At 43.2% G+C, this 60,948-nt stretch overlaps 3 protein-coding genes across 6 annotated transcripts; all 3 read left to right on the top strand.

Annotated features, from left to right (window-relative positions):
• Positions 1-4,050: 4,050 nt before the first annotated feature.
• LOC104476735 (C-C chemokine receptor type 8-like) lies at positions 4,051-20,562 on the top strand. 3 transcript variants are annotated; one of them, XM_086742827.1, is made up of 5 exons: positions 4,116-4,174; positions 11,515-11,572; positions 15,214-15,323; positions 16,069-16,271; positions 18,645-20,562. In XM_086742827.1, exon 5 carries the CDS (start codon positions 18,654-18,656, stop codon positions 19,707-19,709), a length of 1,056 nt encoding a protein of 351 aa, XP_086598953.1. In that variant the 5' UTR covers positions 4,116-4,174; positions 11,515-11,572; positions 15,214-15,323; positions 16,069-16,271; positions 18,645-18,653; the 3' UTR covers positions 19,710-20,562. The 3 variants fall into 3 exon arrangements, with proteins under 3 accessions (XP_086598954.1, XP_010114927.2, XP_086598953.1); XM_086742828.1 differs by lacking the exon at positions 11,515-11,572 and having other exon boundaries at positions 4,051-4,174; positions 16,108-16,271; XM_010116625.2 differs by lacking the exon at positions 11,515-11,572 and having other exon boundaries at positions 4,051-4,174.
• Positions 19,706-43,467, top strand: LOC104473156 (C-C chemokine receptor type 5). 2 transcript variants are annotated; one of them, XM_086742826.1, is made up of 4 exons: positions 19,706-19,772; positions 25,142-25,272; positions 41,511-41,662; positions 42,336-43,467. In XM_086742826.1, the coding sequence occupies exon 4, from the start codon at positions 42,347-42,349 to the stop codon at positions 43,415-43,417; it is 1,071 nt and encodes a 356-aa protein (XP_086598952.1). In that variant the 5' UTR covers positions 19,706-19,772; positions 25,142-25,272; positions 41,511-41,662; positions 42,336-42,346; the 3' UTR covers positions 43,418-43,467. The 2 variants fall into 2 exon arrangements, with proteins under 2 accessions (XP_086598952.1, XP_086598951.1); XM_086742825.1 differs by lacking the exons at positions 19,706-19,772; positions 25,142-25,272 and adding an exon at positions 34,390-34,434.
• Positions 43,468-54,192: 10,725 nt separating this feature from the next.
• Positions 54,193-59,399, top strand: LOC147601648 (C-C chemokine receptor type 5-like). Its single transcript, XM_010119885.2, has 2 exons — positions 54,193-54,262; positions 58,268-59,399. Exon 2 carries the CDS (start codon positions 58,279-58,281, stop codon positions 59,347-59,349), a length of 1,071 nt encoding a protein of 356 aa, XP_010118187.2. The 5' UTR covers positions 54,193-54,262; positions 58,268-58,278; the 3' UTR covers positions 59,350-59,399.
• The last annotated feature ends 1,549 nt before the right edge of the window (positions 59,400-60,948 follow it).

Genomic DNA, 60,948 nt, shown 5'->3' with positions numbered 1-60,948 from the left:
ATGAGATGCGTGCTCATGCCTCTGATATGGCTGTGCAAAGCACAGCTTAAACTGGCAAGGAAGGTGGGTTTAAAATTAGCACCTAGTTTTGCTAGCCATCACTGAGCACCTCCCTTTGTTGCTTTAGTTTTTGAACTGCTGCGAAAAAAAACATTAATGAAGCTTCGTCTGACCATACAGAAAACGAGTGGTTACGAGTTGATTAGTTAAAGCACCACAAAACCATGCAAGTGAAATCTCAGTTTGATTTAAGTCTGGTTACATCTATTTTTATATATATGTATCAGCTTCATGCCTTCCTCCCATCGAGGCAAGCTAAATTAATATAAGCCATATTTAGATCAGATCAGATTCAGTATAACCATTTGTATACAGGTTTCTCTAAAGCCTGCTTTTAAGCTGGCTTGAAGACAAAATGCCCACTCATCCTTTCTAAAAACTGAGTCAAAGCGTCACGGCGTGTTCCTGGGGTGGAAACTGGTACAGTTTTGTTTGCTTCTTGCACTTTTACTGAAGTCGCCATGAAATCAAGCATCAGACCTAGTTGAAATATTACAATTTCCCTATTTGTCCCCCTTGTCCATTTTCCTCAGGTACCGAAGATGGCAGAGTGGACCTGTGCCCTGTTTAGGGGACACCATGAGGACCTGACAGAGTGTGACTCTAATCGTAGCAGTGGGTTGTTGTCAAACAATATTTTGCTTATCCCTTTTTTGTCTCCTTTTCTGCTTGGATGGTTAAGAAAAGCGAGGATGTAACCAGATTTGGGAGCATTGTTTTCATCTTTCTTCCCGAGTTTTTGGCAGTGGAGGTTTTTTGCCTCTGGCCTTTGGTGTCTGACCAGGCAATGGGGCAGGCTGTCCCTCAGCGGAGGGAAGGACACTTGGCTGAAACATGCACGGTGCCCACAGTGGGGTCTCTTCTCTCACCCCTGCTAGGATACATGAAGCTGTGCATGTGGGGCTGGTGATGGAAGACAGGGCCAACTGCACTCAGAACTCACATATCTGACCAGCCCCTGTCCTTAGGGTGGCTCCCTATGGGGTGGTATTTTTCTGTGGGGTTGTGGAAGCCTGCCAGGTCCCACTGAGCCTCTGGGTGGTGTCTGGGAGTTTGTCCAGACCTCTCAGACCATGACTGCAGAAGGTCCTCATGCATCACTGAGAAATGTGACCCTATGGAATGTCCCATGCCAGTCCAAAACTGCGGGGCTGGGGAGCACAGGACACAAGAGACACCTTAATCTCTGCTGGCAGGAGCTGAGGATTGGAAACTAAAAGCTGTCCTCAGCAAATCACTGTTTCCCAATGAGAACCTCAAATTTGAAACCTCAGGTATGAATCACCTGCCCTTTAAAACCTCTTGGGGTTGCAATCAGTTCTGTCTGTGGGTTAATGACAAAGATGAAATCAATGAGGCTGCCAGTTCCTCTCCTTTAGGGTAAATGCAGCACATCTGCCTGCTGGCTCCCAAATTCCCTGTGTTTCCACTCAGCAGCTCTGTCTCAGGAATACAGTCACCCCAAGAGCCCTCTGGGTGCATCAGACTGAGTTGGTGTAAATGATCTGCAGCAGGGATGGGAAGATGAAATGAGGCCAGAAGGAAAGATCACTGGAGCATTTAATCCAGTGCTTTGTGCAGCAACCCTGCTGTGGTCAGCGGAGCTGCACCCGTGTGGCCAAATTTGACCCTCTGGGGTTCTCTCCTGCTGAACTTTGAGGGAAAAAATGAAAAGGGAGGAGATGCACACAGGGGTGAACTGGGGTCCTGCTGTGGAGTTGGAGCCATCACAATGATAAAAAAATATATATTCTTAATTTTATTTTTGCAAAAATAAAACCAGGCAGAAACAATCTGGGCAGGGACAATCTGGACCTTAATGCATCTTCCCCTTCCCAGTGCTTCCCTTCAAAGCTTAGCTCTGCACTCTCCTTCCCACAAGCTGTTTTGTAACCCCTACTCCTTGTTGCACTGTGTGCCGCAACGCAAACAACCCCATGATGACAATGGGGATCTAATACGTGATGGTGAACATTCAGGGTATTTAAATAGGGTGGGTTTTAGAGTCAGGATCTTGGGCCAGATGCTGGCTCCAAATCCAGCTAATTTGCAGACTACCTCAGAAAACCTCAGTTTTGTTTGCTCTCTGGAAAACTCTCCAAAACAAGAAAAATGCTACAGCACAGCCTTGCTGTAGTTGCCCCAGGCTGTTCCATCTCTTCCTCCTCAATTAATTTGGGACACTGGAAATGGGATCAGAGCTGGAGCCCCCCATGTCTGGCTGTTCTTTTGGGCTGTGGCTGGATCCTTGATAGGGGCTTGAGCTGAAACTGTTTCCAGAACTTGCTCCTGCAAAGATATCCTTAATTCATCTCTTCCTGAGATACCTCTGCTTGTTTGTTAATGTTTTCTTGGAAAAACTAGTATGTCTTAAGGGTGCCACAAAAATATCACTGCAGAATGAGCAGCTGAGAGTGAGGCGCAAGGCTGAGAGACAAAGACCTCAGGCCAAGGCATCCGGGAGGAGTTTGACTTGCTCTCAGGATTGATTACACCCTTGGTTACCACAACCTAGCTGAGGTCCCTTGTCTTCTGCTGGGCACCACTCATGGGCAAGTCTGATATTCATAGTACTTTGTCTACGTAGCGTTGGAGAGCTACAGGGCAATGGGAGAAAGTACACACATTTTGGATGGTTCCTCCTCTTTGCTGGAGGGTTGTGGAGTAGCAATTCCAGGGTGTGCAAGGAGGAGCTGACAAGAGCTGGTAGTGGAGCAGAAGGTGTGCAGGAGTCCTGCCATTAGCTCTGCGGAACCAGACAGCTCCGCAGCGGCGATGCCAAAAGTGGAAGCCGGGGCACGTAGTCAAATAGGCTTTGCACAAAGGGGAACTGGAAGGTCGGGGGCCTGGTCCTGCTCTTGGTTTACAGCAAGTAAAGTTAAGCGTTAGCTACTAGTTGCAGAAGAGCAGCTCTGTACCCAGCTGGCAACACTGGCAGCAGAGCTTTGTTTCTTGGGTCTGCACGGTGCAGCAGATGAGGAAGAGGTGCTGGAGCACCTCAGGGCAAAAAAAAAGCTGAAAGATCGGGTTAAGCATAGCCAAGGCTAAGGACCATGCAGGGCATTTGCCCCCATCACCTGCTTTCTGCTTCTCCCTCAGTGCCATCGTACCTATTGCCCCGTCTTGGCTGCCTGTGGCCTCCATGGATCTCCCCTAACCATCCCCTGAGGTAGTGCTCCTGCTGCTTCACTTTCTTTACCCAAGTTCATTGCTCATCTCAGCTCTTTGCCTGGCAGCAGAAGCACCTCTGGGCTGCATCCTGAACCCCAGGATGGATGCCGTCAGCACACGCTGTCTGTACCTGTCCTCCTGCTGCTCTTCTTGGGGCACCTAGATGGCCCTTGCCATGCTCCGCTCGTGCCTGCCATTGATGTTCTGTGGTGGTCCCTGCAATTTTGTGGCAGTCTCTGCTGTCCTGTGGTGTCCTCCAGGCATTTTGGCAAGCTGAGGGTTGGTGCCGGCTTCCAGGGAGAGGAGGACTTAGGTCTGAGGCCTGGGTCAGCCCAAGACTTGGAAGTGCGTCTCTCATGGCTGGGGGGGTGCTTTGGCCATTGGGGCAGAGTCTGGTGGGAGATGTCTCCAGTGGAGACAAAAGGGCTCCCCAGGGGGATAGATGGGGCACAGGGCAAGAGGCTGTGCAAGGGGAACAAACACCTAACAGGTAGTTGTCTGGACTGGGGAACCCACACTGTGCTTTCTGCTCCAGCATTGCCCCAACATAGAGCATTTTATCCATTTTAATAGTGTAACATGAAACCTGTGGGCACTCTAGGACCCCATCTCACAGTTAGAGGCGGAGAAGTCAGGGAGACAACAGCCTTTATATATTGAAGCATACAGAGGTGCCCTTTCCAGAAAACAGTACGAACAAGTAGGTAGATTTGACTATTTGGTGAGGGGGGGAGCCTCGATGCCCAAAGGCAACCAGTGCTGTCCCCACGCCAGCCGCCAGCTCCCACCATCTGTGCATTCCTGAAGCCCTAGGAGCCAGCAGCTGCTGCCCCACGCCGCAGCACTGAAAGCTGTTCCCTTCCAGGCTCCTGCACGGCTCCTGCCAAAGCATTTGCTGCCAGCTGAGGAAGAGAAGGAGGAGGAAGCAGAGCTGAGCTGGGAGGTAGGTAATGCTTGCAGGTGTGAGAATTTTTTTTACCTACCGAGTGTTTAGGAAAACTTACCCAAACCCTGGCACTTTACTACAAGGGGACTGACCGGTGGCAGTATTTTTTCTTTAGGGCAGCCTGTTGTTTTCCTTCTCATGCTCACCTGTTGTTTTTTTTTGACTCCGTGAAGCCTAATTGCTGCTGCACATCTCCTCCTTCCACAGCTGCATTTGCACTTTCTTGGGAGTGGCTGTGCAGAAAGTTGGTTGCTTCTTCCTCCCCGGCTGATCCCTGTATTTTTGCAGCCATGGCTCTGGGTGACAGTGACTCAGTGCATCTGTCAGCTCTGTGGCACTTCTCACCTTTGGTAATCCCGTCCCTAGCACCTGTGCCTGAGACGAGAAAAGATTTGAAACACAGGCACGCTAGGGAGGGAACTGCATAGAGGATGTTTTTCTGCTCAAGTGCTGCGTGTTCACACCTTGGTGACAGCCAAAGGGTTGATCATTTCTTACTGGGCTGGTTCTCTGATAAAGCTTCAAATGAAACGTGAGACCTCTGTATAACCCCTGGTATCCCTGGCTGCCAGCAGAGTTGGCTGCCTTTTAGGAAAGCATGATTTTTCTCACCACGTGCAGCAATTCCCTCTCCGGTGTTCTTGCGCTACAGGTGAGCCCGCTCCTTCCCATGCCCCATGCTTCCAAAGCCTCTGTGGCCACGGAGCGGGAGCGGGATGTCAGCCTACCCAAGCTGCCTGCCCTGCCACCTCTCTTCCTCGCCGCCTGCCTCTCAGCCCTGCACCCCACTGCCATGTCGCCGCACAGCAAGCCAGCCACTTCGCTGATGCTACTGAAAACTTTTTGTTTACTGGAAGATTGGATGCCTTTTCTTTTTTTTGCGTAAGATTGATTCTCAGCCAGAGCAGGCAGACCTCTCTACTGTGCCCCTTGTAATTCATGCTTCAGGACAGCATGACCCTCCTGAAACTGAGGTTGTGCTAACTAGTTATGGCTATGTTTTGCTAGACCAACCTCTCCAAGTTCTTTCCAGGTTCCTCAGTTAGTTTTTTTTATTGCCTGTGTACCCAAAAGCTGATGGGAATTTATTTCCTGAAGAGTTTCTTGGAGGACCACCAAGCACCCTTGGGATCAGCATTTTGATGGAGGGTGTTGAATGCTTCTTCTGACATGATTCTGTAATGCCTGATCTGTGTGATCTTATTGGCCACCAGCACCTTCAACACCCTCAGACCATAGTTTAGGATCCTAGACCTAAGATATACTAGAAACCAACTTTGTATTAAAAGCATGTCCAGATACCAGGCTTATAGGTGATTCCAAGGGCTGAATTTTTAACGCAGCAAGTGATTTAATGACCGTTTTTTGTCACAGGTTTCTAGAGGGCCTGGAGACAAATGTGTAATTTCTCTATGTAGCCATTTCCTCCTCTTGTGCAGTGGGGGACTAAAAAGGTGTGTTTTATACCAAGCTTAATGCTGCTGAGAGCATAAACGAAAGCATGCTGGGAGCACACTCCTATTACTGAATGGTGTGCCTTACTGGTAAATACGTTAAATGTTAACCTCCTGTGGTATATGTGGTCAGCTGCTGTTTGATGTCTTATCAGAATATCTATTCATTTTTCAAAAGGCAAAGAAAACCCCAAAACATTGTGCATCTTTTTTCTTTGATGTGATTTCACTTTACTGCCTTGGACCGTGGATCTATTTTATTACATTACAGTGGAAAATTTCTGTTTTAACTTTCTGTTTTTAATTTTCCAAAACTGAAATGAGACACATCGGGAATAAACGAGAGTTGTTCTGTTTCATCTTCAGATCTGCGTTAGTGATAAAATTTGTAAGGAATCAAAAAGGCAAGCCGTCTGTGTCCCAGATTACGACAATTACCATTGGCAAAGTGAGGTGCAAAGGTTTCCCAGTGCTGACTGCGCCCACCTATGCCTGGGCTTTTCCTTAAGGAAAGCTCCCACCGGGAAGGGTTTTCCGAGTTTGGAATCACTGGCTTTGCACATATTCAATAGAATAAAGATGAAGCAAGCAGAGCAGCATTTTGGGTAAAAGAAGCACAAACATTCAAACCACTGTTTTTCATTATTGGATATTAAATATTATTTGAAACTAACTCAAGAGGTTTATTTTCCTTCAAATATTGCCTAAAGCGTTGTGGCTCAACTCTTGACTTCAGTACTTTTCAGATGTCCTTTGCTGCGTTGAAGAACTGCCCACACATTACTATTAATCTTGTCTATGACAGCTGGTCTTGTGTTTGGTCCTGATCAGAAAGACACATTCACACCTAGATTTCAAAAGGTTAATGAAACTTTTGACTTTTTTACTTTTCTGCCTACAAACTTACAAGAGGGGAGGTATGAAATCTTGATGGTTCTTGGAATTATTGGAGTGTATCAGAAAAGAGTCAGCAAAATAAATTCTGCATGTTGTAAAAGGAAGTATAGATTCTATGTATGCAGTGGCAAAAGTTCATCTGCTTTGTCCCACTCATTTCAAACCCACAAGAGCCTCTCTTGTGCTTTCAGTACACCTGAAAAACACGAAACTGCAGTTTGGTAATGAGAAGAAAACCTACCCCATGCATCTGCATACTGGAAAGACACTCCTCCTCCTCTCTTTCAATCCAGCTTCTTGCTGGATCTGGTATTTTTCAGAACATTTTGGGCTGTATCTCAGATCTTCATTGAGCTGTGCACGTCCATCCCCAGTCTGCAGGAGAGGAGGACAGTGCAGGCGGTGGGAGTGCAAGCGCGGCTTCACCCTGGCTAGCCTGAGGGATCCTTCTCGCTGCTAAGGCGAAGAGGCTGATGCATAAAGCAAACTCCTTCCTGTCAGTGCAAGGTCGGCTATGTTTGCAGCCCCAGGCTGTTGTGGGAGGAATGCCTTCCTGCTCCCCACAGCTTCACTCTGTCCTGCCAGCGTTACTGCAAACAAACTCTGGCATGTCTGCCTATAAGCAGCAGGCCTTTGGGCTTGATTGTTTACTTGCTTTCTCAAGCAGGACCTATGCAAGGTCAGGAGTGAGTTTAGATGTAGGAAGCATTGATCCCTGCAGGTTTTGTGCCTGGACTGCTGCCTGCAGCCTAGGGCAAGCCTAAGGTATCTGTTAAGCAGTGGCACAGTCTGTCCCGCTGGCTCCTGGTGATGCCCTTTAACTCACCACCTCTCGTTAGAGTGGGCCGAGCTAACTATGAGGTTTTCAACGCTTTTTGTATCTTGCACATTTCCTGCACAAGGTGACAGAAAAATATGTTTCCTGAAGTGAAGTAAGCGAAAAAGAATAGCTACAAAAACCAGACCAAAAGAACCTAAAAAACCAAGAAAAAGAATAAAGCTCTTCAGCAGCTTCCTGTTTACCAGCAGCTCAGATACAGATTTATCGGTGGCATTGCTGAGCTCTCCTCACACCTCCTCTCGGACCACAGCATTGTAGGAGGTATGTCTCACCTCAGCAAAGTCTCTTTTCACACCCCTGGCAAGAGCAGAGGCCTGAGGGAAAACATGAAAGACAAGATAATGATGTACAGAAGCGTGCTTTGAGATCGTAGCCACTGTGGTCTAGATGGGAAGCACCAGCAGGATGGGACTGTAGTCCAGATTTCACTGTGTGATGCTCTCATGGTGAGAGCAGCCTGTCCTGGGACAGTGTCACTAAAGGCATGCAACCCCTCCGAGGGGACCTGCTGCCAGTGGCAGGGTGCAGGTTTGAATTCCGGGTCCCTGAGTCACCATCCCAATCTTAAACCGCACAAGCTTCCCTCTTTTAAGAGCATGGTTTCATATATTGAAAACCTTTTTTCCTTTTACAATCTGGCAAGTGTCCAGTGCTGCTTCCACTGGAGTCTCCTGCGGTGAGAGTGGAGCCATGCTCAAGAGGCAGACATGGGCGCTGGTGGCCGCACGGGGAATTTCCCACCTCGCAGCCCGTCAATTCCTCACAGCCCCTGGGCTGGTGTGGGCCGAGGCCAACCAGGAGGCAGAAGTGGTGCAGCCACCGCGGCGTGGCGCTGGGCCCTCGCAGGGGTAGTGCTGGTGCCTAGGAGCAAACTTGGCTATCTGAACCATGCACTCATAGAGGGCAGAAAGTGTGAATGGGGCCAAGCCCAAACCCTTTCAGGAACCAGCCTAGCCATTTATCTGAGTAGCTAATTGAGGACTCTCCCACACTCCACCACCCTTCTCTCCGAGCCAGTATGGCCAGTGCCAAGCTCTGGCAGCAAGCACTGGGCAGCCAGCCAGCACAGGTAGCCTTGATAATATGATGGGGAAACATCTGCTTACTCCAGAGAGGGAATTTTGTGCTAATCAGTGTAATTACAGTTGCTGGAAATCACTAGAATAAGCAGCCTACAAGAAAATAAAAAGAGTTAAGAGCCAATGTAAAGAAGCAGCTGTATCAAATCAGTCTCAGTTCCAGCTTCATGCCAGCCAGGCAAAGCAGCGGTATCCCGTACCTCAGAGCTAGCAAGCGTTCCAAGCATATCAAGCAACCTTTATGTGGGTGCGCAAGTGGTCGGTCAGGCAAACACCTGAGCAGTCGCTACCGGACAGGAGAGCTGCCCAAAAGGATCCCCCAGCCAAGACTGTGCTGTGCCCCAGCACAAGCCAGCGTGCACATTTCTGCTCCGGGTGAAGGGCTGGTGCACATTTTAATAGTTTTCCACATGGGAACGATGAGCTGCAGTTCATTAAGGACAAGCACCCACTTCTGCACATGGGTAGGGTCAACTGAGACCACAAACACAGGATAGGGAAGGCAGGACTTCTGGAGAAAAGGATCTAGAGGCTGGTATCCAGCACGAGAGAAGTGTGATTCACCAGTGCTATGTGATTGCAAAAGAAGACAGCTACTCCATGCAGGTGTCGCTTCCAGTCTTCTTTGGCAGGGGTAAGGCCGCAGCTGGGGCTCTATGTCGAGTTTTGGGCACCACGATTCAAAAAAGATTAAGGAAAACTGGACAGCCACCAAAGGAGAACAGTGGCCACAATTATTTAGAAAATGTGACCTAAAAGGAAAAAAGATGATGGAATATGAGCTATTCAGATTGAAGGGAAACGTGCTCTTAGGTTATTTTAAAGCAGCTAGAAGGAAGTAGCAATTGTTCCTCCATGGGTAAGATAAATAACTACTCAAATCACACCAGGAGAGTTTTAGATTAAGTGTTAAGACAAATTTACCAGGAATGAGTCTGGAGAAGCACTGGGATGGTTTGTAAGGAGAACCTGGTAAGAAGGCAGGGGCTGTAGAAGCAGGCTGAACAACTGCATGGCAATAATAACAGTGGGATACTGCCCCACTGCCCCTGCCTTCAAGACAGGGGATGGACTGCATGATCTCCAGTGTCCCATCTAGCCCTCTTTTCTGCGATTTCTCTGTTCTAACTCATTCTTGCTTGCCTCCTTCTCTGTTCTCCACCCTTAGGCAAAGCAGTGCCAGATGCTAATCTGAGAGGTGCCCCTGCGGTGGTGTACCAAAGGTGTGGGACGGCAAAGGCTTAGAAATCTAAAATGATCAGATAAGGGACAGATGGAGAAGTCTTGTTCTCAAAAACTCCATATGCAAGAGATGTATTTGTCTATTTCTTTCTGTCCCATAATTGCCCCATCATAAAACATGAGTGAGAAAATCTCACTCACTGCTGACGTTGTTCTGAATGAGTTACTCTGCTGGGAGTTTTGCAACACAGTGATTTCTGCTTTAGTGAGCGATTGTGCAAGGCTGCAGCTGTCAGAGCCATAATCCGTGTGGTTTTGGTGCCAGCAGTGAAAAGCAGAGTGTGGAGCAGAGTGAGCTGATCCAGACCTCACCAAGCACCTCCAACTGCATCTCCTGTACAAAGTCAGCAACAGGTTTTGGAGGACTCTCTGGCCCACATCCTTTTTTTTCTGCCCAAAGCATCTGCTGCAGGAGAGAGAGCCAGAGCAATGCCAAATAGGTTTTTCAAATGCACGCTTGTACATGGCTGCAGACACAAGCACTTTGTTATAGTAATACAACTCCACTTTGGTGGAGGGTGTCAATATTTTTGCTGACCAAGCTGAAAAGAAAAATAAAAATTTCTGTCTGCAAAACAGACACGTCTTAGTTCTACTGGAAATTTTCTGAATCTTTGAAGTCTGCAAGTTTTTGAGGAAGAAGGGTTAGAAGAAGAGGTTATTTATTTTAAAAGTACTATGTTTGAAAATGACACATTTAAAAATGAAAAGTGGCAATGTTATCTGGAACTTGTCAGAATGAAGTGTTGTGACTCTTCTTCAATTTTTTTTTCTCCAATTTGGAGGGAGGAATCCACCCAGAAGAACTCGGAACTTTCAGAGATCTTTTAGTCAACCTACATATACTTTTTTTTGATGAAAAACCCCCAATTATTCAAAATCTCAGCCAGTCACAGAATCTCACCCACCTCTTTGCACAAAGGTGTACAAATATGTTATCCTCATTAAGAAAGGGAAATTAACTGTTCTGCGCTATGACATATTTGTACCTCTACACTGGCAATGGTCTGATTAAACAATTTTGATTAAGATGATACGGTCCTACTGAGATGGTACCTTAATAGCTGATGCTGATAGACACAAACATTGTGGCAATAACTGAAACAGACAAGGATTCCTCAAAAGACAGCTGCTATGCGGTGTTTCCTCCTTTACCTCCCAGGTGACTGCCAGCCCTGGGCACCCAGGGTTTGATGTCTCCCTTGCCCATCCCCGCTGCTCTGTAGGAGCAGGGTGTGAGAGATTCACCAAAGGTACTATGGCCGGGGAAGGGCCCTTGCTGGTCCATGCAAGCAGCAGAGACACTTGGGGGAGGGTTGCTGGGGCAGAGAGATGGCCAGGAGGAATTTGGGGTTCAACAAAGTGCTACATGCCATGCTGCTCCCATGTGGCGGAGGACATGCTCACCCTGACCCCCCACCTCTACCTTCTCCTGCAAAGCTGAGCTGTTGTCATTGTTCTTCCCGTCAACAATGATGATTGCTGGTATTTTACAAGTCATTTTGGCTTAGCAGCTCAGCATCTCTGAACATCTCATACCCTCTGTTAACCAGTTAATCCTGGTTTTGTTTCCTCTACTGAACTAAGTCATCTCTTCCCTCCTCTTCTAATATGACAGAGTAAGCCCTCTGAGATGTAAAGTGAGAGCTGATTTGAAATGGATAGGCCTCTTTTTGACTAAGAAGCTGCTTTTATTTTGCTGTCAAGCAAAGGCAAAGGAAAGTGCTCTTTTTGGATAACAGACTTGACTGGTTACCACCACTTTGAGATGGGTGGAAGCAGAACATTGCATCGAGGTAAACTTGTCCTCCACTTTCTGGACAGGTGCTATGATAGCAAGCAGATCCAGGAAATAGTCTTTTATTGAGAAATACCCTACCAGGTAAGGTATCTTACTCTGCTTTTATTCCTACCTTTCCCTAATGGCTGCTATACCAAGAACAGAGCCTGTGCCGTGGTGTCAGCAAGATGCCTCCCGTCCGCCTTACCAAACAGCCAGCACCATACCAGGGCTCGCAGCTGGTGCTCCTGAGGGCAAAGCAGGTTCTTGCTGGTGGTGTCTTCTGTTGCAACCACAATTTCCTTTCTGTGTTCAAACTCAATTCATCTGTAAGAGGAAGGAGAGGTTTCTACAAGAGCAGGCGTAGCAGTTTTGCAGCAGCTAAGCTGGCTGTCACCCCCAGGCTGAAGAGCTGCAGTGGTGGCATGGGATAAGAAAACCATCTGGGGCTAATGTCAGAGGCTGAGCTAGCGTGGACAGGTGGTTGCCTCGTGCTAGTGAATATGTCTGGCTACAGGAGCTGCAGACATGATGGGGCTCTGAGCAATCTCATCCGGTTGGAGATGTCCCTACTTCTTGCAGGGGGATTGGACTCGATGACTTCTAAAGGTCCCTTCCAACCCAAACTGTTCTATGATTTTATGATTCAGCTATACAAAGAGTTGCATGGGTTTTTTTCCATACTGAGGCAACTATTCTAACAGAAGATAAACCAGCAGAAGCTGTAACTTCAGAGTGCAAATACAAGAACTGCTACGGTGGCGATGGCAGCAGGCTCAGCTGAAGGGGAAGAGTGAACGGTGTGGTGTACTGTCTCGTGGTGTCTGATTCCCTAGCATCCACTGGCTGCCCAGGGCCACTGCGGCTGCTGCAGACTGACCCTGACAACCACCGTCAAAACATAAGAAGACAAACCAGAAGTCTCCTCCTACAGTGACATTTTCCCTATGTTTTCTAACCTGGGTGGTGACTGAGATGCCTGTGCACTGGCGTTTTCACCAACGTGGTGATGCACATGGGTCTTCTCTCCTGCAGCTCATGGTCCTGGTTGAGTGCATGGAGTGTGGTGTGGCACGGCTCCTGCACCCAAACTCAAACTGGCCATAGGCTGGAGCCCTGGAGATACCAACAGTCAATTGTCTCTGTTTTGCTGCAAGATGTTTCTTACAGGAAAGTCCACAAGAGTATGGAGAGACATTGCTAGCACTGGTATTAGCGTCCAGCTAAAACTCAGCTGGAGGGATGCTGCAAGGCTGCAGCCAGGGGTGCTGGAGAAAGGAGCTCTAGGGTGGTTTTCAGGTGGGTTCTTAGCAAACAGATCTGTGACCTCCCTGCCCTCCAGCTCCCACCCAGCACCATGGGAGCACCCCCAAAGCCTTGGGAGGGACTGCCCGGTGCCTGCTGTCCCATCCCCAGCTATGAGAGCTCCCTGGTCAGGCGTCCCCTTTACCTACTTAACCAAGGACCATTTTACACCATCTGGCTTGCTCTCCTCCCACGGGAAGGCTGCTCCACAGCTCCAGCGCCCTGCTAGCAAAACCCCTTCAGCCCAAGGGACAACCTGTAAATAGTGCTTTCATATGCCTTTGCTTTCCGTAAGGTGAGACAATCCTCCTTTTCCCCTGGCCATTTCCTTGCTGGGTTGCCTGTACATAACAAACGTATCCCTTCCATGACTTTGCTTTGCCAGGTTGAGCCCAACTGTCTCATGCTGCTCCTCCTGCCACCTTGCAGCCTCTCTGCACCTCCTGCCACTTGAGTTTAGCACTTTCGAGTGCAGGTGACCTTTAACTTCTGTGTTCATTTTTTACCACCTCTTTCGGGTTTACCACATTTTCTGCTTTGTTATCCTCCTCAGATGAACTTCAAAGAGTTGTTTCTTGGCTCAGTAGCAAGTCCCTGTTTGTCTGCATGGCCCTTGAGCAACTCAGGGCAAGGTGAATGGTACTCACAGACTGAAAATGTGTTGGGAAGGATGCAGGTCATGACAGCCTGGCTCATAGCTGATGGTGGAGAAAATCAGAAACACGTCCCTCCCATCTTCCCCCCGCCAGATATCCTCCTCTGAGCTTTCAAGGGAAGTTTAGCATACCTACACATCTGTGTAGTTTTCAGCACCCCACATCTGTGAAGACACTGGTGATTATTTATCTTTGCTGCCCTGCAGCCTAGCAGTGCTTTGTCAGTGCATGCTTCCTGCAAATTACTTCTAGGAGAGCAAGTAGGGCTCAGCACAGGGAGAAGAATAAAATGTGCCTCCAGTTTTTCTTCCCTGTCCCTCAACCCATTAGTATCTCCCATTAGTTTTCATGATCATAATTATCGCCCTTTCAGCCAACAGTTCCCAAATCCACCCCTGTGCTGTGTGCCTCCCCTCCCATCCACCCTCATACCTGCTGGTCAGGGACAGCACCTTTCCAAAGCCTTATTTGTCATCTCCTAAACCTGTCTCTGCTCCCTTCCTTTCACTGCCTTTGTCAAATCACATCCTCCGTTGCCTTTAATGAATTTTCTTCCTCTGTTGAGAAAATCTTGAAGGATGGCTATGTCAGGAACACTGACCACCCCAGAAGCGGTGCAGGCACGTAAACCTTTCCAAAAGCCAGGCAGGGTCAGGGACTCGAACATGTATATCACTTCTTAAAATATAACAAAGCTGCTCTTGGAAGTGTTACATTAGACTTTGTAATTCTGCTGTTTCCCTCCAAAACACCAGGACCACCATGTTTTTTTCTTCCTTCTCCATATTACCAGGCTGTTATCCATATGCCTAGCGCTGTCCTCTCTGGTCTGCCCAAAGTACAGCAGCCAGTCATCCTCCAACCACAGCAGTCACTAGGACTGCTCGCTTGTATCTTATTTTTTTTCCCCTTTGAATTCAAGCTCTTTCCCTTGCCTTTAAGGTCCTCTGTATCTTCTTGCTTGCTCCAGCTTTCTTCAACTCACACAGTGTTTCCTCTGACATTTCCCTGTTGCACTTTTACAGCTTCATGCCTCACTTTGCCTGGCCATGCAGAATTGTAGCTGGTGAAAATACACATCTAGAAGATTTCCCCATTAAAAAATATATGTTTTGAATGAACTGAAATCTTTTTGCGAAATCATAACACAGGCAAAAGAAAATAACTCAAGAAAAAAATAAGATTTTTTTTTCATTTTAGAATATGCATAAATGTTTTAAAATGTAGATATATTTCATTCTTTTTTTGCTTCCATGTCAAAATATTGTTTATTTTTTTATATGTTAATAATCTATCAGCCAAGCTAAGGCAAAAAGCATCCAATGAAAAAGGGGGCATCTTTAATTGACTGATGTTTTGATCACAAGAAGAAGCAATGAAAGCTGACCTTATTGATTTCTAAACAAAAAAGTAAACAGAATGAAGTTATATTATGTTGTACTGTATTTCTGTAACAGCAGGACATACTGTTGACATATTATTAATCATGTAATTAATATATAGAGAATAAAATAACAAAGTTCTGTTAAAATGATGTTCGAAAGTTAATTCTGAAGGAAAGAAAAAGAAAAAAGAGGAGCTGGTCTCTCTTATATAATAAGATCAACTGGATAATTGGAGGCAGGAACATGCCATGGCCATTGAAAGCATTTTGAATAACTCAAGGGACAGGTCTTTTCTTTCTGACTGTGCTACTGACTAGTGCCAGGTCCTTCGATACATTACTTCTTTTTTTTTTCCCCAGACCATTTTTCTCACTTCTTTTTTTTTTTCTTTCTGCAGTATTTAGCTCTTCTCATCTTTGGGACTCTCTTTCACTATTCGTTTATGCTACAGCCAGCAAGCTGGAAAGCTACTTTGGATTGGAGCTGCTAGCTGCTACCAAAGAACAGGTTAATAACTTTAATAACAGTCATGCTTTGGATATATCACATACTTGTTTGGGGCTCTTGGGCAAATCTCTTGTGTTCTCTGTGCTCCTATAAATCAGGAAAATGGTGCTTATTGAGATTAATGGATGAAAAGCATATTGTTAGGCTGACTTATAAAGCACCACAGTTTACAGTATTACATAAACCAAAAATAATCTAAAGTTCTTGAATAAAATAAAAAATTTCAAGCCTTTCTTTGTTTCAATATTTTGTCTTTGACCGTGTGTCTTAAATGCACTAAAATATTCTTTTAAAACCCCAAGTTAGTAAACGAACTCTGAAATACCTCCACTTGAATAAAAGCTGCTTAAAAATTTTTTGCGAGGAGGTTATCAGTACCTGTGAGTTCTTATTTTGCTCAGAAAGTTAATACATGCTGGGGAGGGACATAACCAGACTGCAGTATACAGGCTGGTATTAGCTGAAGGAAATGAAAAACTGAAATAATGCGTCTCGGAACTTATATATCAACTTCTGTGAAAAGTTGCAAATTCATTAGGGTGTGTTCTGTGATGGAGACATCTGAACTTCTAAATTTTTTGCTTAAATCAGGGGCGGCTGTGAGGAAGGGGGATCTAACAAAAGCATTAAAAGGAGAACACCTCTTCATGTGCTACCTTTACTGTCTTCAAAAAGAGCCGTATTTGATTTTTGTTTTGCAAAATGTGTTTCTAAGCCCGCTCACCTCTTTTCCTGTTTATCACAGCTACAAAGCTGTCTATTTGTCTCAAAATCTATTCTGTAGCTGGCAACTGCCCATTTGGCACCCACATATCACAAGGTCTCCCCCATCTCCACAAGTGATGGAGTAAACCTCTTGGAAACTCCCAAGCCTGAAAGAGGACAAGGACACAGTAGGAGAAGGCGACTGGGGCCACCTGAGAAAGCAGAGGCTTCTTCCTGTCAAAGGTAACGTCCATCCACATTTAATGTGTTACTCTTAAAAGTAATGGGCTAACTTTGGCAACCAGGGGAAAGGAATCTGCAGCACTTATCTCTCTCTTGATACCCTCTGCAAAACTGCTTTTTCAGTTTGACTGTTTTGCCAACTGATATGGAGAGCGGAGAAAAAAGAAAATGCTGTGCCCTGGTCAGAAGCTGTAAAAGGCATTAATGGTGTAAAGGTGTTCTGAAAGTCTGAAGGGAAGCATCTCCAGCCTGTGTTCACCCCAAGAAAGGCACTTTTCAATTTTGCTGAAATCAGATGCATCATATGTATAAATCCGTGTGTCTGTATCTATCTATGTAGATTTAGGTAGATTTAGTAGATCTAGGTAGATTTAAATTAGATATTATGAAAATTTTTTTACAATGAGGTGGTAGAACACTGGAACAAGTTGCCCAGAGAGGTGGTGGATGCCCCATCCCTGGAAAGATTCAAGGCCAGGTTGGACGGGGCTCTGAGCAACCTGATCTGGTTGGAGATGTCCCTGCTCCTTGCAGGGGGGTTGGACTAGATGACCTTGAAAGGTCCCTTCCAACCCTGACGATTCTATGATTTTAATTCTATGTATTTATATACCTATATATCTATAACATAGTATCCATTATTTTTTGACTTTTTTTTTACTTTTGGTGTTGAATCCATGGACTGCTTTTAAGTGGTCCCTGACAGACAATTAAGAAAAGCAAGTAATTGATGCAATGCTTATGGTCATAGTGTGTCAGGATCACACATCAAAAGCATTAGGAGGAAATATTTTCTACCTGTATCTGTTCTTGCATGAACAGCCCTTATCTCGAGACTCAACATCTCAAGGGTTTACGCATGAAAACAAAGTTGAAATAAATAATGCAGATGTCCTACCTACAGCTGAATACTAAATATAGGAAGGACTTACACTATCAATGTAGATTTTCTCTCATCGTTCATTATTTCTGAACAAGGAACTCCGTAGGGTTGAGTGTTGTGTTTGTAACGGGTTTCTCTGCATTGCACATGCCAATTGACTTTGCTGGAAACAGTCCTGGTGCCCCAAGAAAAGCTGAGGTCAGTGAGGCATAAGCAGCATCTGTACCTGGAGCAGAGGACCAACACTGACCCCAGCACCCCTCTGTGCTCTGCATACGGAGCCTCTTGTTTCCCTGCACAAAGTGGCACGGCTGGGCAAGAAGGGGTGAATTCTGATTCCTTCCTTGTCTATACGAAAAATGTCACTGTTCTCTCTCTTTTTATATATCTAAGCAGGAATTTTTAACTCAGGAGAACACATCCTCTACTTTTAATGAATTAATTACTGTCATTCATAATATTGCTGCAGCTTAATAGCAATGATTATTATAAAATATTCTTCCCTCCTGGAAAATCCGCATCTTTGAAGCTCTTTCAAGATGTGATTAACCTGTATGCAAGCATAACATAAATGCAGTGCACAATAAACATGCAAGTGTCTTAGCAGTGACAAGGCAAACTTCTTCCAAATAGTGTCTTTTGGAAGAACCATTACTTCTCAAAATGCGAACACTTAACTCTGTACACCAAATCCCCTTTTACAGGGGTCATGAGGTGACATCTGAGAAGTACTGACTTTTGGAGAGCAGTTCAGACTATTTTAAAGCTGTCTCAAGTGTAATTCTTCAGAAATGATGGAGAGGAAACATCTCCCTATATTGTTTTGGTTTTCTGAAGTTGAGCAGAACAGGCAGGAGTGATAACCTGCTGTGTTTTAGCCATAGGCACAGCCAAGCTGCTCACCAAGTAAACCAGAGGTCAGTGGCAACCTCGCTGCAGCAGCCCAGAGCTCCGCACTGCAAGTGCTGCTTTGTGGCCCTGCAAACTCCTTGCTTGCTTCTGCAGAGGCTTTTTGTAAGAAGTCCTGCATCCACACATGGAAAACCAGCTTACGTGTCTCTGCACTCCGTGCCAGTATCTGGCTGTGATCACCCCAGGGAGCACAAGAAAAATCCATATTCTTTGATCAGGTGCAGGTTTTGTACCATTTTGCATCATTATGACTACTCAGAACATGAATTTTTCCCTGTCACTGTAACGATGAGGGGCTAACTCATTTGCACTGAGGCAGTTTCAGGGAAACTGAGAGCATCCCAGTGCTCATACTTACGCATGTATAGGAATGACTGGCAGGCTGCAGGTGCAGCCTTTTGGGTGGTACAGCTGCTCTTGTCCAGTCAGTGAGACCGAAACTGTGTTTTGCAGCTGCTCTCTGCCTGGAGGCTGACCCATGGTCTCGGGCTCGATGTGGCGTAGAGAGATGCAGAAGCCACCCTGGGAGTCCTGTGCTAGGACAGCCAGCCATTTATCCCTTGCTTTTTCCTGCACAGGTATCTGAGATGAATCCCACAAGCCAGTTCTTTGGCACAACAGAATATGACTATGGATATGATGAAAATGCTGCTCCATGCAATGAAGGAAACGGCTTCCGCAGGTTCAAATCCATCTTTCTGCCGATCCTGTACTGCCTTGTCTTTGTCTTCTGCCTTCTGGGAAACTCATTGGTCCTTTGGGTTCTCCTGACCAGGAAAAGGCTGACAACGATGACTGACATCTGCCTGCTGAACCTGGCAGCCTCTGATCTCCTCTTCGTTGTGCCTCTCCCTTTCCAAGCCCACTACGCTTCAGACCAGTGGGCTTTTGGCAATGCTATGTGCAAGATAATGGCTGGCATTTATTACACAGGTTTTTATAGCGGTATTTTCTTTATAACCCTCATGAGCATAGACAGGTATATAGCAATTGTCCATGCTGTCTATGCCATGAGGATACGAACAGCCTCTTGTGGCATAATCATCAGCTTAATCCTGTGGCTGGTGGCTGGCTTGATTTCTGTACCCAACATCATGTTCAACCAGCAGCTGGAAATTGAGCAGTCTATGCAGTGTGTCTCCACATACCCACCAGGTGACAACACCTGGAAGGTTGTTTCTCAGTTTGCAACCAATATCTTAGGCCTTTTGCTTCCCTTTAGCATCCTCACTTGCTGCTATGCCCAGATACTGAAGAACCTGCAAAAATGCAAAAATCGGAACAAGATCAAGGCAATCAAGATGATTTTCATCATCGTCATTGTTTTCTTCCTCTTCTGGACTCCCTTCAACGTCGCACTGTTCATAGACTCCCTGCAGAGCCTGCACATCATCAATGACTGCAAGGCAAGCTACCAGATAGCCTTGGCCCTGCAGCTGACGGAAACCATCTCCTTCATCCACTGCTGCCTGAACCCTGTGATCTATGCTTTTGCTGGTGTGACATTCAAGGCCCATCTCAAAGGACTACTTCAGTCCTGTGTCCGTATCCTCTCCAGCCCTGTCGGAGGTGCCGGGTCTAGTCAGTCATTTTCAGCACCCACCCAGCTCTCTGGCTCTTCTGATAGTGCAGGGATCCTGTGAGGCCACCTGAGCGGCCTTCTTCTGGTGTGAGAAGTTGGCCTAAGCTCTGGCATGGCTCTGGAAGTTGTACCATGTGTGGTATCCTCTTGGCTATGCTTCCTTTTGACATATGCTGTGAACTACGGCACAATAAGTTGCAATGTTAGTTTCCTAAGAGCACTGCTGCGTTTGTAAGATGGTAACCCTACAAGCTTGCCACAGAATGACTTTTAATTATGTTTTAGAGCTCTTTTAATACATTAAAGAGTGCTTCCTTTAGTACTTATTTTCTCTGCTGATGAAAGCATTGCTTCTGCCTCACCCACAAACATGCTCTACCTTTTGGAAGCTGTTCCATACCTGAATCCCCACATCCCTGGGATAGGTGTGGGATACCCCTCTGGGAGATGGAGAAGGGGACAGGCATGGGATTATTTCGCATTGCAAAGACGGAATCACCTCAGCCACTGTTACCACTCTTCCTTTGCTTCAGCTCCCAGATAAAGGCCCCTCAGCTCAGGGTCCTGTTGCTTTGCTGTGGGACGCTCCCGGGGGTGCAGCCTGGGGGTCTCTGGGGCTGCTGCTGCCCAAAGCAGCCGTTGCTGGTGGTGTCTTCAAAAATAGCAGAGCAATGCCTCTGGGTGCCCCCTGTACTGGCCACTCGTAGAGGCCCGTACACTTCAATATGTCGTCATCAAAGCAGCCTGGTAGCCTGCATCACCGCTGCACCACCCAGCTCTGTGCCCCCAGCGCTCGCTTCTAAATGTAAACACCACAAAATGGCACATAACATGTAGGCTCTGTCTCTTTTTCCATACATCATTATTTTCTGCCATTTTAGAAATGTTTTCTTTTAATAAACATATTAACTGCATCTTTTCATGTCTTGGCTCCTGAAAGTCTTTCTAATGACTCACAAGCCCAGATTAGGATAAGGAAAGGACGTTTTTACTCATTTTTGTGCCAGTGTCATGTAAAATACATCTGATGGCATTAAGAGGCACCCTGGAGCTTTTCAGCAGAATAAGTCTTTCCTTCACTTTCCTGCTAAGAAAGATTTGTTCTCAAAATCCTAATAAAAATTCACAGTGAAAAAATAACATTTACGTTGAGGTAATATTACTGTAAGCAAAATTTTAAAACTTAAACAAGGGAGTACCTGAAACCAGGAAAAACACAGACAGGGTATTGTCAAAGATTGTATTTTCTAGGGTAATAAAAAATATTATATGTTTTCTTACTTCTACCTTTCCTTCTGAAAAAATAATCATATTTTTTAATGTTTCCTAAAAATTTCAAATACATTTCTAACCTCAGTGACAAAATACTCGGGCCATTAGCTACACAGTATAGAAAACACTTCTTTCCTTTATGACAGTGTAATTAACATTTCTAGGTTTTATTCCCCAATGGATAAGAAATGCACTGAAGCTCAATTCTCATATTGTTTTACTTCTCAGAAGACCTCTAGGTATTTAGAAACAAAGCCCTCTGCTTGTGTATTTCTGTGGGTTTTTTGTACTGTGCAGGCACTTTAATGAGAAGGTCCAGAGGAGGACCACGAAGATGATAAGAGGGCTGGAGCACCTCTCCTATGAGGACAGGCTGAGAGAGTTGGGGCTGTTCAGCCTGGAGAAGAGGAGGCTCCGGGGAGACCTTATAGCAGTCTTCCAGTACCTCAAGGGGGCCTACAAGAAAGATGGGGAGAGGCTGTTCAGTAGGGCCTATTGTGATAGGACAAGGGGTAATGGTTTTAAAATAGAGGGAGGTAGATTTAGATTGGATATTAGGAAAAACATTTTTACAATGAGGGTTGTAGAACACTGGAATAGGTTGCCCAGAGAGGTGGTGGATGCCCCATCCTTGGAAATGTTCAAGGCCAGGCTGGATGAGGCTCTGAGCAACCTGATCTAGTTGGGGATGTCCCTGCTCCTTGCAGGGAGGTTGGACTAGATGACCTTTGAAGGTCCCTTCCAACTCTAACCATTCTATGATTCTATGACTGAAAAGAAACATTAGTCAAAACCTTGGATCAGATATCTTCCCCCTGTGGCCAGAATTTTGGAGTCTGCATAAAAGTATTTCTGTTTACATTTACCATCTTCTTACCTGTTGATATTTCAGATGAAAATGGAAGAGAGAGGAAAAATAAGTTTTATATATACATATATTATCTTTTAATTGGTATTTTGAATAGAAAAGAAGATGGAAATGTTTTCTGGCCAGCTCTTACACACTGACACTTTCACAATGAGTTGCATCACTGCAGCTTAGACAGCACAAAATGTGGCAGTCAGTAGCCAAGTTTCCTGGCTGCAGGGAAGCGACACAACTGACATTGTTGAAAGAGGGAGCCCCACTCCCATCCAGACCGCATGGGACTTACAGCACAAAGGAACTGCCTTCAAGGATATAAAGTATTTGTGGAGAGTTCCCTGCACTTTTTTAAACCTCTTGATTTTAGGGAATGATAATTTCATACCCAGCAGCTTTTTTTTCTGATTGAAATTGGGTATGCGTGAAACAGCAGAAAATTTGCCCTGATCGCTTTGTTTTGTCAGCACCTGTGTAAAAAAAAAAGACAAAAACCAAGCAAAGACTGCTTTTAGGTAGAGATAGTATTCAAGGACTCTGTTTTTAAAACACAGATTTGGACAATATCTGCAATCTTGTTATTCAGAATACGTAGCAAAAGAATAAGGGATAAGGTCCCTAAATTCTTATTTTTCATTAACTGTTTATTTGCCTTGCTGAATTTCAAATTGTATAAAGACAAGGTGGTCAAAAGCACTGTAATATTTCAAAGATCATGCCCCTTTTCAGGTTGCTATGTCATTCAAAGTAATATGTACTAGATATGCCCCAGACACGCACAATTCCTTCCAATGCCGTCATGAAATTCTGCAAGTGTGAACCTACCATGTCCCAAAGAGACTCTTGCATCATTAATGCAGCAATGTTTTCAGCAGCAGACCAGGAGTCTCTCTGGGTTACAAGACAGGGGCCAAACTCTTCGGTTTCTATTATTTTTTTGACCAGCTCCCACTGAAATAATGCTCTGTATGTGTGTGTATGTTCTGGTTTTGTTAGTGAGGGGGGGCCTAAGGTGGCAGCTTCTGTAGGAAACTGCTAGAAGTCGCTCCCCTTTGTTCAGTGGACTCGGCCAGGCCTAGGGCGGACCTGCTGCTGGCCAAGGCCGAGCCAATTGGTAGCAGAATGTCCTGTGATAACGCCTCTGTGATAACGTATTTAAGTAGGGGAAAACAGGAAAAAGAGGGGGAGAAGATGTGAAGCAGCTGAGTGGGGGGCAGAGAGGGGGAGGCGCGAGCCTCATGGGCCTTGCAGGCCTCACCCTCTGGCCTCCCGCCGGGCAGCCGACTGGGCCCAACTCAGCCCGGCCCGGGTGCAAGAAGTGGAGAGGAGATGAGAAGTGACTGAGATGTAAAAAGGATCCTGAGAGACGTCTGCCAGCCTGTTGTGAGGAACGGCTGCAGACGCCAAGGTCAGTGAAGAAGGAGGGGGAGGAGTAATATGGCTCCTGGCCAAGATTCCTCTGCAACTCGTGGTGAAGACCATGGTGGAGCGGGTTGTCCCCCTGCAGCCCATGGAGGTCCACGGAGGGGCAGAGATCCACCTGCAGCCCGTGGAGGACCCCACGCCGGAGCAGGTGGAGGCCTGAAGGAGGCTGTGGCCCGTGGAGGGCCCGCTGGGACAGCTGTTCTAGAGGGACTGCACCCCGTGGAAGAGATGACCCACGTCAGAGCAGTTTCACGAAGGACTGTGGCCCGTGGGAGGGACCCCACGCTGGAGCAGAGGAGGAATGCGAGGAGTTCTTCCCCTGACGATGATACAGCGGCGTAAAACAACGCGTGATGAACTGACCGCGACGCCCATTCCCTTTTCCCCCCCCCGTGCTGCTCGGGAGGGGAAGGTAGTAGAGATAATGTTAAGCCCGGGAAGAGGGAGGGGTGGGGGGAGGTTATCTTGTTCCCTGTCTCATTCTTCTGCTAATTTTAGAAATAAATGAATAGTTTTCCCCAAGTCGAGTCTGTTTTGCCCGTGACGGTAACTTTAAGGATTTCTCCCCGTCCTTATCTCAAACCTTGAGCTGTTTTTTCTTATATCATCTCCTCCTATTCTCTCGGAGGGTGGGGGGAGCGAGAGACAGACTGCGTAGTCTGGTCCTGATCAGGGCTGAACTACGACAGTGTAATAGCAAAATTTAGCCCAAATGTTATGTGAAGCCTTAACCAAAGAAGTAAAAAAGCAGATTTTGCTGGACTCACTGGAGAGTTTCTTCCTCCTCCTCCTTGTCTTCCACTGATGCGTTTGAAAGACTGGTATCGAAGAATCCAGAACGGTAGATCCAAACCCCTCAATCTCTGCTTAAGCACGATCGATCTCTCACAGATCAAAATTGCAGATTCCTAGGACACTTTTCACTTCAGAAGGCTCCTTCTCTGTCTAATGTGGATGCAAAAAGGAATAATATACATTTTGCCCCTTTTACTACAAGAACGACCATGATAGAGACATGAACATATCCAGCATCACTCCAAGTACTCATACACAGCAGAGCTCTCAGAAGCATTGTGCCTCTTCTCTAAACATAAAATTTTATTTTTAATGTTGTAAATACACAGGATTTTATGCTAGTTTTACATGTGATTGAAAAAATCTACAGACACTAAGCAATGTTTAAAAATTTTTGCACTTCTATGCACTGAAACAGTTCTGGATAACAGCACTATGCTAGTAGGATACTATTAAGGAACTGGTACTGCCATTTTTTCTGTTATACATTTTTTTTTAAGGTAGAAACCTGTCAACAACAATCTGTTTTCTTCTGCAGACATAATATTCTCCCTGGAATAAAGCAGGTAGTAGATGCGCTATTTCCTCAGTTTCAAGGGTTCTGACACAAAGTAAAATCAGTAAAATAATATTGCAATCTACTCATAACCAGATCAGCTAGTTTTCATGTGCTGAAATGTTGTCAGCTGCAAATACCACTGCAAAAGCATCAAGGGACATTCTGGTTCAATGCCACCTGCATTTCCTGATGCTGTGTGTGAGAATGTGAATATATATGCAAAAAAATCTAGCCCAATCTTGTTCGATTAAATTAGTGGGAAGTTGATCGCTGTTCTGAAGATGATAGAATAAGGAAATTATGGCTGTTCGTAGAACAGATCTCTTAATCAGATGCTGCACAACCAAAGCAATTTATGTTTCTCTGAGGTCCAAGATGTAACACCTACCATTGATATCAGATTTCCAGCTAAAGTGCTGAGTACCACTTTTTATGTTTGATAACATTTCCCTAGCTAGTTCTAAGATGCGTCTGAAAGTGATTAAACTTTCTAGCTCTTGATTTTCATCTAACGTGTTTCTTCTTCTTCTTCTTCTTCTTCTTCCAATTTCTTGTTTCGTGTTTCTCTGCCCTTTTGTAGTATGATGCCTACGACACTATAACAGGGAAGTGTGAGCTTACTCTAGCACAAGACCGCTCCTAAGGACTACTTCCTCTGCTTCAGGAGTCTTTGGCACCTTGATTTCTTTTCTGCTGCAAACAGGTTAAAGGGTAAGTCTGTGCCTTTATTCCCAGTGCTTCCCTCTTTGCTTCTCTGTGTCAACCTGCCAGGTTATTGGCTCTCAAAAGCTGGGGCTGAGCAAAGCTGCCCTGGAATTCCTCTAGCCCCACTATCTCCAACTCAAAACCATAAACATTTCCTGAAATATATGACTATATCTTCTTAGTAATATCTTGTGAAATATTCACTGAATATTACCTCATGTTACAGGGGAATGTAACAAGGGAGAGACTCCTGTAACCCTGTAAATGGAGACTGCTTTCCAAGTGTTTTCTGTAGCCCTGTCACCCAGTAATACAGTATTTTGCCCAGTAATACAGTATTGCTGTATTGGTATTGCTAATAGCAATTGCTAATATTGCTAATACCAATTGTATTGGTATTGCTACTGCCAAGCCACGGGCTTTGTACCAAGTGTACAAGGTCTCAGGACTGGGGCTTGCAGGCTTGGCTTTGTCTGAACTCATCTTGACCTGCCTGAAGCTTGACTTTTCCTTGCTTTAACTGCAACAGCCATTCTTCTGAGCAAGTGGCTATATTTAATTTGTCCTAGTTTTGCTTATCTTTGTGTGGCAGAACCACAGATTTTATAAAGATAGCAGTAAAAAGTAGTTATTCTTTCTAACATGACTCTAACATGATGCTGCAACATAAAGAAATACAATCCTGGTATGACAGCAGAGGCTTTGAGAAGTAGGGACAGAGGATGAGGTGTAGAGGGACCCTTTCATGGGGGACTGACAGGCTGAAGCCATTGATGTTAGGGCTCAGAGGAGCAGTGGAAGAGTAAAAGCATTACACTTTAACAGGTACAATCTAGGAAGTGTGCATAGAACAAATTTAACTATTGTTTTGGTTATTGTTATTATTGTTAAGATGTTTCTGTCAAAAAGTATTAATGTCTTTTTTATTTTTTCATCTTTTCTGTCTTTTTCTGAGATAATTAGATCTGGACTAATAATGATTGTTGGATTAGAGTGCTAAAAGTTCAATTACACTAACAACAAATTCTTGGGTTTCTGTATAAGGTGTTTCCTTTTAGCCTATAACAGAATTGTGAGTATTACACTCGGCCCACAGACAAGGCCAACTGGGCAGCATCAAGTACCTTGGTGGACAGGATAGGTTGTGGCACTGCAAACTTATGAGGTGTAGCATCCCTTTGGGGAAACCCAAATCAGACACGAGAGAGTGAATGTGCCTCACCCTGAAAACCTGAGATTTCACAGGTCTGTAAACAACAATAAATTCAAAGCCAGGTTCTGTCACATGTTTGAGATCCACCACTGAATTCAGTAAGGCAGGACGCAACAGTCATTGGCATCTGTATAATGTTTTCCAGGGCTTGACATCAGTGTTAAAAAGATCCAGATAAGAACTATGTATTACCTCTCCTCTTATTTAAAATAAAGATATAAAGAAGAAGAGCTGGATCAGCCAAAATCAATTATATTGCTCATTTGTGGCCACACACTCTTAACTACCTGTAGTCCTTACACTAGAATTTTGGCTAAAGAAACACACCTCACGTAGTCTTCTTTCTGATACCTTCTGTGGGTTTTGCTTTTCTTAATTAGAAATACATTATAATTCAAATACATTACCCAGTGCAAACCTCAAAGGCACTAATAAATTAACCCAGAAGTGAGATGCAAAATTTTCTGTGGTTTACAATTTTCTTCTGAAATGACCTCATAACCCCACTAAGTTCTGAACCTTGCTTGCCTTCAACTTTCTTTAAGAACCTGAAAATCCCAGAGGTCTGCTGAAACTCTTGTGGCTCTTAGATGACTTCTCTCTCCCTCTCTGTCAGCAGTTTCTTTCCTTCTCTTGAGCTGGAGAAGATAATCAAGAGTTCTCTCTCATGCATCCCAGTGCACTCCAGTGTCAGGTGGTCAGTCTGTCTCCCCTCCTAATGGTTTGCCGTGTTTTTCTCCTCCTTCGTGTTGATTGTCAAGCTAGCTGATAATTTTGTGTTTTCACTTGTCACAGCTTTTCCAGGTTGTGACTGATACCCAGAGCCTTTAGTCCTAATTTTTCTAGGCTTTTTTTCTCAGGCAGAGAAAATTTTAGGCTATATCCCAGGAGAGACTCCCTGATTTCAGGAAAGAAAACACAGGCTTGTGGGCCTTAGATTTAACTGGCAGTCTTTTCAATGAAATGAGTGGAGGGAGGGAAGTTGGAAGTGTCAGTGGTTAGCACTGTGTAAGTATTTAATGTTTAATGCATTTACCATATGAACAACAAGGAGATAAGAAATGGTCCCTTGTCAGTGTGAAAACAAATAACAGACAGTAAACTTCTCCACTATCCAAGGACAAGTGCTAATAATATTGAAAATATATTGTGACTTGAAGAAGTCATGTAAAATGGAGCATCAGTGTACGATGTTAATTGCACAAAGAAACATGCCAGAGATAGTTTGATTTTGAAATTTCACGTGAGTCCAAATGCAATTCAGGCAATGCAAACACTTTTTTTTTTTTCCCTAAGATTCACTTAAAGCTTTATGTAAGACTTTTTTCCAGCTTATGTACAACGTAGGCAGAAATACCAACTTTCTTTTGAATTCTCTTGCTCAGATGGCTTTTCAGTTGATGTTGGTTTTTATCACTTAATTGTGGCTTGCTTTCATCTTAACACTTACACAATCTCTTCCAAGAAGTATGGCAAACCGTCATAAAACAACAATTGCAATGTGATCTGAGAACTTCACAAATACAGATGGACTTGGCTTCATATCACACTTGCTAAAACCGATACTACTTTGCACAGTGGCACAAACAGTGTATTCACAACCATTCAACTAACAGAGAAGGTGTAAAATATCTCACTTGTGGACAAAGCTGTAAGCTAGCTCTTCCATTCCCATGATGAGACAGCAATTAGTATTGTTTTTAAAAACAGAGAGAGAATGCAATAAAATTTACTGCACCATTGTACGGAAGATGCCACAGTGATCCTCATTTGCTGGGGATGGAGAACAGCATGCACAGTCTGTGGTATCACAGACTGTGGTGCGGTTAGTTTGCCATGGATTGTGAGAAAGGAGGTTTTGCTGACTTATCTAAAGCCCAGTGTTGTATTGTCTCTACAGAAGTTACTAAGGAAATGGTGTCTCCATCCTATAAATAAAGCCTGTTGGAAGATGATTAGGGTCAGATTCAGTATGTCTATAAATTGCTGTATCGTGGCTACCAAGCTGGCTTCGGGCTTCGAGTTTTCTCAGAAATAAAGCTAGCTCCACCAAACAGGTGCACAGGAGTGGGAAGCCAGTCTTTGAGAAGACTGAAGACTATCTAGGGCCGGTTATTCTGCAAATACCTGGGAAGCAAAATCAGGGAAGACTTACATTTCAGAGATGCCAAGTCCTGTGCCACAAATACTATTAGAATCTGCAAGCTTGTCACAGGGCAGGCACAAGTTCCACCAAGGGATTTAGGCCTCTAAGCCTGAATTTACCCTACCTACCCTTAAATGCCTACTTCTAGCACATAAATTAAGTGTCTTCCCTTTCCACTTAAACTTAGCTTTTCATAGATGGCCTCTGAGGTTGTATTCCTCGTGGTCCAGGGCCCAGTGTGAAGACCAAGAACCAGCAGCTACAACAGATGGGAACAATGCCCCAGCATAATACTTCGGAGAAAAACAGTTCACAAAACAGGTTCCCCAAATTAATAGATGCAGTGCTATTCATAATCTTGGCACTTCAGCTTCGTTATTGAAAAATTGAGATAATGGTATTGATTTGTCTCATAAATGTGGTGAGAAGACAAATACTGTAATACTGTAATATCTGTGAAGCACTCAGATATTACCCTAACAGAACTAGAGACATAATCATGAGGGAAAAGCAAAATTCTGCAGTTGAAGAAAGGTCTGTGTAGTGTACATTAAATAGGGCCTGGTCCTGCACCCTACTGAAGTGCAATAAAAAGAACCCTGAATAACAAGTCCCTCAGCTGGGTCCTGCGAACTGAACAAAGCATCACGATGTGTGTACTCAAGAAGTCAACATGAAGGGCAGATTGCATTGATATTTCCTTGTGTAGTTCTTCCTGTGAGCAACACAGAATATCTTAAGGATATGCTGAACTCTCAATTTACTTACATCTCAGTTGTCAAGTCTTACTTCTCCAAGTCTTTCTGAAATGCATCAAAGCTGTGAGGAAGTACTATGACACCTGAGCAGATGGTGATGCAGCTTTCATATGCCATCAACAGAAACTGTGTTTTGCTTTTGTCTGTCTTCCTACCTCTTCTAAAACATAGTGGCCCTTTAGAACACCTGTATGGGTATGAGGACATTTCTGTCTTACTTCTTTGACATGATGCAGAGCACATACAGTTTTCATGGGCTTGAGCAGGGTACAGTCTTCGGAGTGCCCTGATAAATCTGTTCTGCTTCTGGGTGGGTCATCAGCACCATTGCTTTTTAGATCTACAGTACAGGTCTATTCCTCTTCAGCAAAAGATATAGACAGCATTATTGGGTTTACTTGCTAAAAAAACACCTCAGCCCCAAAGAACAGCGAATCAAAAATATTTGGCTTGATCTTTTTAAAAAATAAAGAATGCTTTCTCTGTTAATGAGACTCCAGGAAGACCCTTCCAACTGAGTCGTGGGATTCAGACTGGACCCCCTTGCTTTCTAAACTCCTTCCCAGGAAGGAGCCTAGGTATGGCTGGATCCAGACTTATCTCTGACTGTAATGAAGAGTTCGGACTCTAAGTTCTGTCACAGAGTTAGATTACTTCAGCTTAAGTTGGCCCCCTCCTGTGAGTGACTCAGAAAAAATAAACCCCTGGGCAATTATACCCTTCACAATCTAAGTTCCCACCCAACATATGCTCTTCATGTGCTGTCCACGTGACAATTAGTCCAATGGTATTTCAAGGCTGAGGTCTTCTCACTCCTCTTCATGCACTGTTCACTTGACAGTTGGTCCAATGGGGTTTCAGAGGCTGGGGGCTTCTTGCTCCCCATCGGATCCCCGCCCTGTCTCTAGGCAGGCCGTCTCCTTATCTTCAAAGTTTGCAGCTGGTCATTAGTTTCCTTATTTTCTGGCTTGGATTGGCCCCTAGGGCCCCCCAGTAAAAGTTTCCAAGGTCTTGTTTGTCTTTTTTTCCCTTGAGTTACAGGTTTAGTTCCCCTTATTTTGTAGAGATTACCTCCTCTGCTTAGCCATCCACGTTAATGAACAGAGTTCATTTAAAGTTCACTTATGTTAAGTTTTAAACAAGACCTACACATGCTAAGTTATACGCAAGCTACAATTCAACCTAACTTTAGGCAAATACACACTTGATTTTAATTTAGCTTATCTCTAAGCAATCATACAATTAATTCTAACATTCCATAAGTAAACCTATTTTAATCCCCAACATTCTCATCACCAAAAGCTCTGAAGATTTCATTCAGGTTATCTGAAACATTTGATTGGGCTATAACTCAGTTTTACCAATGTACAGGTTAGCTATCTAGTCTGAACTTGTTTTCTAGGCTCTTTCTATTGCTAAAGAGAGCCCCCTCCATATGGCTCCCTCCATTCTAGCCAAAGGCTTAAGACAGAGGCCATTACCTTCTGCAAATACCTACCTCTATCCTTGACTATAGAGGGAGCCCTTAGGCTAGCTAGCTGACTCCCAGCTAAGAGTGCAAGAGACAATTCCTACGGCCTAGAGCATTCAGTCTGAAGGAGTCTGGAGTGAATTACCTACTAATAGACCTTGCAAAGTCCTCCTATGTGCTCCTCCTTGTGCTCAACTGAAGTTGCCACTTGCCCATCCCTGTAAGCTTGAGGACAGTCAGCAAAATGTCTGTTGAGGGCTACTGTGGATGAAGATGGTCTGGAGGAGTCTACTGCACAGGACTCAGTATTGTGCTTGTTGAACTCCTTTTTCAACACAGAACACCTGCTTCATCCAATTTCACCATAAAAAGGCAGGCTGGAGCACACCAGAGGAATGGGAAAGCAGCTCTACCAGTATATACCTTCCCTCCTCATGCTGTCCTGCTTTGCCTGAAATTCTTAAGCAGTAAACCCTTGCAGGAAAGATGCTAAAAGTAAAATCATAGACAGTAAGTCTGAGAGAGCTCTTCAGAGATCATCCAGTCCCTTCCCAATAATTTCTCACAGGCCATGCTTTCTAGACCAATGAACACTTCATTCCTTTCCCCTGGATTTCTTCAGGGTCCCAACATCCCTGAAAAAGGGATTTTCAGGTGACTCTGTGCTTTCTAACAGGCTCTATCCTTTATAATATAGTAATAATTTAGCTACAATTCAAAATGTAGTCCCAGGTGCCTAAAATTAAGTGTCCAATATGAGATATTTCTTCTCTTTTGAATCGTTCTTTTTTTCCCCTCTATTTTAGTCTCTCTCAAACTTTATGAAATAGCTTCCAATTATTTGCATTACCATTTCAGAAAGAAACTGTCCCTGATTTTCTAAGGTCAGAGCAATAGGAACTCAGGCAGCCCAAAAACACTGTCCATTTGTCTTCAATCTAAGCACCCAAACTGGGGGGCACAAAGAATTAAAACTTTTTCAAAACAATGTGTGCAAAACTGTGCTTTCTTTCTCAAATTAGAAGTGAGTCATGATTCACTCGTTCCCCATCACAAGGATCCAATCCATTATGCCAAACTCAAGACTGCTCCTTACCTCATAGATTATGAAACCAGCATGTAGGTCTTCCAAGGATAACTTCTTCTGTGATCTTTCCTAGGACTGATCTGTATGAGAGAGAAAATGAAAACAAGGATATATCCATTCCTGAAAGATTTCAAATTTTAGCAATTCTATAAATATATGGGTGCCTTTTTTTTTCTTCCCACATTTGTTCATAAAGTACTGTCTGCACAGGCTGCTTGGTATACAACTAGGTGTTTTTCCTCTTCTGCAAGGGAGGGATTCAATCCCAAAGTGATGGATTTGCTAAGTTTCCAAAACTTTTGCCAGCACTTACAGATTGGCTCTGCTAGTTTCAGCCGTAACTGCTTTTTGCTTAGGCAAACTGAGAGAGCAAGCAAAAAGAAGGAGTTTGGTGACTCCCTAAGGCCCCTGAAAAAGGCAGAAGAAAGCCCCAGTGTCACAAGACAGAGAGGGAAGATGGCAAGGATTACTTCTGGTACACCTAGACAATTACACCCACTTGCAGTCCCTGGGCAATGGACTCCAAGGGGTCCCACTCTTGAGAGTGGAGACAAGCCCCTTCTCCAGGCGACTGCCCCTCTTTTTCATGGGACAGTGAAAACAAAATGCCTTAGGCAGGATTTTTGATCCTTCAAGCCAAGCATTTCTTTACCAGGCATAGTAGTTCACAAAAGACTGAACTTGCAAACAAAACTGCTGAACTAGTAGCCTATACATTGAGTCGGAAGAGATGTCCTGCATGGTAAAAAACAACTTTTCAAATTCAGACAGCAACTCAGAGGGAGATGGTACAGAAAGAAAATGTCAGTTGTCTCCCTGTTACCCACTGTGTCGCTGTAGGAAAGACCCTTTCTGCTCAGGCTTGCAGGTTTTCAGTGGTTTGCAGTCTACATTTACAGCAAAATCTAAACAGCCACTTCCAGATCAACAGAAAATATTTATGTTCTTTCAGCCATCACAGAGACCACTCTTCCTAAGGCCTTGCTTAGGCGCTCCTTCTGAAACAGCTCTGTGAGTCTCTTTTATACTCTCTGGAGCACACGTGGTCAGGTTATGTATCACCTGTTTTATTGAAACCTTACATAGATTTTATAGGAAATTACAAAATCCAGCTGTAATTGTAGCATAAGCTAATTTTACAGCTTTTCAGGAATACTGCAGGAAACCACCTAGCACTCTTAGAAAAAAATGGTCAACAGCTGCTGTCAAAATCTGCAAATTTGAAAAATGTAGCCTTGCTATAACTTGCTATAAAGCTGTAAAAAGACTCCCCAGAGAGCAGATAAATGGCAATATTATTCATCGGTCCTGGTTTATAATGATCACTTACATATGCATCAGTTATCACTCCAACAGCTGGAGGCTGTTGAAGCTGCAATGCCAATGGCATTGGTGAAGTGAATGTTTAAAAAAAATAAATCCATGACACCAGCCTTTATACTCAGCTACACTTCCTGCCTTTGAAGCAAAATTATATTTTAACCACTTTATGTTAATCTCTCTATTGCTTTCAATCCTGCAATGTCACCACATCAAAAAGGGAATGAGCTACAGGTTCCAGCCTCTTAGAAGTGTAAGATCATCACAAGTGCCTTTGCAAAAATTGCAACAATTTCAAGGAAGAGGTCTACACCACAGTGCTGTAGACTGCATGAGCTGGTCACATAACTGGAAGGAAGGTAGCTCTACTAGCACAGTGCTCTGCCTGGCCTAATTAGCTCTGAAACGTCAGGCCCTTGACTTGTCTGTCTTCACAATTCTCACCTAAGGCAAGTGTGATGCTGTCTAATGTGATACTGCTTTGCATAGTGGAAACATAACCTAATTTTTCTTACAGATTCTTTTTCACTAGTGATGCCGAGAGAGAGAACCATGTAGAAATTATGTAGAAGTCAGTCAGTGACAATGAAGATCACAGAATCATGGAATGGTTTGGGTTGGAAGGGACCTTTAAAGATCATCTAGTTCAACGTCCCTGCAAGAAGCAGGGATGTCTTCAACTAGATCAAGTTGCTCAGAGTCCTGTCCAAGCTGGCCTTGAATGTTGGAGGGGTTGTTTCAACAATCGTTTTAGAGACCTGAGTTTAACTTTAAAAGCACACATTCTGTTCGCTAGGTATTTCACACCACTTTGTTGAGCTGCAGAAGTGTCTAGAGCAGCTAGAAATACTTATTGTCCTGAGAATAGGATTTTATTGAAATTAACAACCCAATCTTCACCCTGTAGAGAGATGCAGTAGTTCAGACACTGACTGCTCCAGCTTCAGCTAGAGCAGAACAAGTAGATGCCCACAAAGACTTCATCACTCAGTTCTGAATTCAGCCTGGAAACATCATGTTGAGAAAAGAAGAACCGTACCCTTGATTCTTGTAATGTGTTGCAATAGATCACACAGGAAGTGCTGTTTCCTATTTTCAGATATAGGGCTTAACTATGTGTGTGTTCACAAAAAAGAAGACGACACAGTCAGACAAAACAAGCTTGATAAATCAGTGAGTAGCTATATTTTTTTTTCTTTTTTTTTAATGTAAATGTGTATACATAGATATAGATTCACTTAGTGGGGAAATATATGTGCCTACTGACAGTGGCAGCGGAGCTACCATTCAAGCAGAGACACTGTCTTTAAGAGCAATTGGGTCTTGTAACTAGCTTACAACTCAGGATAAAGCTAAATGTGAGAGTAGAGACTAGAACTGTTCAAATGGTGTAGAAAATTATAATCTTTCTCGTAGTAGAAACTTACTAAGTATTAGTTTTGAAGCTGTTCCAGGAGGTCAGTAGCTTGAAAGTGTATTCTGCTAAGGATAAAAACTGATCAGACATGAAATCCTTCACACTTAATCTAACCTCTCCAAATCTAAGATAAGTCTTGCTCTATCAGATGCAGATGGCAGATGTTCTTCACCACTATCCTATCACATGGTTTCTTTGTATTATTCAAGTATTTAATCTGTTAAAGGTGTTGTTTCATTATGATGTTATGAAGGGATATGTTCTTTGGGATTCGTTTGTCTTTTTGATGTGATGTCTCTGACCGACTAAATGAGAAAGTCTGTACTCCATATCTCATATACATCAGTCATGATTTGGCTTGCAATTTTTGTTAATGAGGTTTTATATGAAGAAAATTCATCACTACTACACTGGAATTGTACCATTCACACATACGGAAAGGTGAGCTCCTCTGCTTGGATAAATGAGACTTGCCATTTGGGTACTAGCAAAAAAGCTACAATAGCCTAAGAATAATATTTTTTTTTTTGTAGTATATGATATATGAGCTATAGCAACACTGCTTTCGTGGGACAATTGCACTGTTGTTTGCCAGGAACAGCTGACAGTGCCAGAGCAGTGGGCTTGAACTTCTCTGTGTGGAGACCCTTATAGCAGTAACATGACAGGGGCACGATCCTATGACATATGTTTGTATGTTGACAATCTCCACTCCAGACTATTCTTCTTTTTTTTTTTATACTGAAGTTCATCCCCAGAATGGTTGTGACTACAACTTTTGTTTGAATTACTTTGAATTCAATGTTTTATCTTAGGCAGTTTAAGCAGAGACACTGAAAAAAACCACCTGAACAGAGATACTAGGACAGGACTTAGCCTACACAAGAGAAGAGCCCTCTTACACATACATAGTCATGAATTGGAGGAAGACATTTAATAGCTGTCTCAAGTTCTTTTTCTCAAACTACTTACTTTCAGTGCTTATGCTACTCTTTTACTGTACATTTGTTTAGGTAAGAACCCCTCCTTTTATCTTGCCACCACATAGGCTGACTCTATTTAAATAAACTACAGAAAAGCTCAGAATATTTGCAAGATTGTCTTCCTGGTTTTGGTGGGAAATGGAAACACCTGGATCCTGAGGGTTCACAGAGAATTAAGTGTGGGTTTTTTCCAGCCCAAAATGTATTTTTCCTTGAAAGTTCTGCAGGGATGAAAAAAACCTTATCAGTTAGGAGGCAAGCAATTCCAAAGAGATGTTTCTAATGCTCAGCTGTTGTAAAAGAGGAAGAGGCTTACAAAGTGAGGTTTAATTTTGGAAGACATTATCTTTACCCAATCACATCCTGGAAATAAATCCGGTCATCACTACCACATGAAACGGTGTGTTTGAGGGAAACTGTATACAGCATTTAGATTACACTTCCATCTTTTCTTTCAGCTTTCTTGGTAACCCAAAAAATGTATGTACTTTTATGCTTGCTCCCCAAGATGTCTTTGGTGTCTGTGTACAGTCTTCTCTGTAGTTTTGCCTGTCCACAGACTCCTTCTGGAAAGTCAAGGCAAAGGTAAAGAGATAGAGCTGTTAGAAGGAAACATTGGGCACCTCTCTTGCAACACATGCTATCAGGATATGGAGTACCATTTTTCTTCATTTAAGTTTCGGTTTAACTCTGTGCTATGCTGTACTTCTCTCTCTTCATAAAGTGCCCTGGATGCTGCTGACACATACTTTTAAGCTGACTACAAGTCATTAAGCAATATCTTTTTTCTGTATGACAAACACTGCCATTTGTGAAAAGGAGGAGAGTGAGGGCAGGGGGAGCAGGGCTGTGTTACCCATTCATACATTTCAAAAGAGAAATCTTGTCTTAGACCGTAAAAGGGAAAGGGAACTTTGAGGGTCATTCAGTTTTGAGATAAGCAGCTCCATTAAAGCATGGATGCTATTCTAACCTGTCATTATCAAATGTTCTCACTTTGGTGAGGAAACTTTGTCCAAATCCCCTTTAGGGCACAGCAGAATCACTGAGCTGTGACAACTGCCATCCCTGAATAAGTCAGCGTAGCATCTCAGGAGCCTCTTTGCTTGAATTACTCCAACATGGAAATGTCTGATAGTCATACCAGCACCTAGGCACTTCTATAGCTAAAGGTGACACACCGTAGATAACAGCTAATACTCAATAGCTAGCAAGGTTTCTCTCAAAGCAGCTGAAATACAGACATTTGAAAAGATATGATTCAGAGCTATATCTTCATTACAAGAATCTCTGATGTTGCAGTAAGTACAGCTTTGTTAAAAAGTAAAGAAAAAAAATACATTTATTTTGGTTTACAACATTGCAATTATTAAGAAAATAAAATTTTCTCCCATCCAAGCTGTAACCCCATTTTCTCTCCAAGAACTCTTTCCTAGGGTGCAGATATTTGGGAGAAGGCTTGGTCACACTTGACTGTACCCAACTTCTTGAAGACTCAGAACATAACCAGTCCTCTGAGGAGAAATGAGAGTAGCCTCTTATTGGACTGCTCATATATTTAGATGCTTTTGCATGATAAGCACACAGGATAAATTAGAAGGGAAGGAGGGCATTAAAGAGAAAATTCTTCTTCTCTAATGTTTCTACCTTAGGTTTGACTCAATTGCCTGCTTTTGCAGAAATCATTCAGAATTTCTGTTAGCAACAAAAACTACCCCGTGCATGCAGAAACTGTGGGTGTCTGGGTAGGACAGCGGGTATTGATGGCTGCATGCAGTCCATAAAGCTGTCGTAGTTCAGCCCCAACGGGGACCAGACTACGCAGTCTCTCTCTCACTCCCCCCACTCTCCGAGAGAATAGGAGGAGATTTGACAAACAAGAGAAAACCAGAAAAAAAAAAACCAAACACGCAGGTTAAGATTGAACAAAAAGTAAATTTAACAGTAATGACAGAAGAAAACAAGACAGTGATGGAACACAAATACAGTACAATAGCTCACAACAGATCTCCACTGTCTCCAACAGTCTCTTCCAAGTAGCAGGGGGCCTCCCTTCACCACCCTCCTCACTTATATACTGAGCATGATGTCAGATGGGATGGAATAGCCCTTTGGCTAATTTGGGTAAATTAACCCCAGCTGTTAGCTAATTAGTTAACTATCCCAGCCATAGGGGCTACCAGCTTCAGTTCTCCACCCAGCTCAGGTAAATATTAACTCTATCCTGGCCAGAACCAGGACAAAAGCAAATGAGAAAGCCCTGCAAATGAAAATCATTAAGACTTCCTGAATACTCATTTGTAATTTTAGAAGGAAAATAAGAGAGAAATAAGCCAAATAATTACAAATTCCCAAATCAGAATATCTCAGAAGAGCACGTTTATGCTTAAACGTGAGCACAAGAGCAGAGATAAACCCGGAGATTCCTTTAGTAACACATCCATTCTGAAGGGTCATGCCTAGATAATTTTAGAGCTAAAACCAGACCTCTTGCCAGGGGCTACAGCTTCTGCAGAAGATGTTCCTTTCTGCATAAAAATGAAAACTGAAAAAAATGGTTAAGGATAAATGAAAAAAAAATCAAATGCAAACAGTAGTTTCCAATATACTTTGTTAGCCAGATCAGTTTTCTAAAGATCTTTGTGATTAACAATGCTTGTGTGCAAAGGATAAGGAATTTTTTACAAAGTGTTTCAGAAAATATTTTTAATATTTTGTGCTTGTTGTGAAGAGGAGGATCTGACTTCTATTCCATGCAAACACTCAGAGACTTCCCATCAGGTCATAAAGAGTAAACAAAATAACTACACTACATGCTGTCTTTCTAGGCAGCTGTCGTAGTTCAGCCCCGATCGGAACCAGACTACGCAGTCTCTCTCTCACTCCCCCCACCCTCTAAGAGAATAGGGAGAGATAATATAAGAAAAAAAAGGCTCGAGGTTTGAGATACAGACAGGGAGAAATCCTTAAAGTTACCGTTACGAGCAAAACAGACTCAACTTGGGGAAAACTATTCATTTATTACTACAAACAATGCAGGATAATGAGTTAGAGAACCAGATGACCTCCCTCAACCCCTCCCTCTTCCCGGGCTTAACATTATCGGGGGCAGAAAGCAACAAAAGGGGGAAGAGGGAATGGGGGTTATGATCAGTTCATCACACGTTTTACGCCACTGCTTCATTGTCGGGGGAAGAAATCCTCACATTTCCCCCCTGCTCCAGCGTGGGGTCCCTCCCACAGGCCACAGTCCTTCGTGAAACTGCTCTGACGTGGGTCATCTCTTTCCATGGGGTGCAGTCCCTCCAGAGCAGCTGCCCCAGCAGGCCCTCCATGGGCCACAGCCTCCTTCAGGCCTCCATCTGCTCCAGCGTGGGGTCCTCCACAGGCTGCAGGTGGATCTCTGCTCCTCCGTGGACCTCCATGGGCTGCAGGGGGACAACCTGCTCCACCATGGTCATCACCACAGGCTGCAGGGGAATCTTGGCCAGGAGCAGCATTATTCCTCCCCTTCCTTCTTCACTGACCTTGGCATCTGCAGGCGTTCCTCTCACAAGAAAAATTCTTCACAACAGGCTGGCAGACGCCTCTCAGGATCTTTTTACATCTCATTCACATCTCATCTCCTCTCCACTTCTTGCAGCTGGGCCGGGCTGAGTTGGGCCCAGTCGGCTGCCCGGCGGGAGGCCAGAGGGTGAGGCCTGCAAGGCCCACAAGGCTCGCGCCTCCCCATCTTTGCTCCCGCTCAGCTTCTTCACATCTTTTCTTCTTTTTTTTTTTTTTCCTGTTTTCCCCTTCTTAAATACGTTATCACAGAAGCATTATCACAGAACATTCTGCTACCAATTGGCTTGGCCTTGGCCAGCAGCAGGCCCACCCTAGGCCCAACTGAGTCCACTGAACAAAGGGGAGCAACTTCTAGCAGTTTCCTACAGAAGCTTCCACTGTAGCTGCCCCTCACTAAATAAAACCAGAACAGCAGCATCCGTGTGAATTGTACAGGGCAGGAGCTCAATTCTGGTAGTGGGAAGGCATGCTGGGTTGGGCTGAGATGGAATTAATTTTCTTCACAGCAGCCCTTATGGTGCTGTCTTTTAGATTTGTGACCACAGCTGGGACAAGTGACCAAAACTGATCAAAAGAATATTCTGTGCCGTATAATGTCATGCTCAGCAATAAAACTGGTGAGGAGAAAGTTTTTCAAAGTAGGCATTGCTCAGAGACTGGCTGGCCATCCCTCTGCTTGGTGGGAGGTGGCAAGCATTCGTCCTTGTATCATGTCTTGTGGTTTTTTCTGTTTCCTTCACTTATTCAACTGTCTCTATCTCAACCCACATGTTTTTCTTGCTTTTGCCCTTCTGATTCTCTCCCCTATGCCCCTGTGGAGGGAGTGAATGAGTGACTAGATGGGGGCTTAGCTGCCAGCTGCGGTCCACCCATCACAGGAGACAAGACTTGGGCTGCAAAGGAGACAAATCTGTAGGGAATCAGTTACCTCTGGTTCTGTTACTCCCATAATTATTTTCTGTTGTTTTTGAATCTCAAAATAAGTTCCAAACTAGATTTTAAAAGCTATTACTTTCCTTGTGTATTTACAAAGATTCAACAAGGCTAAGTGCACCAGGGGAGGTTTAGATTGGATATTAGGAAAAATTTATTCACTGAAAGGGTTATCAAGCACTGGAACAGGCAGCCCAGGGAAATGGTTAAGTCATGATCCCTGCAGGTATTTATAAGTTGTGTAGACGCGGCGCTGAGGGACATGGTTTAGTGGTGGATTTGGTAGTGTCAGGATTAGGGTTGGACTTGATGATCTTAAAGGTCTTTTCCAACCTAAATGATTCTATGATTCTATATAAGTATGAGTGTACATATATGTGTGTATATATATATGTACGTATACTTGTGCATATACACACACAGAAAATTGTTTTAACACTGTGTAATCAATAAAATTTGTTCATGAAGAGCATTTGTATTATACATATATCCACTGAGATAAAGACCCAGATTAAAACTAGGTTCTCTGGATCCTGAATTGTCTGTAATTACATATTAGGAAATAACCCTTGCCTCAAACAGCTGAGTAGGCTGACATGAGCTTAAGACAAAATCCTCTTCCCAGCTTCTCACGGGACACGCAGGAATTATTCAATTTTCTCCAGAGGTCTGTGAGAAGACAGATCTACACTTTTCAGAGACCAAATCACACAAAGCTATGCTTCTGCATCTGAGTCATGGTCCTACCATGGAGCTGGTAAATGGGAAAGGTTTGGCAATGGGAAGGGTTTGGCGACAAGAATGGTTGATATCAAAATCACATGGCTTTACCTGTTCCCACTGTAACACAACTTGCTTGCAGGCTTTCACAGCTCTGCTGCACACTCACCTCCCAGGCTGTGACTCCTTCTTGCAAGGGAAGCCCAGTGCCCCCAGTAGTACCCAGACCAAACCTGGAGGGACAGAGAGTTTGGGCAACCCTTGCACTTCCTCAGTTCCAGTGTCACCTCACTGGAAACACTGACTAACAAAGGATGAAGGATGATATCAAACAACCACTACACATGAAGAAATGTTAGTGCACAGTCATAGTGATGGCCATATCTGTCTTTTGCCTTTGTGCTTCTTCCAAGACACTTAGCCAATCTAAACTTTGGAGCTCCTGAATCGTAGCTGTTATACAGCAACTGAAACACAGAATCAAAACTTCGTTCATCCCTGAGCATTGAGGAGGTCTTTCAATAGACAGGAAGATGCCACAACAGATTGAATTTTATAAACCACACTGATAGCAACTGTTATCTTTTATGCCATTTGCCAAGGTGTTTGCTTCTCTGTTCTTTCCACAGGACCGTTTCCTTCCAGAGCTACAAAAGACCAGCACGCTTCTGTGGCCTGCACGTGACTCAGACTCCATAACAGACAAAGTGTTTGCCATTTTAACCTAGCCCAACACTGTTGACTTGCAGCTCTACAACACCCAGGAGAGCAGGTCCACCCGGTGGGTATATTTAGTACTGTGCAAAGATCATTTCTACACCTCCAGTGACCTGATTCCCACAGGCATCAAGGCTCCCAGGAAGGCACAAACAACCTGAACAAGTACCAGTCAGTTTCTCCTACCCATGTCACAGCACCTTTCCAAACACTGGTTTACACCTTGCCAGTGCCTGGTCCTCCCTGAGTGAGGGCTGCAGTACAGGCTGGCACAATGAGAATGTAGCCAGGTGCCAAGGACAAGCACAGCTACGTGCTGTGTGCCAGTCGCTGTGCCTTCTTGTTGCTGACCTGCTGGCTCGCTGTGCCCCTCTGGTAAGCCACTGGGGAGCACAACAGCCCTGAACTACCCACTGCTCACATTGAATTCATCATTCGGCTGCTTCTGCTTGGGTCAAGCAACTGGCAGGCTCTGCTGAGGAGGAACAATGTACCAGACAGCGTACCTGTAGGAAACGACATGCAGCACACCTCCAACATGCAGCAACATGACTTCACAGGTATAGAGATTGGTTTCCTGGGAGCTCTGCAATTTATTTTCTTCCACACATTGACATAGTAATGCTCATGTGCTCAACAGCAAAAAGCATTCCAGATCAAGACATCAGCATGTTTCATCCCCCTCACGGCCAAGCTTGGCGTTTCCTCTAGTTTAACATCCTTTTCTTCCTTTCCAGACCTACACACCATGGAAAATCATACCATGGACTCAGCTGACCTGCTGTTGACAACAGAATTTGACTACGGTGATTCAGCACCATGCATGGGAACTGAGGAAAAGCATTTTGCAGCAACATTTTTGCCACCGCTGTATTCTTTGGTGGTGATATTTGGCCTCACAGGAAACATGCTCGTTGTCCTTATCCTGGTAAAATACAAGAGATTGAAGAGTATGACCGACATCTACCTGCTCAACTTGGCAATTTCTGATTTGCTGTTTGTATTTTCTCTCCCTTTTTGGGCTTACTACGCTGTTCACAACTGGATTTTTGGGGAGGCACTGTGTAGAATTCTCTCAGGTGCCTACCTCCTTGGCTTCTACAGCGGGATCTTTTTCATAATCCTCTTGACCCTAGACAGGTATTTGGCCATAGTGCATGCAGTGTTTGCTTTAAAAGCTAGGACAGTTACGTATGGCATCCTCACCAGCACTGTCACTTGGGCTGTTGCTCTTTTTGCTTCTGTTCCTGGGATAGTATTTCACAAAACTCAAAAGGAAAACTCACGTTATACTTGCAGTGCTCATTATCCAAGCGATTCCAGAATAAATTGGAAGTACTCCTATACTTTAAAGATGAACATTCTGGGACTTATTGTTCCAATGATCATTATGATTTTCAGTTACTCACAAATTCTAAAAACCTTATTGAGATGCAAGAATGAGAAAAAACATAAAGCAGTCAGACTTATTTTCATTATAATGATTTTTTACTTCATCTTCTGGACACCATTCCATATTTCTTCTTTTTTGCATACATTTCAAAGTTTACTCTTCAACCCAAATTGTGAAATCAAAGGTCAGCTGGAGAAAGCAATCCAAGTGACAGAAACAATATCAATGATCCACTGTTGTATTAATCCTGTGATCTATGCATTTGTTGGAGAAAAATTTAGGAAATATCTTTATGCATTTTTCCGAAAGTATTTTGCAGCCCACCTCTGCAAAAAATGTCCAAATCTGTATCATGAAAAATTAGATAGAGTTAGTTCCACATTCACACCATCCACTGCAGAGCACGACATCTCTACTGGACTGTAAAAGTACACCAAAACATTAGTTAATAAATGTTGCATCACTTGCTTTGCCTTGAGGACTGCCTGACATTATTTAAGATCTTCATGCCAACCACTACTGAAAACTGTATGACCCTCAGTTCTTGTGGTTAACAATTCCCTGGAGTTAAAGCATTTTCCATTCTTAAAATAAGAGAAGCAGTGAGTTCTCCAGGAAACATTAACACCATAGCTGGATCACGTCAAGATTTGAGTGGGGCCCAGAATAGTATGCTTCTGTTTCTTGACCCAAATTCTATCCAGTGAACAAAGACTAGTGACATTTACCTGGGAGGACAACAATATTGAAGAGACTCAGGAGTAATACGTCATCTCATAACAGCCGTTTACTGTTATGTGAACATTTTAAGATAAACACTGGGAGGAAGCTTTGAGGAATGATGTACCTGTTTAGTACTCAACATTAATGGAACACCTTTTGGATGTGACTGTATTCTTTCTGCAGTGTGGTCAGGCATTTGGTAGGGGGAGGCTTTTAGGTTTTTTAGGTTTTTCCCCCTTACCTCTTATTTTCCATACATGAATAAAAGATGTTTCCATAAAAAGGAATTTGAAGATGAATATGAGATATATCAAGATAATATCTCTCCTCTGATGGGAGAGTTGACTGACCTTTATCTTGCTGGGGTCATTTAACCCAAGGATTTATCTGTTAGTTAACAGTGTAGTCATTTTTAAACCTAATCCTTTTGACTATAGGCTAAGTTATAGTATTTTTATTTTAGTTCTTTAATTTTATGCCTGTCGTATCACTGTTCAGTTGCTAACATTTTCCAAAGTGGGATTTTTAATGGGCAACATTGTGATTTTTGTGTTTGCAAGTAACTGTGCACACCAAGTCTACTGACTGCACAAGACAACGTTGCACCCTCAAAAAACATGAGCTTTTTTTCTGACAAATTACATCGCTCCAAGGGAAACAGCACTTTACCAATAAAAGCACATCAGCAAAGAACTGCAAGGCCAGAACGAAAATTATCTTGGTATTCAATGTGCAAGATTCTGTATGGAAAAAAAATATCAGGACCCTCTGAAGGATTTTGCAGACCATGAGCACAGTACTGAGTGAAGATCTCCCTAGTTCTGGACAGGTAAATCATGTGTGTAGAGGAAGACTTTACAAGGCAGATGCAGTAAGTGTGTCAGACTAGACTCCTGCATGAGGAAAACATACTCTTCACATACACAGTAAGTCTGATGTTTGGGATATTCTTCTAGGCAGATAGTAGCCTTGGAACTCCAAAAGCAGCCAACTGCAGGGCACTCATACTCACTTTGCTTTCCCAGGAGAAAAGTGCCCATAGCCAAACTGGTGCCTCAATTAGAGTTGCATGCTAATTGAAGACTCTCAAGACTTTTAGTCTACTGGTGTCCTATGGCCATATCTTTATGCCATTATGTGGAGTTTTCCTGTAAAAGAAAGTGGGATTCTAGGGACGTGATGTTAGCAAAGAAGAGGAGGGAGGGGCATAGAGGAGACTTTCTTGCTTCAAACTGTAAGGAAGTGTAGGTGAGCACTCCTTATGCAAGTGAACTGTCCTTCTGCTTTTTTTCCCATTACTTCAGAGGGCACTGCTCATGCATGTAAAGCATAGGTGCATGTAAAGCTTAGGGGCAAGTTCAACTAGCCCCCAGGCAACATAAGAGAGGATTCCACACTAGTTAACCTTAGGCACGTGACTCAGATGCCTAAATTAGCAGCAAAACTCTTCAAGATCCCTCAGGGGTGAGTAGAGAAAAAGAGATGCCCAAGTCAGAAGCAGATATATGATTTAAACGGCCTCTGGGGAAGATTACCTGTCTGACTGTAGAAGGAGAGTGGAAATGCCAGCCTCTTAATTTAGGTGTCAGATGTCTTAATCTAGGTGGTGCAAATACTCTTCCCCCCCTAGCATTAGAACATCAAGGCTTCTATTAGTTGTTACCTTTTAGCCTATCAGCTATTATAATCTGGCCACTACACTGTGAGGTTAATAGCCACAGATAGAATAAAGGAAAGACCAAAAACTATACTCACAGTAAACTTTCTTGCTTGGAAATAATATTTTTCCTTTCTTTTGTACTTTTTTACTGCCCTGAAATGAAAGCACTTTTTAAATATTAAAGCATAAATTAGTTCAGGTGATACAAATCCTGCTGTAACTGTGATATTTCCACTGCTGTGTTTTATTTGGAACTCCTTTCTTGTTGGAATTACGTTTCTTCCTGTTTTCATATTAATGCAGTGAAATTAATAAAATCTATGTCTGAAAAACTATGTATACCCTATAGCCCATGCTCTCCTCCTAAGCAAAAGGGCATCAGCTCTTCTGTCAGAATGGAGGCTGCAAGAAGATGCAACTATGGACTTAAACACTCACAATACTGCACGCCAGCAAAGCAAACCAAACCAAACAAGCAGAAAACTCTCTGCCCAGTCCAGAAGCTACTTCAGCTGTCATGGCTTTTATCCACCCGCAAGCTTGAGAAGAGTGCATTATAATAGCTTCGGGAAAAGTCTAGGGCCACAGATCTTAGATGGGTGAAATCTGACAGGTAGGAGAAACAGGGATGTGTATCAGGGAAAGGGAGGAATAAAGGAGAGCAATAAAAAATGGCACTGTATTAATATTGGGATAAAGACAGGATTCTCCATTGACTTTCTGCAGCTAATTTCAGATCTCCTTGCTCGGCACAGACTGACCCCAGCAAAATGATGTGCCCGCTCTCCTAAGTTTTATATGTAAGGAACTTTAAGCATTCAAAGATCAATATGGAAATGCTTCTGCTTCACCATGTCATTCTTCCTCTTTTACTGTTCCAGTTCCTTTTTCCAGCCTACGATCCACACCTCCTCCTCTCCCCCCGCACGTTTTCATCTGTCCACAATGGGATAAGCTAAATTCTATAACCACTGCCTTAGTTTTCTGATGTGCATTTTCTCATTTTCTATTTTGTGCTGGCAGGAGAACAAATAAACTAAACCTAAAGATTAGCTTATTGTTATGTTGTGCGCCCAGGCAGGATAACCCTTGATCCTTCATTGTAGCTTTGCACTGAGACAAGCAAGGCTCTAGACAGTTTTGTAGCAGATTCTGAGTCTTGATCCATCAGATGTGGCTGCAGCATGGTGTAGCTACAGGCCAGGTAGCTCCAAATTAGGCTAGCAGGACTTCAAGCAGTCTGGTCACAGTGGGATGGAGCTACCCATGAGGAAGGTTTAACAAGATCCCTAGTCCTTGTGAAAGAGAACACAAGTCACCTCGGTAGAGATGGGGGGGAAATTTTACAGAAGGGATACAAATATTTCATAATTTAAGCTCTGCAGGGAAAAGTATTGAGATGAAGCTATAGGTTGTATGTAAGACGTAGAGAAGCAGGTAGATATACAGAAACTGTGTGATGAACTAAAGGTATGTGTGTTGGTTTTGTTTAGTGAGGGGGGGCTATGGTGGCAGCTTCTGTAAGAAGCTGCTAGAAGTTTCACCTTTGCCCAGTGGACTTGGCTGGGCCTTGGGCAGTTCCACTGCTGGCCAGGGCTGAGACAGTTGGTTGCAGAATGTTCCCTGGCAACACCTCTGCAATAACGTATTTAAGAAGGGGAAAAACAAAAAAAAAAGAAGAAGAGGAGATATGAGATATGAAGAAGCTGAAGCGGGGGCAGAGAGGGGGAGGCGCGAGCCTTGTGGGCCTCCCGCTTGGCAGCCGACTGGGCCCAACTCGGCCTGGCCCGGCTGCAAGAAGTGGAGAGGAGATGAGATGGATGATGTGAAGAGATTCTGAGAGGCGTCTGCCAGCCTGTTGTGAAGAATTTCTTGTGAGAGGAACAGCTGCAGATGCCAAGGTCAGTGAAGAAGGAGGGGGAGGAGTAATGCAGCTCCTGGCCAAGACTCCCCTGCAGCCTGTGGTGATGACCATGGTGGAGCAGGTCGTCCCCCTGCAGTCCATGGAGGTCCATGGAGGAGCAGAGATCCACCTGCACCTGTGGAGGACCCCAAGCCGGGGCGGGTGGATGCCTAGAGAGGCTGTGGCCCATGGACTGCCCATGCTGGGGCAGCTGTTCTGGAGGGACTGCACCTTGTGGAAGAAACAACCCATGCGTGAGCAGTTTGTGAAGGACTGTGGCCTGTGGGAGGGACCCCACGATGGAGCAGGGGAGGAGTTCTTCCCTGGAGGAGGAAGGAGCGGTGTAAAGCAACAAGTGATGAACTGACTGTAACCCTCATTCCCCATTCCCTCCTGTGCCATTCGGGGGGGAAAGGACATAGAGGTAATGTTAAGCCCAGGAAGTGGGAGGGGTCGGGTGAAGTTACTTTGTTCTCTTCCACATTATCCTGCTTTGGTTTTAACAATAAATAAATAGTTTTCCCCAAGTCAAGTCTTGTTTTGCCCATAACGGTAACTTTAAGGATCTCTCCCGGTCCTTATCTCAAATCTTGAGCCTTTTTTTCTTATATTATCTCTCCCTGTTACCTCGGAGGGTGGGAGAAGTGGGCGAGAGACTGTTGAGTTTGGTCCCGAGTGGGGCTAAACTATGACAATATGTTAAGAAAATGGCAAGGCACACCAGAATTGTAATTACAGCAGAGAAGAAGCTAACACGAGGAAGAACCACTGCAGTGTTTGGGAAGCACCTGAGCTGCTCTGCTGAAATATTGAGGAAATAAAAGCAAGCGTTTGAGAGTGTGTACAAGTAGCATCAGAACACCAAAAAGATTCATGACAGGAGCTCTGTGAACACTACAAGTAAATTCTTGCTTTACCAGAAATGTTCAACAGCTGAGTGGAAACGGTTACAAGTTTAACATTTTGGGCACTGAACTTCTGAAGAGATAATGCGTTGACTGGGCTTTTAGCATGCTTATGAAAAGAATGCCTAGGTGCCATGGACAAATATCTGTGCATAGCTCTGAAATCAATCAAACAGTTTAGTTTTAGAACAGGACAGGATGGAGTCTGACTTTCCTGTTAGGAGATGCTACTGCCACGTGTTCAGAAGCATGTGGGGAGGAATGCCCCACATAGCAAAAGATAACTCTGCTGACTGTCAGGCAGACTTCCTAAGGGGCAAAAGGAAGTGTAGCAAAAGTGCATATATGGTATTGGTGAGTGCTGAGCAGCACTCACAACCAACCACCAGATCTATAATCACTGCCACTGGTTTGTCTGTGATAAGTATATAAAACCGACAAACACAGAAATAGTGAAGCTTCTGGTAACCAGTGCATGGGGATGTTCCTGTCATAAGACTTTCTTTGTTAAGTCAGCTGTGACCTTATGTGTACATATTTCAGACAAGATAAAGGTAAATGGAGCATAAAGGAAGAGGAGTAGATGAAAATGGACAAATAGGGAAAAATAGTGGCAGAAAAATGAGTTACTTTATAGGCTTTAGCAGAGGCTAATAAAGTAATAGCCAGAGGAACAGGAAGATGGGAGATAAATACTTTAAGCAGAACGTTAGAAGATTTAGGTGAGTAAGAGAGACTTTCAGTTATGAAGCTCCAAAATAAATATCACTCCTTCCAGTGAAAATTATAACAGGGATAAATACAAAGAACATAAAGACAAATTTACATGGCATCTTGTTCCAGTTAACAAAAAACAAAGAAATGAATTGCCAGGAGAATGACATGATGCTGATCAGGTTAAAAGCACAACAGGTAGATACTGCTCATTTTGAAGTTCAATTTTGCTGCTGTTTTCAATCACTGATACCTACTGGCCTTCTCCTAGTGGCTACTGTGGTTACTGTGGCTTTAGAAGCATTACACCTTGGTATAGTAATAAAGAAAAATTAAGCTAGCAGAGGAAACAAAAACAAACCAGTAAATTCTGGCACATTTAGAATATCAATAGCAATCAGGCCAAAAGAAAGAAGGCTGTTTGTCTAGAAATAAGAGGTGAAGGCATTGCTTTGTACCCATATTCTGGCAACATGTGCCTATTAGGAGCTGTACTTCATTCAGAAAATGAGAAGGTAGGGAAAAGAATTGTTATGTAAGTTCATATACCTGTCAAGTAGATTTTTAATTTCTGTGACAATGAGAGCAATCTCAGTTTGAGTTTAAGTCTGAAGTGACTGATGCTGGGAAGGTGGGGCCACAGCACTGAACTGGAGGAGACCAGTGCTATCAGATACGCAGGCCAATGTGCAAAACTGCACAAACCCTCAAGTGACGATCAACTTTGCAGAACTGTCTACAAGTGCCAGTAGGATGCTCACCATATGATACTAACAACAGAACCTATCCTGATACCAGACTTTTTGAATGGAATGGAAATCAAATGGATGGATGCGAAGGAGGCATTCGGATGTAACTTGCGGGGATGCTATCATGAGGTATGGACAATTACAGACTACATCTAATCTTTGGCACCCAAAAGTACTTTCTGGCTCCTGGGTCCTGGCATATACCTTGTCCTTGTACAGGCTGTCCAGCCTTGCTGTGACTTGGTTTTCACTGGGAAGAAATTTGGTGTATGATTTTCCTAGCCTGTCTTATCAAAGGTCCAGAATTTACATGGACCCTGAGGAGTATTTCCAATTCATTTTTGAGATAGTCCCAAATAGCACCTCTAGACCTAGAATTTATGTACTATAAATGTACCTGAAAACAGTAAAGTGTGAGAATTAAAGATCTGTGTAAAAATGAGATAGTGAGAGCTGAAAATTTGTGAAATGCATAGCTGTGGTCCAAAAGTAAAATCTAAATAAATCTAAAATATAAAACAGGGCAGTATACATCACAAGCCTGGATAAAAATGGTAGAAGGAAGCAAAACTCTCTTCCTCCTTGCTGCATGGGGAAACACAGCTAGTTCAGTAAAAGCAGCTTGGGGAAAGCCAAAACAAATATAATACTATGACAATGGAATTAATATGTCCTGCAATAGATAATTATGTACGTGCAAGATTTACAAGAGAGAAACAAATAGAAAACAGAATAATAATAGGGGAAAAAAAAAACCCTTGATCTTACTGCCGGTAAACAACCATATGAAGTAGTGTTAATGCTTGTTTCTTCCAGAGATTGTTTATTGTAACTCAGCTTCCTCATACCTGTGAAATGTGTAAAATATTATTATTTTTTTTAATTAGTCTCCATGACAGAAATCTTAGGGTGTGGTACATAACGGTTTTCCCCCTCATTTTCCTGGAAAAAAATATACCTCACGGATGTAAGATTGGGTGTGATTGTATGGTGGCAGCAAAAGATTAGTTACAGGAACTTAAGAGCCTGAAAGAAAAGGCTGATAAGAAAATAACCCCTAAGCAACAAAGTAGTTTTAGCTGTATGTCTTTATTCAGCCTCTTCAAAGCAAAGACATTTAACCATTACTAATTAAAGAAAGCATATGCTAATACTAACCTAATGTGGACATGGATTTTGTGAATATACCAAGTAACAAAATGAAATAAAGTTAGGAGAATCAAACGGAAAAAGAAATGTACCCCGTCTCTGTTCACATGTCTTCATTCGACCTCTTCTCCAGATGAAAAGGATGATCTGCTTTGCTGTAGTTATAGACTTTGATAAGAGTGTTGTGCACTATCATATTGTGTATCTCTAAAAACATATCTGCCATTCTGCCCTAGGCCTTTTTTTTTTCCAGTCTTTCTTCTTCAGGTGGTGCAAGTTTGTAATACATTGAATGGAAACTGTTAGTTGCATTTTCAAATTTCTCTACCCATAATTCTGCTCGATGACACTTGTATCTCACACTGGTATGTGAGCATGTGGTATTGTCCTAGTAGACATTTCAGTACTGGTGTAGACTTCACGTAAATGATGATATCGCCTTGTAGGAGTGTCATGTCACTTAGATACTGGATACTTCAGTGTGATGGCCTGATTCCTATGAAGATGAATCATATAATCAGCCACTAGATAGAAGAGATTGATGAATGCAGTTTGACTTGACAGTGTACATGGCTGCATATTTGCTGAGTACATCAACTTGAGCCCCACAGGTAAGGAAGAAACCCACTGTCGTTCCAGGAATGTCTTTATGGAAAGAATGAGAATCACGCCACTAAACATCACTCCTACTCATCTCTGAAAGTAAAACCATAATAGGTAAAATTCCAAGCTATGTCAACCCACTGTATTATTCTTTTTATTATTGAGCAATAGCTTAAATTTCTTGGCAAAATTATGAGGCTCACCTGTTTACCTGTAAAGATTCTTAAAATCTGCTGTAGCTCATGGCAAGTGGCAGTGCACTTTTTCAAAGAGATGCTGGGCAAGGGATTGAGAAAAGCTGACTTATAACAACGGATGTGCTACTGCATTGTCCATATCTCAGTGTTGACATGCACACTAGATGGAGGCAATGTGAAGGCAGCAGGGATGAGGAGGTGATGCAGCAGCAAGACAGCCAGTCCCAGGCTAGTATGATGGAGCTTCAGACTGGATGGGCGTTTGAGTTCTCCAGGGGCCCATCGAGAGTGACGAGGGGAGTAGGAGAGCAGAGAGGGGGACAAAATAAAGATCTTGTCCTAACAGCATTGATGAACAACACACCACAAGCATCCCAGTGCCCAGCAAACAGCATGAGGGATCCAAACTCACCTACAGCCACATGCAAGACCTGCTCAAATCTGAGTTCCCAGCAGCTATTGCAGAGCTAATTGAACATTATCATGTAGGTGCTGACAATAAAGTCACAGTCCAGGTGCGTGCTGCAGAGTGTGTCCCTGTATTTGGGCTGCCAAGTGTCATAGCTACTCACACTCTCTCTGAGGATTTTCTCGACCACCTGCGAGACAGCCAGTGAGAAGAACAAAACCATTCCCCCCAGTCAGCTGCTATAACCACGAGTGGCAGAGGCCCTCTGTTGGCATACAATACCCTCTGCGATCTTGCGGTGCTATCAGGAAATGAAACACCCAGCCACCCTTGCTGATCAGACTGAGCTATGAGAATGAAAAGCTATAAGCAACAAAATCAAACAGATTAATAAAGCCAATGAATCTGTGGGAACAAGGGACTGCTTCTGAAGACCAGCCTACCATGGGTCTTAGTTTTAAGTTGTTGATGTTAGTACAAACGTTTGAGACCAGTTTTGTGAGACTATATTTCAGAATCAAAAGCTTGATGAAAAACAGGGAAGTCCAACAACAGGTTTGAGATTGTTTCTCCTGTTCATACAGTATGAGACTATGAAAGGTTGTAGAGTCTTCAGTAGGTTCAGTAACATATAATAAACAATGAACAAAGAAGCAGGCTTCAGAAAGAAATCCTTAAAATGTCTGTTAATTTAAATTTGTAGACTGTTTAGGAATCATACATTGAAAAAAAAATTTATACAATACCTTGTTTGAGAATTATAAGAATTCATTATAAAAGTGCAGCTTTTTTTTTGGCAGTAAACTTTGGCAGCAATTAGGAGCTTGATTTAGGTCTAGTGGAAAAATTTTTAGAAGCAGCTCTTTCCACTGACTGTATAGGGTGTCTAATATAGTTCACCAAGTAAGGTAGTGTGAACATACCCTTAGGGTACCCTATGGCGGCCATTAATTTTGACACTAAGACTCCAGCCCTTAGAGAGCTCATTGGAACAGCTGATTAGGAAAGGAAGAGAAAAATCTATTGATCCCATAGAACAAAGGCCTTGATTAGCCCCTCATGCAAAGAGGCGTTGACAGGGAAAACAAGCTGAGCTTTTCTCTTTCTACTGTCTCCACACAGATCTGAGATGCAACTCAGGAGCTGTGATTTCCTTGACTTTCATTAAGGAATGGTAGCATCTAGACCAAGATACCTCCATTGGGCTTTTGCCATTCTAAAATCTTTTTAGGATACTAAGGACTGAGTGCAGGAAAGACATCCCCTTAGTACCTTCACTAGTCTGATAGGATGAGATACTCCAGAACTCTCCAAAGAGATGTCAAGGGGAGGCAAGGGGTTACACTTTATTAGGTATCTACTCAGGGTTTCTCTCTCAGGGGTTCTCAGACATCTGATAAGACACCATCTCTTTCTTGCTTTCTCCGTACCTTTCAAACCTCCTGTGTGGTTTCTTTGATGTCTAAGAAGGATCTAAAAAGCTGCTCACAGTGCAACTTCAGTTTAATTCTACAAGTCACAGGAATCAACCACACTGAACTAAGTTGCTAAGAAATCAGATTGTATCAGGGTTTCTGAAGCTTATTCCAAAAAGTAACTATGTTGCTTTAAAAGAAACACAGACTCACTACATAGACAAAGTCATAGTCCTATGAGAGGGATTAAAATGAAAAAAACACAGTCCAAAAGACCAGGTTAGAGAAAAATAAAATCAATGAAATCTAAAATACAAGGACTGCAACTCTGAGCAAGTCAACAGAAAGTGAAGGTAATTCAGAATAAAAGTATAGGCTTTATTCAAAAGCTCTACTTTTTGTTTAGGGACAAAAATCATAAAAGAAATTTAATGATTGAGAAATGTAAAAGGATGAAGCTCATGTAAACTGTTCTTGATTCAATGCGGTTAGTTAAATGAAAAAGAGAAAACAATGATATAAAAACCTTTTTCTAAAACTGCAGCTGTGGGTTGTGAAACCTTAAGTTCAGCTCCTAGGAGGACCCTCTACAATTTCGACATCTCTGCACATCTCTCAGAGTTAGGAAAGTAACATCTGATGAACCATTTTTAGAAAAAAAGAGAACTGCTCCTTGATTTTTTCTTAAATGAAAACAAATTTGTTTGCTAGAAGTTTTCAAACTGATACATCCTTCTTCATGCAGGAAGAGGTGGTTTTGACCTTCTTCTTGTGACTGACAGAACAGTTTAGAGTCACTCTTGATGTAATAATCCAAGCCATCACTTGCACCATAAGATATATGGTAAGTCATCTTTGCTTCTTTTTTTTTTTCTTTTAACATTTAGTAGTTGCTTAGGTAGGCTAATGTTTGAGGTGAAAAATACTTGTGGAATCTTGCCAGCTTATTTATCTTTAAAAATTACCCTGGGGAAATGCATAGGATATGTTAAATGGAATACACTGTTTTTAAAGGACAGAACCACTAGAAGATTTGAGCAGAGTATTCAGATAAGCAAAGAAATAAATCTCTAGAGATTAATCTCAGTAAGAAACATAATGGAGTACGCCTCTTACTTTTTCTGTGAAGATGATATATAATAATGTAAATCTGGATTTTAAAACTGTTACTGCAAAGACAAACCAGCTTGTTTGGGTGAAGAGTACTTATTCTTCTCACAGGATGACTACAGAAAATCTGATGTTGTATTTTAAACACTCTGTCTCATGGAACCTGTTTACAAGCAGCATAGCTTAGCCTTTTACCTCTATTTACTACAGCTTTTTAACAGTTACCATTTTATAGCACCGTGCAAATGAACTGAAACTCACTTTAATAAAAAGCAGAGAGCTCTGACCTGAAAATCAGCATGAAACAGTGACGTGAATTTGCTCAGCTTTTCTATGGAGAGATTTTCTCTTGAAGCCTGCATGACTGCTAGTCTCAACCAGAGCAATAGAATATGTATAGCAGATTGTAGATTTCTAGAAATATTGCATTTATCTAAACTATATTCAAAATAATAGGGACTTTTTTTTTTAATATCCTTTCTTCAGAGATCTTCCAGGTTTTTTTTTTTTGCCAATGATCAGGAAACATAAGCCCAGACAGATATCTCTAGCCCAGGTCAACTAATCCAGTGAAGCATTCTAGCCAGTGGCCAAGACTGTTTCCTACAACAGTGAGATTATAGGATAAAGCACAGAACCACTTACAATTCCTTTTTCTGGTTTCTAAATTAGTATCTGAAGTTTCCATTGTCAGCATGTGCTGGATACTATACACAATTCAGGAAGTATTTTTGCAGAGAGGGGCTTCTGAAGCAAAAGCTAGGCTAGAGGAATGGGACTCATTTAGCAAAAGGAACTGCTCTGCTCAGAGGGGAGATGACAACTTAAGCATGCAAAAAGGGTTGAAAGGAAGAAGATAAGATGTGTTTGTCACTCCAAGAAGGCAGAGGAAAAGGAGGGAAAGCACTGAGATCGCAGTTAGCAGAGAGGAGGAGCTCTCGTGAAAAGAATTACCACAATAATATTGAGGCAGTATTTTGCAATAATATTTGCATGAATACTATCAATCACATACTCATAAAATCCCACTCTGGGTTTATGACCCAGGTGCTTTTTATACCCATGTTTACGCATGAGCATCACGCAGGTACAAAATGATCGAGAGAGGTGCTGGGTCTGGCACTGTGTGGCAGCCAGTCCCTCAACCCATAATCCCAATATACGGCATGGCTGACACATTGGAAATGGGGATATTTAGCTATATGGAGTAGCAGGGACTTGTACTGTTAGGGCATGCAACATAGATCTAGCAGATCTAGCTGAAGGGAATATTAAATATTTGCACAGTGCCCAAGTCTTGTCATGTTTTGAAATAAATAAGTTAATGTTTTGGACTAAAGAGTGTTTTATAAAGGTGGCTTTTTTTTTTTCCTAAAAGATTTGCTGCAAGTACTAAAGAAATACAAACCATTATATAATTTAAAATCAATTTACTTACTTACTGTCAATACACCTGAGCCACAGCCACTTCCTTTACCAACAAAAACATTATCTCAGTATTGTAATGACTATGTAGTTAGTATGGCTGTGGAAAAAAACTGTTTCACAGAGATTGCTAGAGCTTCCCAAAAGCCAGTCTTTGAGGAGTTTGAAAGCACTTATTTTATCCCCAAGAAATCTAGGCAAACCTGAGACCCAAACTGTTAAAACTTGCCAATTTTCTCACATTCCTTGTTCTCTAGAAAAAAACTTCCTGTATACTCAACATGCCAAAGTAATGGCTCAACAGGGATGTTCTCATCCATGATATTGCTAGGAGCAGAGTTAACAACCAGACACGGGAAGAACTCAGTGAACGGACAGGAAAAAGGTTTGCAAAAGTAGCACCTCTTTTTTGTTTACAAGGTGCAGATTCTGCTCCAAAAAAGCTTCCTCCTTTTTGAGCAGATTCATATCTGCATCGTGCTGCATAAAAATCTCCACTGGGAGCTGGCAGCTCAGGAGAGATTCAGATCCTCATTTGTAAGGTGACAGGAAAGTAGTCAAAGACCCAGCAACCAGTCGCCTCCCAAAGACCTCAGCTTAGGTTTACCTAAATTAACCACTTTGACACAAATTAAGATAAGGACATCAGCATTTTGAGTGATCTGTGCTTACAGCAGAAAGTAGTCCTTTCAGCTAAACAGTTTTGTCTAGGGAGACACAAAAAACCCTTCAGGGATTTCACAGGCTGTAAATCAGAACGGACCACTACGAGCTTCCACCAAAAAGCAGACCAGAGGCCTGCCCCTGTGTCACTCCAGCCACAAGTGGAGTTTCTTCAGAACTCAAGCACAGAGAAAATGAGGTGGTGGTTTTGAGCATGTGGTCTCTGCAAGACGTCTGCAATCACACAGACTAGACCTTGCCATTGAAAAAAGTGATGGTGAAGCTGCAAGCAGGAAAGGAGCAAACACCAGTCAGGGATCACAGAGCAAGTTGGGGTGAATGCAGTACCTGAAGTCTTCTGTGTCGGGAGCAGTCTGTTGCCTTTGTCAAGAGAACAGGCATCAAATTGCCAGGAAAACACAATTTCAACACCATCAATCTGCTATGATCAGCCACCAATCTGCCATGAAGTGCCTGACAAAAGCAGTCACGATGACAGAGGAAGAAAGAGTAGCCCTTTTATGAGACAGCAAATATCTCTGTTTGAGTGGCTACCAAATGCATTGATTTCACTTCTACAACTAAGTGACCAGGAAGCACATTTGGTCTCTTCACAAAATACTCTTCCCGGCTTCTCATGGGACACATAGGAATTCTTTCATCTTCTCCAGAGGTCTGTGAGAAGACAGATCTCCTACACTTCTCAGAGACCAAATCACACAAAGCTATGCTTCTGCATCCGGCTCACAATCCTACCAGGGAGCTGAGAAAAGGGGAGGGTCTGGCGACAGGAAGGGTTGACATCAAAGTCACAAGGCTTTACCTGCTCCCACTATAACAGAACTTGCCTGCGGGCTTTCACAGCTTTGCTGCACACTCACCTCCCAGGCTGTGACTCCTTCTTGCAAGGGAAGCCCGGTGCCCTAGTAGTACCCAAACCAAGACTGGAAGAACAGAAAGTTTGAGAGCAGGTCCACCAGGTGGGTATGTTTAGTATATGCAAAGGTCATTTCTACACTTCAGTGACCTGATTCCCACAGGCATCAAGGCTCCCAGGAAGGCACAAACAACCTGAACAAGTACCAGTCAGTTTCTCCTACCCATGTCACAGCGCCTTTCCAGACACCAGTTTACACCTTGCCAGTGCCTGGTCCTCCCTGGGTGAGGGCTGCAGTACAGGCTGGCACAATGAGAATGTAGCCAGGTGCCAAGGACAAGCAGAGCTACATGCTGTGTGCCAGTCGCTGTGCCTTCTTGTTGCTGACCTGCTGGCTCGCTGTACCCCTTTGGTAAGCCACTGGGGAGCACAACAGCCCTGAACTACCCACTGCTCACATTGAATTCATCATTCGGCTGCTTCTGCTTGGGTCAAGCAACTGGCAGGCTCTGCTGAGGAGGAACAATGTACCAGACAGCGTACCTGTAGGAAACGACACGCAGCACACCTCCAACATGCAGCAACATGACTTCACAGGTATAGAGATTGGTTTCCTGGGAGCTCTGCAGTTTATTTTCTTCCACACATTGACATAGTAATGCTCATGTGCTCAACAGCAAAAAGCATTCCAGATCAAGACATCAGCATGTTTCATCCCCCTCACGGCCAAGCTTGGCGTTTCCTCTAGTTTAACATCCTTTTCTTCCTTTCCAGACCTACACACCATGGAAAATCATACCATGGACTCAGCTGACCTGCTGTTGACAACAGAATTTGACTACGGTGATTCAGCACCATGCATGGGAACTGAGGAAAAGCATTTTGCAGCAACATTTTTGCCACCGCTGTATTCTTTGGTGGTGATATTTGGCCTCACAGGAAACATGCTTGTTGTCCTTATCCTGGTAAAATACAAGAGATTGAAGAGTATGACCGACATCTACCTGCTCAACTTGGCAATTTCTGATTTGCTGTTTGTATTTTCTCTCCCTTTTTGGGCTTACTACGCTGTTCACAACTGGATTTTTGGGGAGGCACTGTGTAGAATTCTCTCAGGTGCCTACCTCCTTGGCTTCTACAGCGGGATCTTTTTCATAATCCTCTTGACCCTAGACAGGTATTTGGCCATAGTGCATGCAGTGTTTGCTTTAAAAGCTAGGACAGTTACGTATGGCATCCTCACCAGCACTGTCACTTGGGCTGTTGCTCTTTTTGCTTCTGTTCCTGGGATAGTATTTCACAAAACTCAAAAGGAAAACTCACGTTATACTTGCAGTGCTCATTATCCAAGCGATTCCAGAATAAATTGGAAGTACTCCTATACTTTAAAGATGAACATTCTGGGACTTATTGTTCCAATGATCATTATGATTTTCAGTTACTCACAAATTCTAAAAACCTTATTGAGATGCAAGAATGAGAAAAAACATAAAGCAGTCAGACTTATTTTCATTATAATGATTTTTTACTTCATCTTCTGGACACCATTCCATATTTCTTCTTTTTTGCATACATTTCAAAGTTTACTCTTCAACCCAAATTGTGAAATCAAAGGTCAGCTAGAGAAAGCAATCCAAGTGACAGAAACAATATCAATGATCCACTGTTGTATTAATCCTGTGATCTATGCATTTGTTGGAGAAAAATTTAGGAAATATCTTTATGCATTTTTCCGAAAGTATTTTGCAGCCCACCTCTGCAAAAAATGTCCAAATCTGTATCATGAAAAATTAGATAGAGTTAGTTCCACATTCACACCATCCACTGCAGAGCACGACATCTCTACTGGACTGTAAAAGTACACCAAAACATTAGTTAATAAATGTTGCATCACTTGCTTTGCCTTGAGGACTGCCTGACATTATTTAAGATCTTCATGCCAACCACTACTGAAAACTGTATGACCCTCAGTTCTTGTGGTTAACAATTCCCTGGAGTTAAAGCATTTTCCATTCTTAAAATAAGAGAAGCAGTGAGTTCTCCAGGAAACATTAACACCATAGCTGGATCACGTCAAGATTTGAGTGGGGCCCAGAATAGTATGCTTCTGTTTCTTGACCCAAATTCTATCCAGTGAACAAAGACTAGTGACATTTACCTGGGAGGACAACAATATTGAAGAGACTCAGGAGTAATACGTCATCTCATAACAGCCGTTTACTGTTATGTGAACATTTTAAGATAAACACTGGGAGGAAGCTTTGAGGAATGATGTACCTGTTTAGTACTCAACATTAATGGAACACCTTTTGGATGTGACTGTATTCTTTCTGCAGTGTGGTCAGGCATTTGGTAGGGGGAGGCTTTTAGGTTTTTTAGGTTTTTCCCCCTTACCTCTTATTTTCCATACATGAATAAAAGATGTTTCCATAAAAAGGAATTTGAAGATGAATATGAGATATATCAAGATAATATCTCTCCTCTGATGGGAGAGTTGACTGACCTTTATCTTGCTGGGGTCATTTAACCCAAGGATTTATCTGTTAGTTAACAGTGTAGTCATTTTTAAACCTAATCCTTTTGACTATAGGCTAAGTTATAGTATTTTTATTTTAGTTCTTTAATTTTATGCCTGTCGTATCACTGTTCAGTTGCTAACATTTTCCAAAGTGGGATTTTTAATGGGCAACATTGTGATTTTTGTGTTTGCAAGTAACTGTGCACACCAAGTCTACTGACTGCACAAGACAACGTTGCACCCTCAAAAAACATGAGCTTTTTTTCTGACAACTTACATCGCTCCAAGGGAAACAGCACTTTACCAATAAAAGCACATCAGCAAAGAACTGCAAGGCCAGAACGAAAATTATCTTGGTATTCAATGTGCAAGATTCTGTATGGAAAAAAAATATCAGGACCCTCTGAAGGATTTTGCAGACCATGAGCACAGTACTGAGTGAAGATCTCCCTAGTTCTGGACAGGTAAATCATGTGTGTAGAGGAAGACTTTACAAGGCAGATGCAGTAAGTGTGTCAGACTAGACTCCTGCATGAGGAAAACATACTCTTCACATACACAGTAAGTCTGATGTTTGGGATATTCTTCTAGGCAGATAGTAGCCTTGGAACTCCAAAAGCAGCCAACTGCAGGGCACTCATACTCACTTTGCTTTCCCAGGAGAAAAGTGCCCATAGCCAAACTGGTGCCTCAATTAGAATTGCATGCTAATTGAAGACTCTCAAGACTTTTAGTCTACTGGTGTCCTATGGCCATATCTTTATGCCATTATGTGGAGTTTTCCTGTAAAAGAAAGTGGGATTCTAGGGACGTGATGTTAGCAAAGAAGAGGAGGGAGGGGCATAGAGGAGACTTTCTTGCTTCAAACTGTAAGGAAGTGTAGGTGAGCACTCCTTATGCAAGTGAACTGTCCTTCTGCTTTTTTTCCCATTACTTC

The sequence above is a fragment of the Chlamydotis macqueenii genome, chromosome 2 (assembly GCF_036417535.1).
Source record: "Chlamydotis macqueenii isolate bChlMac1 chromosome 2, bChlMac1.mat, whole genome shotgun sequence".
In the NCBI taxonomy this organism is placed as follows: Eukaryota; Metazoa; Chordata; class Aves; order Otidiformes; family Otididae; genus Chlamydotis; species Chlamydotis macqueenii.
Note: the sequence above shows the minus strand (reverse complement) of the source record. Positions and strands in the feature narration are given on the sequence as shown.

Coding starts and splice junctions, on each gene's coding strand:
- LOC147601648 (XM_010119885.2), top strand. CDS start 58,279: ATGGAAAATCATACCATGGACTCAGCTGACCTGCTGTTGACAACAGAA.
- LOC104473156 (XM_086742826.1), top strand. CDS start 42,347: ATGGAAAATCATACCATGGACTCAGCTGACCTGCTGTTGACAACAGAA.
- LOC104476735 (XM_086742828.1), top strand. CDS start 18,654: ATGAATCCCACAAGCCAGTTCTTTGGCACAACAGAATATGACTATGGA.